Source organism: Solanum dulcamara, chromosome 8, assembly GCF_947179165.1.
Source record: "Solanum dulcamara chromosome 8, daSolDulc1.2, whole genome shotgun sequence".
NCBI lineage: Eukaryota > Viridiplantae > Streptophyta > Magnoliopsida > Solanales > Solanaceae > Solanum > Solanum dulcamara.
Genome location: NC_077244.1, coordinates 50,821,111 through 50,893,199, shown reverse-complemented (window position 1 = coordinate 50,893,199; position 72,089 = coordinate 50,821,111). Strand labels below are relative to the sequence as shown.

The 72,089-nt window shown below is 35.3% G+C and overlaps 4 protein-coding genes, 1 long non-coding RNA gene and 1 pseudogene across 6 annotated transcripts; 3 read left to right on the top strand and 3 right to left on the bottom strand.

Annotated features, from left to right (window-relative positions):
• Positions 1 to 17,309: 17,309 nt before the first annotated feature.
• LOC129901079 (acid phosphatase 1) lies at positions 17,310 to 20,860 on the top strand. Its single transcript, XM_055976197.1, has 3 exons — positions 17,310 to 18,038; positions 18,954 to 19,163; positions 20,212 to 20,860. The coding sequence occupies exons 1-3, from the start codon at positions 17,590 to 17,592 to the stop codon at positions 20,387 to 20,389; spliced, it is 837 nt and encodes a 278-aa protein (XP_055832172.1). The 5' UTR covers positions 17,310 to 17,589; the 3' UTR covers positions 20,390 to 20,860.
• A 7,775-nt stretch (positions 20,861 to 28,635) lies between these two features.
• Positions 28,636 to 35,884, top strand: LOC129900474 (uncharacterized). The gene is made up of 5 exons (XM_055975458.1): positions 28,636 to 28,923; positions 31,829 to 31,970; positions 32,734 to 32,960; positions 34,486 to 34,743; positions 35,333 to 35,884. Exons 1-5 carry the CDS (start codon positions 28,681 to 28,683, stop codon positions 35,648 to 35,650), a joined length of 1,188 nt encoding a protein of 395 aa, XP_055831433.1. The 5' UTR covers positions 28,636 to 28,680; the 3' UTR covers positions 35,651 to 35,884.
• Positions 35,885 to 36,810: 926 nt separating this feature from the next.
• Positions 36,811 to 38,435, bottom strand: LOC129899937 (uncharacterized; annotated as a pseudogene).
• Positions 38,436 to 43,992: 5,557 nt separating this feature from the next.
• Positions 43,993 to 46,627, bottom strand: LOC129900434 (B3 domain-containing protein Os01g0234100-like). 2 transcript variants are annotated; one of them, XM_055975407.1, is made up of 7 exons: positions 46,348 to 46,627; positions 46,169 to 46,243; positions 45,790 to 45,824; positions 45,548 to 45,698; positions 45,265 to 45,471; positions 44,939 to 45,029; positions 43,993 to 44,840 (listed from the first exon to the last, which is right to left on the bottom strand). In XM_055975407.1, exons 1-7 carry the CDS (start codon positions 46,390 to 46,392, stop codon positions 44,098 to 44,100), a joined length of 1,347 nt encoding a protein of 448 aa, XP_055831382.1. In that variant the 5' UTR covers positions 46,393 to 46,627; the 3' UTR covers positions 43,993 to 44,097. The 2 variants fall into 2 exon arrangements, with proteins under 2 accessions (XP_055831382.1, XP_055831383.1); XM_055975408.1 differs by lacking the exons at positions 46,169 to 46,243; positions 46,348 to 46,627 and adding an exon at positions 45,954 to 46,071.
• A 605-nt stretch (positions 46,628 to 47,232) lies between these two features.
• Positions 47,233 to 49,033, top strand: LOC129901064 (uncharacterized). The gene is made up of 3 exons (XR_008769749.1): positions 47,233 to 47,314; positions 48,052 to 48,175; positions 48,887 to 49,033. It is a non-coding gene; the product is annotated as an uncharacterized LOC129901064 (long non-coding RNA).
• A 9,095-nt stretch (positions 49,034 to 58,128) lies between these two features.
• On the bottom strand, positions 58,129 to 66,469 carry LOC129901233 (8-amino-7-oxononanoate synthase). Its single transcript, XM_055976362.1, has 11 exons — positions 66,149 to 66,469; positions 62,956 to 63,095; positions 62,751 to 62,858; positions 61,644 to 61,882; positions 61,522 to 61,563; positions 61,139 to 61,226; positions 60,668 to 60,801; positions 59,684 to 59,772; positions 59,233 to 59,383; positions 59,079 to 59,147; positions 58,129 to 58,471 (listed from the first exon to the last, which is right to left on the bottom strand). Exons 1-11 carry the CDS (start codon positions 66,363 to 66,365, stop codon positions 58,342 to 58,344), a joined length of 1,407 nt encoding a protein of 468 aa, XP_055832337.1. The 5' UTR covers positions 66,366 to 66,469; the 3' UTR covers positions 58,129 to 58,341.
• Between the last annotated feature and the right edge of the window lie 5,620 nt (positions 66,470 to 72,089).

The window sequence follows — 72,089 nt, the reverse complement described above, 5'->3', positions numbered from 1 at the left end:
GATTGATGTGATGAGATTATTGACTTATCTTGGACATGTGAAATGCCAATATTGATATGAGATGTAAAAATTATTGTTGATACCATGTTATTATAATTAATTATATGAACATAAATTTATTGCATTAGTTCTGATATACTGTATTGAGACTGAAAATGATATGAAACAAAAAAAGATCAGGCTACATGCTCTGTGGCAAGATTTTTTGAAACAAAAGGGTCGGACCACACGCTCTGTGACAGGATATATATATTGAGGGGATGAGACACACACTCCGTGGTAGGTTATATGGAACAAAATATCCCCATGGGTTTTGAACTGTTATTTAGGATGTATATCGATAGGACAAACATGCATCATTTTATTGCATTGCATCGCACCTTTCTGATATTTGTGAATATCTTTTTACCTCTTGTTTCTCTGTGTATGCTAAACTAGATTTCATGAGACTATTGATAAGTATTAGTGGGTTGTATTATTATTATTGCACAAATTATAGATTTGAGATGTTTTTTATACAGGTTGTAGTTAAGGAGGCTCGGTTGGGATGACAGAAGTACTTGTAATCTATTCATCTTTGCTTGTTCTAGTTGTCCACTTACTGAGTATCGTATTCTTTATTACTTACTTATTTCTTCTACGCGTGTGTAGGTTGTAAGCATGGACCTGCTTGATCTCCTAGTGTTTCCTGTCACATCCGAGGCTATCATTTCCCGTGTTGAGGTAGTTGTTGCATCCATCTAGCGGACACCTCTTACTCTTTTATTATGTTTTAGTCCTATTCTAGAGACAAATATATTGTGACTGTATTTTTTTTCTTTTTTTGGTAATGTATTAGTGGCCTATACATATAACAACTAGTCTTGGGGGATTTTGAGATTATTTAACTACTTTTGATTAAGTTAAACCTTGTTTTATTTTATTTACTACCGCATTTACTTTCTATTTGGTTTGGCTGATTTGTCTTGGTAGATTGAGAGGATTGCCATTACACATAGATTCGGGTTGTGACAAAATGGTATCAAAGCCCAAGTTCATAGGTCTCACGTGTATACAAGCCAAGTCCAAGTAGAGTCTCGAAGATCAGTACGGAGATATCTGTACTTATCTTCTAGAGGCTATGAGGATTGTTAGAAAATTTCTCTTTTTGTCTTTCACTTTGTATCGTGCGTGATTATTTGCATTAGTACTGAGTTGTCGCATGTCCTTTTTGACAGATGTCTAGGACCAGAGCTACTATTAGTGGTAGAGGAGGGGAGGCAATCCCTGAGGTTGATGTAAGGACCCCAGCTAAGGGTAGAAGTAGCGACCATGCTAGAGGTTGTGGTCGTGGAGTGGTGGCAGGTAGAGCTCATGCTCGAGGAGTGGAACCAGCTAGAGACCATGCTAGAAAGGCTTCTTATGGGCCATATATTGATGCTAGAGAGGACCATGTCCCTCCAAATCTTGCTACTACACCATTACTTCAGGCTACTTTGATGTGAGTATTGGGAGCGCTTAAAAGATTTACTCAGAGTGTGAGTTCAATAGGTACACTCTAGGGTTCTCATACTAGAATAGATGCTCGGACCCTAGAGCAGTGTCAAATTCAAATTATTCAACATCCAGTGGGCCAACCATCTGTGGGCCCTATAACTAATGAGGGTGGAGTACAGTGGGAGAGAGCACAAGGTGCACCTGCATTCATTTTGATTGATGATGAGCAACGCTGATATGAAATATTCCAAAAGATGGACTCACTGTAATTTTAGGGTGGGAAGACTAAGGATGCACATGAGTTACTGACCATGTGCCGGGTGTTGTTGGAGATACTGTGGTTATCTTTCACAGAGTATGTTATACTACACTCTAGTTACACGTCCTAGCCAGAGAGTGGTGGAGAGTGTATCTAAGTTCCAGGCCAATTGGGTCACAACAGGTGACTAGGGATGTGTTTGCTAATGCCTTCTATGACCATTTTGTCCCCTAGAGTATGAGGGAGGAGATCCAATTATGGTTTGAGAGTTTTAGGCAAGAGGGACTCACAGTTACTGAGTATGAGACTAGTTTCTATCAGTTGTCTATATATTCCATCAACGTCCTTCCCGATGAGATGGAGCAGATTCTCAGATTTGTGCAAGGATTGACTTATTCCATTCGTATAGTAGTCTTTTGATCTGCCCGTGAGGGGGCTTCTTTCAAGTCCATTGTGGGAGCCACCAAAGAGGCAGAGTTAATGGAGAGAGAGAAGTTTGGGGACCCCAAGAGGGCCCGTGCTTCTGGTAAGTTTTTGGGTACCTCATTTGGAGGTAGAAGGTCTTCTAGAGGAGGTGATTCTTTTCAATATAGAGGAACAGTTCATGCATCTATGCCAACTTCTGAGGATGGTCAGCTACCTCGTGGGTCCGACAATACGAATCAGAGTTACCAGGGGTCATATAAGAGGCCGGTGAGTTAGGCTGGTTATATAAGTTCCTAACATTCATCGTAGAGGTTTTCGTACAAGAGAGTCTATTATAATTTTGGAGATCTGTATATCTTTCACCGTAGTGTACATCTTAGGGTCGAAGAGGACCCCATCCTAGTTCTTCAGCTCTACTTAGAGAACCAGCACCGTGGAGGTAGAGGTAGAGCCCAGACTAGTAGAGGTGGTCGCACTCCTGGTAGGGGTGCTGGTGGTTCTATAGTCCCACAGGTAGAAGGTAGAGGTGTTGTGCAGGTCGGATGTGGTAGGGTAGCTGAGTGTTATACTTTTTAATGTAGATCAAAGGCTGAGGCTTATGATTCAGTTATCACAGTTATTGTCACAGTCTGCCATCGACCTGCATCTGTGCTATTTGATCTAGGGTTAAGATTTTCTTATGTGTCTGCCTATTTTGCATCTAGATTTGATTTGATATGCGATCATATGCCTCTTTCTATTTATGTTTCTAACCCATGGGTGAGCCCATAGTGGTGGATCGAGTGTATCGATTCTATTTTGCTTCCTTGGCTGGGTTAATACTTGGCTAGATATGATTATTCTGGAGATGGTATATTTTGATGTGATATTTTGTATGGTTTGGATTTCTTCTTATCATGCTATTCTTGATTATTATGCTAAGATTATTACCTTAGCGATACCTGGTGCCCCTAGGATTGAGTGGAAGGGCACTGGTGGCTCCTATCCTAGTAAGGTTATCTCACACATTCGTGCTCAGAGGTTGATTGATAGGGGGTATGTCTTATTTGTCCTTTATTTGGGATACTAGTATTGAGTCACCTCCTATGGAGTCTATTCCGGTGGATAAGGAGTTTGCCAATGTATTTCCTTCTGATCTTCTCGGTGTTACTACGGATAGGGACATTAATTATTGACTTGGAGCTGGGCACTAAGCCCATTTATATTCCTCCATATCTTATAACTTTGGCTGAGTTAAAAGAGTTGAAGGATCAATTGCAAGACTTATTGAGTAAGGGATTTATTCACTCTAGTATGTCACCTTGGGTGCATTGGTTCTGTTTGCAAAGAAGAAAGATGGGACAATGAGGATGTGTATTGATTATATGTAGTTAAACAAGGTAACTGTCAAGAACAAGTATCCTTTTCCTCTTATTGATGACTTTTTTGATCAGCTTCAGGAAGCGACATTATTCTCTAAGATTGATTTGAGGTTTGGTTATCATTAGTTGAAGATCAGGGCCTCAAATATTCCTAAGACGGCTTTTAGGACTCGTTATAGACAATATGAATTCTTGGTGATGTCATTTGTGTTAAGTGACGCCCCTACAACATTCATGGAGCTGATGAACGAGGTGTTTCGCTCGTACTTAGATTCTTTTATGATAGTATTCATTGATGATATCTTGGTGTATTCTAAGACTGAGGCTGATCATGTCCACCATTTGAGGTTGATACTTCAGAAGTTGAGAGAGGAGGAGTTGTATGCAAAATTCTCCAAGTGTGAGTTTTGTCTCAATTCGATGACATTCTTGGGACACGTAGCATCTAAGGAGAGGATTAGAGTGGATCCGCCTATGATTGAGGCAGTTAAAGGTATATACATACTATAATGGTATCATTTAATATTTGTGTAATTTTTTATGAATAGATGTTATGGTATCATTTAGGAATATAAAAGTGTCTCATTAAGGATTGAGGATTTATTTAGTGAAATAATGGTTGTTCCACAATTATATAATTTTAATATCATGATAATGTATTAATGTACTATGGATGTATCATTCAAGCACCATCAAATGACTTAGGAAAACCTTATGATATATATATACTATAATGGTATCATTTAGTATTTGTGCAATATTCAATAAGGATGTCATTGTGACTCACATATTCAGAGAAGAGAATAAGCTGACAGATTATTTAACTAACATAGTTCTTAATTTTGTGGGTACAAATAATATGTAATTTAATCATGAAGATAAACTACCAGCACATGTAAGAGCTATATTACAGTTGGACAGACAAGAAATTCCTGATATCAGAATAAAAAAGGGGGCAAAACAAATTGTTCACATAGAGGGAAATGGTTTAACTTCATGCATGAACATTGAATGAGCTGGTCCACTACTAAGAGATCATCTAAGACTCAACATGAATGTGTTTACAATACCTCTGAGCTGGTCATTGAAGCGGGTGTTGATCGAAATCATGGTTTGAGGTAGTGGTATCAGTTCTTCGGAGTTCAATCTATAGGGGTCATGGGAAATATTAACATAAGCTTCATAAGATCATCTTATAGAATGTCTAGGATATAAATAGTCCTACCTAAACGAGCTTTGGTCAGAGCCAATTTGGAAGCTGAAGAAGTCTTCAATGGAGCTGAATTCATGGCATCAGTGAGACTTATTAGATGCCGAAGTGAAATCATCTAGGATTCCTGATTCTAGCTTCATCATCGTATTCTTGGGAAATGAGTGATTGAGATTGGATTCATGCTAAAGCTGATTTTCGATGGAGGAGCCCTAATTCCTCTTCTGATCTTAGTTGTTGATTTTTGAGTAGTGTAGGATTGGTTTAGTTTCTTTTTTTGTACTTTCATTTGGGCTCTTGGTGTTGGGTCATGTGTGCCTTGTTATTGAATTTTGGCTTGGTGTTTTATATAATAATTGGACCTCAGTCCAAATTGATTTTTTTTAAAATGTATTTGTGAAGTTTTATGTTATGCTATATAGTTTTATGGTATCATTAACAATTTAAAAGCTGGGTTTTTTTGTAAGTAAACTCTTCTCGCTCATACAAATCCTAACACTAATCGCCCATTAATAAAATATGCCCACTCCGGCTACTAGCCAGTCGTCCTTGACGACTGGTCAAACAGTCCCTTTAATATCTAATGAACACTTCCCTAACTTTACTCTTCCAAAACGTTTATCTAATCTCAATAGTGGTGATGAGAACCCTAATAGTTAGCATGATGATCCCGAAGTGCCTATCGAAGATGCAATCAGATTTAAGGAAAGAAAGTATGCAGCTTTGTAAAAGTCTAATGGTATGAATGGAGTAGAATCTGAAAAAGGACCCTCATTAGTACATTTTAAAAAAACCTACATTTAACAATGGTATTCCTCGGGATACTTGGATGGAGGAAAAAGTAAAACATATCAGTATACTAAAAATATTCATTATGTTATGATAGAAGAGTTCTCCTATGGATGGACAGAGTTAGATGAGTTGAGAAGGTTTATTCCTAAATAGTGTAATATAAAAGGTGCATGCCAAATAGGTTTGCTGAGACATAGACATGTTTTGATGAGATTCGAGTTGTTTCAAGACTTTGTGAACATGATGTCTAAGCCTTCCTATTACATTATTGATAATGTAGGGTTCTACTATCCAATGAGACCTTTGATTTATGATGACAAGCTCAGAGTTGACAAAGAAACATCAAAGGCTATGGCAAGGATCTCCTTTCCTGACCTATGACCTATTTTCTTAGGGAAGAAAGTTATTTTCTCACTGGCCTCTACAGTGGGTAAACCAATTCATTTAGATACAGCTACTATCAACAAGACTAGACCTAATTGTTCTAGGTTAAAGGTCCAAGTGGATTTATTAGGTGATCTACCTGAGTTTGTGAAACTGCAGATTGAGATTGAGGAAAAAGATTTGTCAAGGGTGGAAAGAGTGAAAGTGGTGTATGATATGCTCTCTAAGTATTGTAGAAGATGCAAGTTATAAGGACATAATGAGGAGGAATGCAGAATCCTACATCCCGAATTGAGAAAGCAAGAACAAAATGCAGCTACTTGAAGGATAAAAAACAGAACAAGCCACCAAGGTTCTAAAATACAGTGTAACCCTACCAGTAGAAGATTCATCAAAAACACTGATAAGGAGGTTACTACTATAGGCATGGAGCTAGAGAAGGGTGATATTGTGACTAACTACACTTTTAATGTTGTTAATGAATAACAGGTTGAAGGTGAGAGGAATAAAAGCGAAGGAAAGAAGATAAATACTAAAGAATGGATTACTAATTCTTTTTACGAAACTAAAACAACAGTAGGGGATCAAGGTAATAACAACAATGCATCAGATAACATGGAAAGCAGTAAAGGAATAAGTATAGGAAAAAATCAAGAAGGAGATGAATTAGGGGTGGTGAAATCCAACAATGTACAGCCTCATCAAGAGTCTGAGAATCTAAAAAAAGCCCTGGTAATTCAATAGACCTACATGATACAGAGAATGCCAACATTAATAATGGAGATCAACATGATGGAATTGTACAAAGTGATGAAGTAAGAGATGGATAAAATAATACTACTGAAGTAGGTTATGAGAAAGATGAGGCTTTAGATAAATCCTTAGTAATTCACAATGCCCAGAAGGACTTACATGGAAATATTTTCAAAACAGGAGGGCAAGATACTAAGGTTTTAGATATGGTGGAGTTTGAGAAGGAACGTCACGACCCAAGCCTAGGGCCTAAATGTGACAAGGTGAATGAAGCATCCGGAGGTACCTTACCCAAGCCTCTTAGCATTTATTAAGCATCTCATCGGTAATGATAAACAAATCAAGAGAAAACATAAAGGGATATCGGGACTAAGGGATTTGACATTCAATAAAATTCAAGGTCAACATAACATCATTTACTATGTCCAACAATACCTTCTACATTAAAACTTGTCGGGGGCTAAGACATGTCCCTAGCTCACCATCAAGATTAAGTTAAAATACCAAAACATAACTCAAATGTCTAAACATAACAAAAACTAGAAAAGGTAGGAGTATTGTTCCCAGAACATGGGAACTCACCAAAAGTGGTAGCCTTCAACGATCACATTTCTGAAATTCTATCCTTTGCTCCTTGGTTTTGGACCTTTCATATTTCTGGGATCTTACAAGAAATTTCTACCTTTTATGCAAACTAATGATGTAGATGAAATCTATAGTTCAAGTAGTAGAGAGAAGCACCCTACAGGTTCCTCACCTGCCACACCAGATCATTTGAACAATTTTAGTATTGAAAGAGATAATCAGAATGCATTAGTCAAATTTTTAGGGGCAATCTAACAAAGTTATCCTATTAAAGAGTTGGATAACATAGTTTCACATAAATCAACAGATAAAGAAAGTTCATCAAAAGGGGTAGCAGAGCAGCAACACAATAAGCTAGTAGTAGACAAGGATGAATTAGATAATCAAGTAGAGCAAGCACAAGTTTTAAATGATGCAGGAGGTTCCCCACAAGGGAAATCAAAAAAGAAGAGTAAGCCTAAAGAGGATAAGCCTGGGCTTATCCTATGAGTTTTGGTAGAGCTATTTTGAAATTATCTTTAAAGTATTAAATATGAATATTAGATCAGTTAGATCTAATCATTCTTTCCATAGAGTGCAAATGCTCCATAGACATCAAAAAATTGATTTGATTGCCTTAATGGAACCTTTTCAAGAGACTAGACAAATTCAGCAGTTCAAAAGGATATTAGGTATGGCCTATGCAAATTATAACATTAATGAAAAGATTTGATTGTTTATAAAAGAGGATATTCATGTGGAGGTAATTTTTGATTTTGAAAATGCTCTTTATTAGTGGGCATCAAATGGTCAGTACTCTTGTTTATGCTAAATGTAGGGGACTTTATTATTATTATAGATGCATAATATAAGATAGGTGGTCTACTTGTCTACCCAATAAAGTGGAGGATTTTGCTTTTTGTAGTAATTTTTATGAATTATATGATATTAACTTCAAAGACGACCCTTTTACTTGGTGAAATAGTAGGTCTGGTGGTGAAAGTATTCTCAAAAGGCTAGACAGGGTTGTGGTGAATCAAGCCTTTTTAGATGGGTTGGGGCATGTGGAACTAGAAAATTTGGCTAGCATAGGGTCATATCATGTTTCTACGTTGTTGTTCTTTGGGGTCTAAATTGCCCAATTTCATAAACCTTTTAGATTCCTTAATTTTTGGACTAAAAATGAGGAATTCAAAGATCTGGTTAGGCAAAATTGGGTTGCTGATCATTTTGATGATGTGTTTGTTAACTTGAAGATCAAGATGAGGAAGACCAATATGGCTCTTACTAAGTGGAGCCGAGAATGCTTTGGGGATATTTTTAAACAATTAATTTTCAGAGAGGACATAGTAAAGATTAAAGAAAAATTATTTGAGGATGTCCTAACTGCTGCTAACAGAACTATTCACAAAGTACTTGAAGTTTGAAAAAGAGTTCTGAAGGCAAAAGGCTGGAATGCAATGGTTCACTTAAGGAGATAGAAACACCAAATATTTTCACAATATTGTAAAAGGTAGAAGGAAGAGATTAGAAATCTTCAAAATATAGAAAGTTGATGGGTCATGGGATAACGGCAGTGAGGTTGGGGAAGAGGCTATCAGATTCTATCAAGATTAATTTACTAGTGATATGCATGAGTTTGATTTATCTCTAGTGGAGTTAATTCCCTCTTTGATTAAGGAGGAATATAATGAAGTTCTAAATAGGATTCCCACTTATGAGGAGGTTAAAAAAGTGGTCTTTGAACTTAATGAGAATAGTACAAGTGGACCCGATGGTCTTATTGGGCACTTCTTTCAGGTTTGCTAGGATATAGTAGGAGATGATATTGTGGAGGTGGTAATTGCTTTTTTAAAGGGATGACGCTACCAAAATTCATCACTCATACTAATCTTGTTTTGATTTCTAAGAAAGAAAATGTGGTATCTTTTGTTGATCTAAGACCTATCAGTCTTAGCAACTTTGTTAACAAAGTTATTTCTAGAGTTGTTCGTGATAGACTGGAAGTATTGTTACCTTTACTTATTTCTACTAATCAATATGGATTTGTCAAAGGATGAAGTATTACAGAAAATGTCCTACTTGCCCAGGAAATCATTGTGGATATCAAAAAGAGGAATAAAGTTGCTAATGTGGTGTTTATACTTGATATGGCCAAATACTATAGGGTAGATTAGAGCTTTTTGATGAAAGTGTTAGAAAAATAGGCTTTAACAAAGTATTTATTGATAAAATATGGAGACTAATGACCAATAATTGGTGGGGAAAATTACGCGGTATGGCAATCCTTACTACTATATTACGCTTTTAGGGTATAGTTTAAAATAATTATGGATCGCAATAAATATTGCTATTTATTTATGCAGTATGACAAATCTCGTTTGCAAGATATACAAATATGTATGTATATCAATTATCATTATACAATTTTTTGACAAATATACATATACAATTCGACAGATATACTAATACAATTCACCTATCTCCTCCCCCTCTCGATCTCGCTCACCTCTCTCCTCTCTTTCTTGATCTCGCTCACCTCTCTCCTTCTTTCTCTCAATTTCGCTTTTCAAATATACAAATACATATATATACCAGCTATATATATAATTTGTTGATAAATATATATATATAATTCAACAGATATATATATATATATATATATATATATTATTTGCCTCTCTCCTCCCTCTCTTAATCTTTCTCTTCTCTCTCCTTCTCTCTCTCAATCTCGCTTGCCAGATATACAAATATATATGTATACTAATATTTGTATATTTTGATATACAAATAATTCGCTATAGCATTTGAATAATTCGCTATACCTTTTGTATAATTTACTACAACGTTTTTATAATGACAAATTTATGTCTGTCATTATAAGTAATTAGGAAAACTATACCCATATGGAGTAATTGTGCTTAAAATGTTTGTCATATCTGTAAATTTTTCTAATTGATATTCTGGACTTATCAATGATCAAGCTTGTGGCTTTTTTGACTCTACTACAACAACAACAACAACAACCCAGTGAAATCCCACATCGTAGGGTCTGGGGAGGGTAAAGTGTACGCAGACCTGACTCCTACCAATGTAGGACGGCTGTTTCCGAAAGACCCTCGGCTCAATAAAAGCATAAAAAAAAGGTGAGACAAGAATATTAAAAGTAGATAAATAGATAACGAAATAATCAAAGCACAAAAAGCAGTAGGTATTATTAGATAGTAACATAACTACCATAAATCAAAGTACAAGGAATCATAGTGCATTAATACGCCTACGGATAAGGGGGAGCAATGCCACTATGTGCTAGCCTTCTACCCTAATGTGTGTCCTCCACACCCTCCTATCTAAGGTCATGTCCTCGGTAAGTCGTAAATGCATCATGTCCTGTCTGATCACCTCTCCCCAGTATTTCTTCGGCCTACCCCTACCTTTTCTGAAACCATCCATGGCCAACCTCTCACATCTCCGCACTGGTGCATCTGGGACTCTCCTCTTCACATGCCCAAACCATCTCAGTCGCGTCTCCCGCATCTTGTCTTCCACCGAGGCCACTCATACCTTGTCTTGAATAGCCTCATTTCTAATTCTGTCGCTCCTAGTATGCCCACACATCCATCTCAACATTCTCATCTCGGCAACTTTCATCTTTTACACGTGAGAGACCTTAACTGGCCAACACTCCGCCCCGTATAACATAGCTGGTCTAACCACCACTTTGTAGAACTTGCCCTTAAGTTGTGGTGGCACTTTCTTGTCACACAACACACCGGAGGCGAGCCTCCATTTCCTCCATCCTGCCCCAATACGATGTGTGACATCCTCGTCGATCTCCCCATTGCCTTGCATTATAGAACCAAGGTACTTAAAATTACTTTTCTTTTGGATGGCTTGGTCCCCGAGCCTAACTTCCGTGCCAACCTCCTGAGGTATCTCACTGAACTGGCACTCTAGGTACTCTGTCTTGGTCCTACTCAGCTTAAACCCTTTAGACTCTAAGGTGCGTCTCCAACCTTCCAACTTAGCGTTAACTCCGCTACGAGTCTCATCGATGAGGACTATGTCATCCGCAAAAAGCATATACCATGGCACCTCAGCTTGAATTTGTCGCGTCAATATATCCATCACCAAGGCAAATAGAAACGGACTCAAGGCTGATCCTTGATGCAACCCCATCACTACTGGTAAGTGTTCTGAGTCCCCTCTTACTGTCCTTACCCTAGGTTTGACACCCTCGTACATGTCCTTGATCAACCTTATGTACGCTACCGGTACACCTTTAGCCTCCAAACATCTCCATAGTATCTCTCGAGGGACTTTATCATAAGCCTTTTCTAAGTCGATGAATACCATATGCAAGTCTCTCTTCCTCTCCCTATATTGCTCCATTAGTCTCCTCATAAGATGGATGGCTTCCGTAGTTGAGCGTCCCAGCATAAATCCAAACTGGTTCTCTGAAATAGACACGCCTCTCCTCACCCTCATCTCCAGCACTCTTTCCCACACTTTCATAGTATGACTTAGAAGCTTGATACCTCTGTAGTTGTCGCAACTCTGGCTATCCCCCTTGTTTTTGTATAGAGGGATCATGATGCTCAACCTCCATTCTACAGGCATCATTGCAGTCATGAAGATGACATTAAATAACCTAGTCAGCCATTCCAAACCTACCGAGCCTGCACTCTTCCAAAATTCTCCAGGGATCTCGTCAGGTCCGGTCGCTCTTCCCCAGCGCATCCTACGAACAGCACCTTTAACCTCATCGACCGTAATACTGTTATAACCCCTAATATCGTGACTCCTTCCTGTATGTTCCAAATCTCCCAACACAATTTTTGTGTCCCCACTGTCATTCAAAAGTTTATGGAAGTAAGACTGTCATTTTTGTTTGATAAGGGTCTCCTCTGCCAATACTTTTCCGTGCTCGTCTTTAATGCACTTCACTTGATCCACATCGCGTGCCCTTCTCTCCCGGGCCTTGGCTAGCCTGAATAACTTCCTGTCCCCGCCTTTCTCTTCTAGTTCAGCATAAAGGCGTTCAAAAGCTGCCATTTTTGCCGTTGCAACCGCCGACTTCGCCTCCTTCCTCGCTATCTTATACAGTTCCCCATTCATCCACTTCTTCACCTCATCCTTGCTCTCCATCAACTTAGCATACGCCAGCTTCTTTGCTTCCACTTTCCCTTGTACTTCTTCATTCCACCACCAGTCCCCTCGATGCCATCTACGACTGCTTGTTGAGACTCCTAGCACTTCCCTTGCTACAGCCCTAATACAACTAGCTGTCCTATCCCACATACCGTTCGCATCCCCATTACTATCCCAGGCTCCCATATCCTTCAATTTCTCTCCCATCTCTAGGGCCCTAACGGTTGTCAAACTCCCCCATCTAATTCTAGGTCGTTCTTCCCCGACCCTCCTCGTCCTCGTCATCTTAATCCCTAAATCCATCACTAAGAGATTATGTCGGGTTGTAAGGTTATCGATCGGGATGACCTTACAGTCTTTGTACAAACCTTTATCATCCTTCCTAAGGGGTAAAAAATTTATCTGAGTTTTAGCCACTGAGCTACGGAAGGTTACCAAGTGGTCCTCCTTTTTTGGAAAACTCGAGTTGGCTATCACTAACCCGAAAGCTCTTGCGAAATCCAGAAGTGAGATTCCTCCTCCATTTCTGTCCCCGAAGCCAAAGCCCCCATGTACATCATCATACCCTCCTGAAATAGACCCGATGTGCCCATTGAAATCCCCTCCCACGAAAAGCTTCTCAGTAGGTGGTATGCCTACCACTAACTCGTCCAAATCCTCCCAAAAGCGCCTCTTATCCTCCTCGCGTAAGCCCGCTTGCGGCGCATAAGCACTAATAACGTTCAATATGATCCCTTCAATGACCATTTTAATCGACATCATCCTATCATTGACTCTCCTAACCTCCACCACCTGATCCCTTAAATTACTGTCTATTAAAATGCCTACCCCATTCCTATACTTCGATTTACCAGAAAACCAAAGCTTATACCCGTCTACCTCCTTAGCTTTAGAGCCTACCCATTTTGTCTGTTGGACACAGGCTATATTAATCTTTCTCTTCTTTAAAATCTTAACCAGTTCTATGGATTTACCCGTTAACGTCCCAATGTTCCAAGAACCTATTCTCAGTCTAGACGCTCCTTTAGACCACTTACCCCTCTTTACCCTCGTCCCCGTCCATGCGCGAGAACATGACCCTAGTCTACCATCACTATCCAAAGCCACAAAAATGCGTATGAACTAATAAATTATTAGGGGGTCTAAAGTTGGCAAAATGTAACGACAAGTATATGAACAAAGACTAGATATATAAAGATATAAAAACCGGAGGTACCAACTCCGGTAGAAATGAACCTGGTTACCGATGGAAAATACTGCTCCCGTCGGAGTACTGTTCACATCGGCGTACAGAGTTGAGTTACAGCGGTTGTTCGTCACCGGAAATCCAGATCTATACACCTGGAAAAAAAAAAAAACTTCGCCGGAAAAATTGAAGCTTTGCCGGAAATGGATATTTGGATATTTAGAAAGCAACGGTGACAGCCGCCGTCGTTGGCGCAGCAAAGGTGTGAGCTGTGGCGGCGTCAATAGACAACTTACTATAACATAATTTCCAAATAACCAGCCTTATATTGGACAATAAACCTCCAAAGTTCAGCTGTCACATATCGAACACAAACAGCTCGCTTCAGATTTAGCCTGCTGAATCCACCTCTGGTACTACTAGCTCATATGAAACCCTAGAAAAATCTCAGCTTCCCTATCCCCTCTCCGAGATTTTCCCGAGAGACAGAGAAATAGAGAGATAGAAAGAGAAACAGAGGTTCAAGAATTCGAATAGCAGAAAGTTATTTGAAGAGATCGAGGAAATCATTTATCTCCTTCCTTATTCATTCTAATAGCTAAAGTTTGTAGGGCCCTTAATAATCTTTTCAGTTGTGCAGGTTTTCAAGGATTTGGACTACCAAAGTGGAGTGAATAGATTGATCACCTTGCCTATGCAGATGACACCATTATTTTTTCTAAGGCAAACATAGTTCCACTGTACTTGATTATGAATACCTTACAAGATTATGAAGCCCAATCATGACAAAAAATCAATAAAGAGGAGAATGCATACTTTGTTTATTACAAGGCAACACAATGTGATATCCAGATGATAGAAGAGTGTACTGAGTTTCCTAAAGGTAAGTTCCCACTAACTTACCTTGGATGCCAATTAGGCATAACGAGAAAAGAAAAACTCATGATAAAGATTCAAAATAAACTTGAAGCTTGAAAAGAGAAGCTTTTATCTTGTGGGGGTAATGTTATTTTGATTAATAATGTATTATAGAGTGTTCTTATATATCAATTGTCTGCTATAATTCTCCTCAAGTGTGTCATCCATGATGTTCAAAGAATCTTTGCAAGATTTTTATCGAATTTTAAGGAGGTGGAAAGAAACAAACAAACAGTGGATTTCCTAGACTGAAATCAGTTTACCCAACAAAAAAATGAGGGCTAGGATTCAGATCCTTATTTGATGTTTCAAGAACTTTAGTTACAAAATTATGGTGAAACATTAGAACTAAGAATTTTATGTGGTCTCATTTTATATGAAATAAATATTGTAAAAGGCACATACCACAAACAATAGAATGGAGAGGGGGTTTTCAAACTTAGAAACATATGCTAGCTGCTAGAGATTTTATTGATTAGAAAATATGATGGAAATCAAATTGTGGGCATTCTAGTATCATGTTTGAAAATTTGACACAATTGGGTGCTCTATATTACTATCTTCCAGTGTCTCATATTAATAAACGGATGTAGAGTGATGTTGATCAATTATATCAAGAAAGAAGTTGGAATGAAGAGCTCTTAAGAAATGTATTCCCTAATAATGTTGTTGAACATATTCTCAAAAAAAATTGAGAGATTTCATGAATCAGAAGAAAGAGATACACCTCTTTGGATACTAAATAAATCTTATAAGTTCTCAGTTAAGTCTATCTGGGATATTATAAGAACCCCTAAAGTTGAGCATGAAACCTTTGATAGAATTTGGGAGAAGGGTATATTTTTTAAGGTATCTTTCTTTTTCTGGAGATTAGTACAGAAAAGGATCCCCATAGGTGAATCCTTGATCATAATAAAAACTGAAGAGGAGATTGTGTGTTGATATTGTGATCAGATGGTAAATGAAAGTTTTAAACACTTATTTATCTCTCGCCCTACTGCTACCATATTTGGAGTATTTTGATAGAGCTGCAGGTGTAGAAGGTCCTTTTCTTCATATAAAAGACAGTCTATAAGTGGTGGAATGCAAATTATTCAGCTAAGCTAAGGCCTCTATACAATGATATACCTGATCTAATACTTTGGCAAATCTGAAAAAGGAGGAATAGATAAGGCATGGTGACAGGTGACAAGATGACGGTTCAAGGAATGATGATGGAAGTAAATAGGAACCTTCATAGGTTAGTTATTTTTAGATATCCTTGATTGAGGAATATTTCAGACGACTAGCCCAACTTGGTGAAATTCCTTGAGGGATATAAACTAATGATAGTTCCTAATATTATTTACTGAAAACCTCCTACGAATGGGACTTACAAGTGTAATTTAGATGGAGTTTCTAAAGGAAACCTTGGTCCAAGTGCTGGAGGGTTTTGCATTAGAAATTGGAAAGGAGAATTTTTAGTTGCAACATATGACCTAGGCATAAAATCAAGCTTGGAGGCTGAAGCTATTGCTCTGGAGAAAGGATTAAGTTATTGTGTTACACACAACTTGCTTTATGTGAGTTTAGAGGCTGATTCTCTTATACAATCATGATTTTAGATGGGATTGAGAGGTACCCTAGAGTTTAAAGATTCTGATTAAAAAGATAGACTTTTTTAGAAGTAATAGGGAGGTGGAAGTGCTACATACTCTTATTTCACTAACTTTATTTTTCTTTTGTAGGTTCAAAATCTAAAAATTTTCAGGTCAATGCAAGAAATATCAAAAGAAGAAAAATCATTGTTAATCATGAACACAAATCATGTTTCAAACATCAGAGTTATTAAAGTGCAAAACAAATTATATGATTTGTAATATGGAACTAGAACTCTTGCCAACAATGATTTGCAGATACAATAAAAGTCATGCATAGGAAATAAAGGAATTACATAAATAAATTCACATGGACCTTAGATCCTAGCTCTTTAGAAAGTGGTATCAATAACTCGAAACTTAGTGTGAGGACAGATTGAGACTTCAAAAATTGAAAATGATTAGTTATACTCATCTGGGTGAGAGCTGAAGATTATAACTTGGAGGAAACTCCAAATACAGATCTAATTGTGCATCAGTGTGAGGACATTACAACAATAATGTATTTTGAGTTTCAAAATTGAGTTGAAAAGTAGGAGATTGTGAGGTTACCTTTTCACATAGGAATAGGGCCAAGATTTGTCGAGTTGAAGAAGTCTTTGATGGACAAGAAAATATGGCGTTAGTGAGATTTATAACGTCTTAGTGTAATCTATCCAAGCTCAACACCTTTCTTCCCCATTTCTGTCGCGATTAAGGTTGGCTCATCTCTCATCATTTGCACAAGATCCTTCAGTGAAGGTTCCGCCATTAACATTTAGAATGGAGTTTGGAACAAGGAAGATGGAGGAAGGTTCTAGACCTCGTTGTCTGGGTGATAGTGAGATTTCTTTTACTTCCTTTTTGTTTCTTATGTGAAGAAAGAGAATTGGAAAGGAGCGAATTGGAGAAGAACCAGAAGAATTGAGAAAGAAGGAGCGAACTGGAGAAGAAGAAGAAGAAGAAAAAGAAGAATTGGGTATGAATTATAAAAAATATTTGTCTATAATTATTTTTATAGAGCACAGGCTTAGTTTTCGCAATAAATTATTATGAGTCATGGATCGATGTGGACATTTTTATTCGATTAGATTATTTGCAATATTTTTTATTTCTTTTTTTAAAAGACTACGTGGGAAAGAAAACGCACGAATCACGATACTTTGGACAAAAAGAAAAGAAAAAAACCCAGGGAATATACCCTTATGTTAACATCCCAATATCCCATAGGCAATGAAGCAATCCCATTGGCCTTAGCAATCCACCTACCATTGCTTCTCTAAGCACAATTTCCTGTCCTATACGCGTATCTACAACTAAACTATACTATACGTATTCTTTATCTACCCCTCCATTGACTGCATTACTTCTCTAGCAAGTTTAGGTACCCACCCATATAATCTTCATCTTTCCTAAATTTCTTCCCGTTTCCCCCTTTCATCTGTCTCCAATAAGTCGGGGTTACTATTTACAATTGAAGATTCAAGAAAAGCATGACCCTCGTGTATTTCACAGATTCTTGGAAAATTGGAAGAATTTACTTCATACCCACAATGAGAATTTTCGTTTTCTTGGTGTTGTTTACTGTCGCCATTGGAAGTGAAAATTTCAACTCCCATGTCTTTCCTAGGCCATTGATTATCGACTATCCTGAAAACAATGAACCCCAATTGAAGGATGAGTTGAAGTGTACGACTTGGAGGTTTGCTGTTGAAACTAATAATTTAAGCCCATGGAAGACGATTCCAGAGGAATGTGCTGATTATGTGAGGCAATATATTGTGGGTCCAGGTTATAAGATGGACATTAATAGGGTTTCCAATGAGGCTGGAGTATATGCAAAAAGTGTCAATTTGGGAGATGATGGAAAAGATGTATGGGTTTTTGATGTTGACGAAACTTTGCTTTCGAATCTTCCCTATTATTCCGACCATGGTTATGGGTATGATTCTTGACTAATGTCTGCATTTTTTGTTAATTTACTTCATTATTGCACTCTTAAACGATTTAAAACTGAATATCCTACCTATGACAAGGCCCACGACGGGTGGAACATGACACTTGCTTGGTAGTTAAGAAATAAAGTTGCGTCTTTGCTATCAGCTACAGCTTTTGGCAAAATGATAAATGCCTGATAAAATGTCCCCCTAACATGTCTAGTAATGAAAATGTCCCCCTAACATGTCTAGTAATGAAAATGTCCCCCTAACATGTCTAGTAATGAAAATGTCCCCGTTGAGTCTGTGAGGAAGATTGCCCAAACCATGTAAGGAGCCTAGGCCATTCATCACCCCCTCAAGTCCAGATCGGGACATTCTTTATCCAGGTTTTCACTGTCTGATATGGTGTGTGCACATACGTGGACTGGGGTATTTCCACACTGCAACTATCCGGAATCCTGGGGGCCCACGTTGGATCGCCCGCAGATTTGATACCACTGATAGGAAAAACATATTAGAGATGACAAGTAAAAATAGAGTAGACAAAGAGATGTGGGAAACATGAAAAGAATTGCTTGACTAATTTTCAACTATGCTGCAACTGCAGTAGATTTTTATAAGCAAAAACATAGCAAACTAAAGCTAAAATTTAGCAATTGCCCCACAACGTTTTGTCCTAGAGACTAGATAACAAACCACATTAAACTTCAATTCCTAAAGAGTAGGACAAACCTAAACACAGTCTAAATCCATTATGTAAAAGGAGATAGATTGAGTATCACTTTTCTAATTTCCATTTTGAAGGGGATTTTCTCTATTTCATTTGGAATTTTGGTTCTACCTCAAATTTCTTTTTGGGCATTATACAATGTGTAATAGTAAGCTAGTGGTGATTTGTGTTGATCTCAATATCGTAGATTGGAAGTTTTTGATAGTGTGGAATATGATAAATGGGTTGAGAAGGGAATGGCGCCAGCCTTAGGGTCCAGTTTGAAGCTTTATAAAGAAGTTCTGAGTCTGGGATTCAAAGTTTTCTTGCTGACTGGGCGCAGTGAAAGACACAGAAGTGTTACGGTGGAGAATTTGATGAATGCTGGATTCCACAATTGGCACAAGCTCACTCTGAGGTGAGTAAATGAGTATGGTTGTATGAATAAAGTTTGTTGATTTCATTCCTGGTGATAAAAAATAGAAAGCATGCATGAGATAGGAAACATTCAAAATGAAATTTGTCTAAATGTATGCTCTGCGCCCTATGAAGATGCTTCTATAACATGCCATAAGAGTTTTTGCGAACCATGCCCTTGCTAGTCCTGTATTTAATTTCTGCTTTTGTCCTACTAAGACTTGACATGAATGAAGCCACATTATTACAATTCTTAAAAGGACCACACAAGTCCATTAAATGAAGAAGTAAAGCTTTGCTTCTGGTTTTATATGTTTGGTTTGTTGCTGAAGTTTTATTGTGTCTATACTCTTGAGCTTTATACAAAAATTCAGCTTGCTTCCATTTCAAAGACTTCTTCATCAATGAGAAACATTAATCTTTAAGGGTTAATGCTTTGTCGAACATGTATACAGGAGCATAACTCTACAAATGTGTGCCTGACTACCTCTAATCTAGGTGCTTCTGACTTCTGAGTATGCTGCTCGCTTACTTGTATGTGCATATATTTGCTGCAAAGTCGTACTTCATTCAGTAGTTTCCATGAATTGATAACTTAGGTGAGATTCATGTTTCCCCAATCACATGTGATTTCACATTGATGAACATTGGCAAGTAGATTTAGTTTATGCATTTTTTATGTTGAATTAAACTTTACTGTACTGCAGATTGTTCGTGTAAAATTTACTATTTTATCGATCAGGGGTAATATGACCCCTGCGAAAAATAAGGTGAGATTCATGTTTCCCCAATCACATGTGATTTCACATTGATGAACATTGGCAAGTAGATTTAGTTTATGCATTTTTTATGTTGAATTAAACTTTACTGTACTGCAGATTGTTCGTGTAAAATTTACTATTTTATCGATCAGGGGTAATATGACCCCTGCGAAAAATAAGCGTGTTGTTGAAAATTCGGTCATAGGTTGGGGGGGGGGGGAGGGGGGGTTTTTGCCTTTTCCCTAAATACTAGAGTGAAATATGACTAATGATTCTGATTCTATGCAGAGGCTCGAACGACCATGGCAAAACAGCAACAACCTTCAAATCAGAGAGACGAAATGAGATGGTAGAAGAGGGGTTCCGAATTGTGGGGAACTCAGGAGACCAATGGAGTGATCTTCTAGGTTCCTCTATGTCTAATCGTTCATTCAAGCTTCCAAATCCCATCTATTACATTCCTTAAAGTAAAAAATGTAACTAATCTTCTTTCAGTAGATTTGGTAGGTCATGTTGATGCAACATGCCAATGATTTTTTTTTTTCACTGGCTAATGGCTACCTTATAAATAATGGAACTGTAATTCTTGTAATCCCTTGAACTGGATTATTGATGATTCAATTAATGTATGCCATGGGAGCAACAATTGTGCATAACCACCGTTTCCATCTGTGACATCTCTCACTCACTCTCTCTCTCTTTTGTTTTAGTCTCACTGCAGTATCATAGCAACGTTATGAAGTTGGTGCGTTTTTGAAGTTTTGCTGCTTGATTTACTATGTTTTTTGCAGCATTGGTAGTATTTGACAACTAGTACGTGGATTACTGCAGAAGATATTATCCATCTCCATGGTCTTATTTTAGCAATGAAAAGATACCGATAAGATGTCCTTTGTTTTGCATAATCTTATTTTGGCTTAAAATAAGCCAATTCAAACAGGCTCTAAATTGGTTTTGATCCTTCAAAATATTGAGGTATAAGACTGAATGGAATACCTTTATGAGATAACATCACTCTGTAAGACACAATATAGTGTGTGTAGCATCCAAGTAGTTGTTGTGCCTAAATGTTTCATTGAAGGGACCACCAACATTCTTGCAGTTAAGAGCACACTCTTACACGCATATTTGTTTTGTAGTATAATCCACAACAAAGGAGTAAATGATCTATAGCTAAGGGCTCATAAGTAATATTATTTCAAATGGTTTAATATGAATAAAACAAGTTATTAAATTGACCTCGTAAATATTTTATAGATATGGGTGTCTTCACTCTAGATTAACTTTCTATACACTACCTATTTTTATTTTTTTTGAACTATTTATTTATTTGTGGCAATATAATTGAAACAAGAAAAATAATCCGCAAAATGAGGTCATAAATTGCTCCAAACGAACATTCTCAATACTTATCAGACAAACTTGTGATGTTAAATTGTTAATAATAATGTAAATGCATTTAGAAGTAGAATTGTTGTTGTTAGTTTTAAAGTTGTAGCTATTAGGAAAGTTATTATAATTATGTTAGTACATGATATTTGTACAACATTGACATAGAGATGGAATAGCGTAATTTGATGGTGCTTTATGTTTGTAAAATTCACAGGAATATATTTTCAGTATAAAATTTTTATACTCCGTAACTAACGAATACTAGGTGTAATGCACATTTTGAGAAACTATTATCAAAATAAATAATAGACCAATTTTTATGATTCTTTAGTACTTCTTTCGTTCCTTTTTAATTGTCATAATTTCCTTTTTGAGATTCAAACGATATGAACTTTGATTAATATTTTAAAATGTATTTGTTTTAATAAAAATTATAATTTATAGTACTTTTTATATAGTTTTTGAATATTTAAATTTTTATTTAAAATATCGTATTAATATAATCTAATTTAGCTTTAAAAATTAATCAAATTAACTCTCAATTATCGCAACATGACAATAAAAATGGGAACGAAGTATTGATATTTAAAGAATAAGGAAAAATTAAACAGTTTTTGTTTGTTTGGTTTTTCGATGCTTGGAGCCTGATTAATCCGAATTTAAGCTTCCAAGGAATTTTTTTCTCGGAAAATTTATGGAACAAAGCCAAAATTCCAACATATTTATGGAGAAACAGCTACAGTTTTAAAAAAAATAACAAAAAATCACTATATGTTGTTTTTATAGTAATATCTCTCTCGCCAATAACAAGGAAACCATTAAAATGTATTACATAGCAATTGCATTCAATCACATATAAGTGAGAGTTTTGTATTTTATATCAATTGTATTTGAAAAACTATATTTATATTTTTGTATCAATTGTATTTGTATTCATACGAATATAATATACATTCATCCTCTCTGTCAAATATATTATGTAGCAATTGTATCCAATCAAAGAGAGGATGAATACAGTTGTATTCATTATATTTCAAATACAATTGATATAAAATATTCATATTTTTCATTATACCAATCAAATCGATTCGAAAGATTAAAAATCAATAAAAGAAAAGATAAATAGACCTGACCTATTGAATCAACTAATTTGTGATAGAGATAAAAATATAAACTAGTTTTATTATCAACCAAGTAAAATGGTTGTCCACTTTACAATGGTGGATAGTCCATTTACTTTTTAAATGGGTAAATTGCCCACTAATATTTTTCTCCACTTGTATATATAGCTATAAATATAGTCTTATACTTCAATGTAAAAACACATATAAAAGAAGAGAATTACTACTACTCTCTCTATATTACTACTCTTTCTATATTAATATTTTCTATATATATATTCTCTTGTTCTTCTTCCTTTATAAAATTGTCAAGTTAGTTAGTTTATAACACGTTATCAGCACGAATCTCTAATTTTTCAGAAAATTAACTTCTATATCAGGTATATCTACTAAAGAAATTTAATTTTTAAGTTATCTTTGTTACTTTCAAATTAATTTTCATCATGTCAAACTTGTCAAAATTGGAATTTGTGGCACTTGATATTTCTGGTAAAAATTATTTGTCATGGATACTTGATGCTGAAATTCACCTTACCGCTAAGGGTCTTGGTGATGCTATAATTGAAGGAAATACAGCATCAAGTCAGGATAAAGCAAAGGCTATGATTTTCCTTCGTCATCATCTAGATGAAAGCCTGAAAATGAAATACTTGACAGTGAAAGATCCACTTGAATTGTGGAAAGACTTAAAAGGGAGATATGACCACCTCAGGGCAACGGTATTGCCAAGGGTTCGTTATGAGTGGATGCATTTACGGTTTCAAGATTTTAAAAACGTAATTGAGTATAATTCTGCTGTATTTAGAATAACTTCCCAATTAAAATTATGTGGAAAAACAATAAATGATGAGGACATGTTAGAAAAGATACTAACTACTTTTCATGCCTCTAATGTAATATTACAGCAGCAACACCGTGAAAAGGATTTTAAAAAATATTCTGAATTGATCTCATGCCTTCTGGTGGCTGAGCAACATAATGCCCTTTTAATGAAAAATCATGAAGCCCGTCCCACTGGAACTGCTCCGTTACCGGAGGTAAATATGGTAAAAGCACATGGCCAGTCTGAAAGAAGACAAAATAAAAATTATGGCCACAATAATGTGCGTGGACGTGGCAATGACAGAAGACGATTTAATAATCGTCGTGGTGGTGGTCAACATAAAAGGGAGAACAATATCGGTTCTCAAAATGGCCTTTCAAGAAGTAACTATCATCGTTGTGGCATGAAAGACCACTAGAAAAATGAATGTCGGACGCCTCAGCATTTTGTAAGGCTTTATCAAAATTCTTTCAAAAGAAAGGCAAATAGAGGTGGTGCCTCTTTTTCTAATGCTCGGATAGAGTCACACTTGGAGTTCAAAAATAATGTTGAGGCAAGGCCTTTGCATAATGATAATATTGAAGCAAATCTGGCCTTGAGAAATGATGATTTTAATAACCTCAATGATATTACTCATTTGGAGGTTGAAGATTTTTTTAAAGATCTTAATTGATGTTTAATTTCATGTTTTTCAATATGTTGTAATTTTTATGTACTTTGAATTATTGTATTTTTAATAATTGTATATTGTTTATTACATTATGCTATTTTACAATATTGTAATTAATTACTATTGGTGTGCTATTATATCATATTGTTACTAAAAATAATATTCGTTTTATTTAATGTCATTATACTAATTATTTATTCTTGTTGATGTTTTAGACATTAATATTATATAATGATTGTATTATTTTTGCCAATAAACAAATTATCTATACATGATGAATAATATTATATTAATGTTTTATAATTTTATTTATTTTATATTTGTTTTAATACTTATGTATAATATTTATTTAAGGTTAATAAGTATATTCTGCCATAAAATTTTTGAATTCTAAGTTCATTAAACTAATTCACTAGTAATTATTAATTTATATAAAATTATGTTTATTATTAACGCGTTGCACCTCAGTTTGTTAATTCTTATAATTTGGTACATTAGGGACTTATGAATCCTATAATTTTTTTTAAAATTCTAAATTATCATAATTTAATTATTTTTTTTAAAAAAAGAGACTTATATTTTTCTAGCAAAATTGCTACATATTTTATTTCTTACAATGCATTTCTATTTTATGAAGATAAATAAATTTTTCAGTCTTCAATTGGATTCAAGATGAATAATGGAGATATGTGCCTTTTGGATAGTGCCACAACTCATACGATATTGAAAGAAAAGAAATATTTCTATCATTTAATTATGAAAAAGGCTTTTGTCAATACAATATCTGGTAGTACAAAATTGATTGAAGGTTCTGGAAAAGCGGCCTTATTACTACCTGGAGGAACGATATTGATAATTGATGTTGCATTATATTGTAGTAAGTCTCAAAGAAACTTGTTAAGTTTCAAGGTTATTCGCCAAAATGGCTATCATATTGAGACTGCAAATGAAGAAAAGGTTGAATACTTTTATATTACTACAATAAATATGGAGAAGAAAATTGTGCACGAAAAATTATATGCACTTTCTTCTGGGTTGTACCATACAAATATTGGTACTGTTGAATCACATACCATAGTAAACAAAAGGTTTACTGATTCTAATAATTTTATCATTTGGCATGACCGGTTGGGCCATCCCGATTATAATATGATGCGCAGAATTATTGAGAATTCACATGGACACACTTTGAAGAATCGGAAAATTCTTCAATCTAAGAATTCTCTTGTGTTGCTTGTTCCCAAGGTAAACTGATTATCAAACCATCAGCAACTAAGGTTGGGATTGAATCCCTTGCATTTCTGGAACGTATACAGGGTGATATATGTGGGCCAATTCACCCTTCATGTGGACTATTTAAATATTATATGGCCTTGATAGATGCATCTACAAGATGGTCACATGTGTGCTTATTATCAACTCGTAACATGACTTTTGCGAGATTGTTAGCTCAAATTATAAGGTTAAGAGCACAATTTCCAGATTATGCAATAAAGACAATTCGTCTTGATAATGCTGGTGAATTTACATCTCAATCATTTAATGATTATTATATGTCGATTGGAATAAAAGTTGAGCATCCGGTCGCTCATGTCCATACTCAAAATGTTCTAGCAGAATCATTGATTAAATGCCTCCAATTGATAGCTAGACCATTGCTAATGAGGACAAAACTTTCTATTTTAGTATGGGGGCATGCTATTTTGCATACAACAGCACTTGTGCGCATAAGACCAACAAATTATCATGAATTTTCCCCATTACAGTTGGCGTTTGGAAGGGAGCCAAATATATCTCATCTTAGAATATTTGGTTGTGCGGTATATGTCCCAATTGCTCTACCACACCGCACAAAGATGGGTCCCCAAAGAAGATTGAGAATATATGTTGGGTATGAATCTCCTTCTATTATAAAATATTTGGAACCTATGACTGGAGATTTATTTACGATAAGATTCGCTTATTGTCATTTTGATGAATCAGTGTACCCAACATTAGGGGGAGAACATAAGCAGTTGAAAAATGAGATAGATTGGAATTCAATGTCACTATCTCATTTAGATCCTCAAACAAATCAATATGAGCAAGAAGTTCAAAAGATGATTTATTTGCAGAATATTGCAAATCAACTGCCGGATGCATTTACTAACCTTTCACGGGTTACTAAATCGCATATCCCAGCTGTTAATGCTCAAGTTTGAGTTGATGTCCCGGTAGGACAACTTGTTCAGGCAAATAAGTCTAGGCCACGCTTAAAACGTGGAAGACCATTTGGTTCCAAAGATAAAAATCCTCGAAAAAGGAAAGGAATAAATGATCAAGATGATCATAATTTGGAGGCGAATGCTCAAGAAGAGCCTAGAGACACAACAAATGGTGATACCACCAAGGAGGTCCAAGTACCTAAAAATAATAAGAATGGAGAAATCTCAATAAGTTATGTCTCGACAGAAAAACGGTGGAACCGAAATGATATTGTGATCGATAATATTTTTGCTTATAATGTTGCCATTGAAATAATGCAACAAGATAAGGATCTTGAACCAAAATCTGTCGATGAATCCAGACAGAGAAATGATTGGCCAAGATGGAAGGATGCAATTCAAGCAGAGTTAACTTTACTTGAAAAACGTGAAGTTTTCGGATCAATAGTCCGAACACCTGAAGGTGTCAAGCCAGTAGAGCACAAATAGGTTTTTGTGCGTAAACAAAATAAAAAGGGTGAAGTCGTAAGATATAAAGCACGACTTGTAGCCCAAGGTTTTTCGCAAAGACCTGGCATTGACTATATGGAAACATATTCCCCTGTGGTGGATGCAATTACTTTCAGGTATCTAATGAACTTGGCAGTTCATGAAAAGCTTGAAATGCACTTAATGGACATGGTCACTGCCTATTTATATGGCTCATTGGACCACGACATTTTTATGAAAATTCTCGAAGGGTTCAAAGTGCCTGAAGCATACAAGGATTCTCGAGAAAATTGCTCAATAAAGCTTCAGAAATCTTTGTACGGGTTGAAACAATCAGGGCGAATGTGGTACAATCGTCTTAGCGAATATTTGCTAAAAGAAGGATATAAAAATGATCCAATTTGCCCTTGTGTCTTTATGAGAAGGTCTGGATCTAAATTTGTCATAATAGCAGTACATGTTGATGATTTGAATATTATTGAAACTCCGGAAGAACTTTCAAATGCAGTAAAATGTCTGAAAAAGGAGTTTGAAATGAAAGACCTTGGAAAGACAAAATTTTGTCTTGATCTACAAATTGAACATTTTACAAATGGGATATTTGTCCATCAGTCAACTTATACTGAAAATATTTTAAAGAGGTTTTATATGGATAAAGCACATCCATTGAGTACCCCAATGGTTGTGAGATCTCTTGATATTAATAAAGATCCATTTCGACCTCATGAAAATGATGAAGAACTTATTGGTGCTGAAATACCATACCTTAGTGCAATTGGTGCATTAATGTATCTTGCCAACAATTCTAGACCAAATATAGCTTTCTCAGTAAACTTGTTAGCAAGATTTAGTTCTTCACCAACACGAAGACACTGGAATGGAATTAAGCATATATTCAGATACCTTCGAGGTACCATTTATATGGGATTGTTTTACTCAAATGGTTCCACGTCACAATTGATCGGTTACGCAGATGCGGAATATTTATCTGGTCCCCATAAAGGTTGGTCACAGACAGACTATTTATTTACATGTGGTGGTACAGCTATATCATGACGTTCAATAAAGCAAACTATGGTTGCCACTTCCTTAAATCATGCAGAGATAATAGTCATTCATGAAGCAAGTCGAGAATGTGTTTGGTTAAGATCAATAACTCAACACATTCAAGAAACATGTGACCTTTCTTTGACAAAAGACGCTCCAACAATATTGTATGAAGACAATGTTGCATATATAGCTCAATTGAAGGGAGGATACATCAAAGGAGACAGAACAAAACATATTTCACCAAAATTCTTTTTCACTCATGATCTTCAAAAGAAGGGTGAAATAGATGTCCAACAAATTCGTTCAAGTGACAATTTGGCGGATATGTTCACCAAAGCATTGCCAACTTCAACCTTTGAGAAAATGAGAAACAAAATTGAAATGCGTCGTCTTCGAGATATTAAATGATATTTTCATCAGGGGGAGCAAAATACGCACTGTACTTTTTTTTTCCTTAGTCAAGGTTTTGTCCCACTGGGTTTTCCTGATAAGGTTTTTAATGAGGCAGCACTCAAGGTGTATTATCAGATGTGTGTACTCTTTTTCCTTCATTAGGCTTTTTTCCACTGGGTTTTTCCTAATAAGGTTTTAACGAGACACAACATCTATGGATGTTCAGAATAACAATGTATATTATTTTTTTTTGTAAAGTTTTAATAAGACACATTTCTCGTGGACATCCAAGGGGGAGTATTATCAACCAAGTAAAATGGTTGTCCACTTTACAATGATGGATAGTCCATTTACTTTTTAAGTGGGTAAATTGCCCACTAATATTTTTCTCCAGTTGTATATATAGCTATAAATATAGCCTTATACTTCAATGTAAAAACAAGAAGAGAATTACTACTACTCTCTATATTACTGCTATTTCTATATTAATACTTTCTATATATATATTCTCTTGTTCTTCTTCCTTTATAAAATTTTCAAGTTAGTTAGTTTATAACAAGTTTTTGTTTGTTTTGGTATTTGGGCGTTTGCGTCCTCCGAGTTGTTACGACTTAAATGGTGCTGATCTGTCTCTCTGCGGTCATGCGATTAACATCATTTCCTTGTCACCCTATTCATAATCTTCTTCTACCAAATTCTTTCATTTCTCTTTCTAGTGGCTTCACCACAACTATTATCCCTAACCAAAAAAGCCGCAAGTGTATTCCTTCCACTATCAGATTAGCAGTAAGAGCTCACTCTGTATCAGTACCAACGATGGTCAAAGTCATTAGGGTTCATGAACTTGGTGGCCCTGAGGTCTATTTTTTTTTTTAATCATCTCTCTTCTTTTTTTAACTTGGTTATATTATCAAAAGGAAAAAAAAATGCTAATGGTTTTTAATTTTGGTCTATATTAATTTTAAACCATCACGTTCGGGCATCGAGCCTTTTGGTGTGGGCGTTTTATTTGACCTCTTCCATGTCTATATATATATATGCAAAAGGAGATTATTTATACATGGGGCCATGGGGATTAGTTTGTGAGTTTACTTATTCATATGTTTAACCCCCTCTGCCACACCCATGGACCTTACCTCTGCAAAAGTAAAGATTGAAAATTCAATCTTTGCAAAAGATGAAAAGATTGAAAATACAATACCTTTCATATAATTAGAATAAGAGTATAAACTCACAAAGAAGTTACTTTTGTCTTATCTTCTTATAATACTAGGGAGTTGCCATCTATCTAGTTGAATTGAAATAATCCTTTCACCTCTAAGAGTAGAAGAAGGTCTAGTTTCCACTTGAAGAGGCTTGTTTGGATAAGAAGTTGGCCACTTGATTGCCTTCCCTAAAACAGTATGAAATCTTCACATAAGCAACATTGATACCCTTGATGATGTCTCTGATAATATACCTTTGAGCTTGTGATAATTAGTGACTTTGTTATTGATCATGTCAGTGATCACTAAGGACTCCAATTCAAGGTCATAAATATTGAATCCAGCCTGTTTACATCAGTTAATCTCATACATAGCAGCCATAGCCTCTGCCTGATTGTTACTTACTTTTACATTGAGTGGCGACTGAAAAGAGCGTGATCAGGTTGCCAGAATCATTCCTCACCATGCCACCAATACCTGCTCTGTTAGCTTCCATCACCATCAGTGTTAACTTCAATCCTTCCAAGCATTGGTTTGATCCAAGTAACAGACAACTGATGACTGGTCTGAATATTTCAATTCTTTGACATAGTTTTTTTTTTTGGATAAAGGTAACTTTGTATTCATATGAAAACATCGTCCAAAAGCGATGAGATGTGTAGTTACAACCTTCACTGGGGATTGCAAAAAAGAAACAGCCAGTCAGATCCAAGGTTTTATAGTTTTCCTATGAAGTCAACTAACAAATTAATATCCCCCAGCATATCTTGTTTACATCAAAAATAAAGAAGGCTAATGCACTTCATCCTGATCCTCTGGATGTTGTTGCTTTTGCCCTCAAAACACCTTGCATTTCTTTCTTTCCATAAGGTCCACCAAATATAGGCTGGAATTAGTTTCTACCAGTCTTCCTCAGAATTTCTTCTTCCAATTGTCTCCCAGCTCCTCAGCAAATCAAAAGTGTTCTTAGGCATTGTCCAGCTTACTCCAAGCATACACAAAACATGTTCCACAGATTTACAGTTGTTATGCAATGTGGGAAGAGGTGGTTGTTTACCTCTGCTTCCTTGTCACAAAGAGAACACCTTGAGCAAACCTGCAAACCTCTTCTCTTTAGTGCTTCATGGGTTAGGCAACCTCTTCTATGTCAATTCTTTGACATAGTTGAGTTCAGTTGCCTGAAATATCACAGCTTGGAAATGCCACTGATATGTCTGTCTTTATGTTCCACAGGATATGCACTTCCATATCGGAAGTAACAAATCTTTTCTGGTCACCAGAATTCACAAAAAGTCCAGCTCCTCCAAATTTTCCAACAAATAAAAATAGGAACTATTTTTTGAATCAGTTAATGTATGTTAGTCTTAACATCCCACCACATATTGAAAATTCCTTTTATAGATCAAGAGTGATGTCTAACTCCCAGAGGGTTACCAAAGAAGTTCCAAACATAACAAGCAGCATCACCATCAATAAAAACATGATTTTTTGTATCACAAGTAGGTGTAGCACAACAAAAGCATCTAGAGACTAATTGTTTATCAACATTATGGAGAATCTCATCGAAAGGTAACTTTTTAAGAATAAATCTCCAAGTAAGAAATGAAATTTTAAAATGTAAACATTTATGACATACCTTGTCAAGAGTGGTGTCCTTCTGCCTATGCCATGCTGAAGAATTGATGCAATGGCCATCTTGGGTAACATTCCAGATGGCAAACTCATGACTTTCTTGATCTCCAATGGGAATGTTGTTAATATGTTGAGTCATGTAATCTGGGACCACCTCATAAAGCTTCTCCAAATTCCACTTACCCAGCATAGGGGAGTCCTGCACTTGCATACATAGAGTGCCTCAAAATGTGGCATGCCTATATTCGCCTGATAACTCTTGTTATAGGTGACTCCACCTGCTCGTACCTCGATGTATTGTATATACATGTCAATGATGTCATTGTCAATATAGTCACTGACATTAGCCTTGATGTTATCAATTTTATCAGGATAAAGGACTGCCAAAGCACCCTTCTCAGTGCAATTATTCCACCACATGCTGCAACAACCATCATTAAAAATCCAAAGAATGTTTATTTCAGTGTCCTCCCTAGCTTTAATTAGAGATTTACATGCTTGAGAGTTTCCACTTGTCCATGCCTTGGACACTGGATGAACCCTATTACAATATTTGGCCCTCTTGAAATCAGCCCATAAAGAATGCTGAGTCCTGAACCTCCACCATCTTTTGATGGCTAAGGTGTTGGAGATGTCATTCATGTATCCGATACCAATACCACCCTCATCTTTAGGAACACATAAGTTATTCTAAGATCTCCAGTGTTATTTTGCTTTGTTATCATTGGATCTGCTGTCACATTCATGTTTTTAAATTAGAATCTTAATTGATGGATCTTCCAATTCTTTGGACATAAAACTATTTTTAGTGTGATAAATTCATTGTTCAACTTTTTATGTGTTTAGAGGAAGCAGGATATATTAACGACAAGGCCTTCTTTTTTAATTTATATTAACCAATTATTAACAAGGCTATTGTTTTGTAGGTACTCAAATGGGAGGACGTTGAACTGGGAGACCCAAAAGATGGAGAGATCAGGGTGAAAAATAAGGCCATTGGCCTCAACTTCATTGACATATATTTCCGGAAAGGAGTTTACAAAGCTGCTGCATTTCCCTTTACACCAGGTGCTTTCATTCCCCTCTGTCAATTATTTTCTCTTCTTCTATATGTTTACGAACATTTTACGTATAATATGATCCTATTTTTAAATGAAGATCCTATTTGAGGCATCCTGTAATTTGAATATCTTCTGCTGGTTATGATTAGCTTTGGGACTGCATCATATGCAAAAAGAAAAGCCTGCATCTACTTCGGCATGAATATCTCCACCAAACATGGGATGATCTGTTTGTTTGAAAGTTAAATAGGTTTTCTCCATGTGGAGGACCAGAGGTTTTCCCTATCCGGCAATCTCCAGATCTATGCTGAGTTTCAATTCCCTAAAGCTCTTCGTTGATTACTATGTCCTACCACTCAAGCCTAACTTGTTGTTTTCCACTTTAAAACTAGTTTTTCAGTACTGAAAATCTGCCATTTAGCCAATGATTCACAGGCAGTAAAGACTAAAGAGGTAAAGTAAATAGATGCATAAAGATTCTGCTTTACCACAAGTCTGATCCATATACTTATCCAACAAAAAAACAAAGACAGGGCCATGTACTTCTCATCATCACCATCGACACTTAAATAGTGAGGTTCTTGTTTCGTCTAGAGAGGTTTTTTTTTGTGTATCAAGTCATCAACTGTGTGTATTTGTACAGTTCAACCTCTTTTCTCATCTCTTCGGACATTCTAGATTCTAATATATGGAGTTATAGAACATGATAGAAGCATTATTTAGGTAGCATTCAGTTGGGATTGAAGCTAGAAATAAATTCTTTATGTCAGGTATGGAGGCTGTAGGGGTTGTAACAGCTGTTGGTCCTGGATTGACTGGGAGGAAAGTTGGTGATATTGTTGCATATGCCGGCCATCCGATGGGTGCATATGCTGAGGAACAGATCCTTCCTGCTGATAAAGTTGTGCCTGTTCCTCCCTCAATTGACCCCATTGTTGCAGCATCCATACTTCTCAAGGGCATGACTGCTCAGTTCCTTCTGCGCCGCTGCTTCAAAGTATGTACATCATAGTCTTACAGCAGCCGAGTTTCCTCTATTCTTTTTTCCATCTGTTTCTCCTTTAGTTAAAGTAGACATGCTTATATACAAACTAGATGATTCAGATTATCTAGTGCGGAAGAAGTCCTCAACTCTTACAAAGCCAGTTTTAAAAAATAAGTCCTCAACTCTGACATGGGCATGAATGAGTGTTTGTTTTATGATTTTGATGTTTTTCCCTACATGTTAATCAATGTAATCATATATGAGGACAATTAAGGGAAGATATAGAATATTATTTGATTATCTCTTATTACTGGAAATTCAACCTTTAGATATTAACTGCAGTACTAATAAATGATTAGCAATTAGATACATATCCCGTGATTGAAGTTTCTTTATCCATATTCTCCTTTTTCTAAGTAAATCAATCTATTTCTTGGTGATCCAGCAGGTTGCTAGGTCCTATTGCTTTTGACTACTGCATCATGTGTTTCTCATAGTTATTGCATGAGTAACTACAACTTGAAGAAGTAGAAGTCATAGTCCCCAGTGGTGTGTCTTGAGAAGACCAATATTGTTGCTTGTGATATTAGGTGTGTGATTTAGAATTTGAGGGCTAGTAATCTGGATAGGCGTACCACAGATGATTATGGATCTTTTCCTCTTCTTCTTTTTGAAGATTTCCAGATTTTATATTTCATATGAATTTTTTTGAGATAATGGAAGACTGTCCTATCAGTGTTACAAAGACATAAGCACCATCCCTACTCCATTTTTGATTCCAATGTATCGGGCAGATCTGTGTTCTGGATGGCTATGCTCCTAAAATCCTGATATTCTCTGTACCAAAGCACTTTGGAGAACTGTGAAATGGCCAATATTCTATGCTAGTTTAATTGATTGTTTGCAGCTAGTTAGTGAAGCAGATAAAACATCAGAAAATTTTAAATATGAATAAATTGAATGCTTGAAAATGCGAAGATTATGGAATACATTTTATTATGAGTGCATTGTTTTCCAGTTTCTACAAGGTTAAGAACTTAACATAAAGTATCTCTGCACTCTCCTGATCAGAATCAGGTGCCCCATAAATTGGATTCTTAGAGATTTACAGAATTACTTGGGAATCCCAAACCATGGGAAGGGGGACAAAATGCTTCTAAATTAAATTTGGAGGTTGATGCAGTCCAGTTTGTAGAATAGTGTGCTATAATAAATCCGACATGCTGAACGTGAACCAGCTCTGCTTCCCAGATTGGTAATTTTAAGAGAGCTGAAAGGAAAAGAAGTGACCTTTCTAGCCTCATTTTTTCTCAGAAAAAGAAGTTACCTTTCAATGATTTTGGCATGTAATGTTTGTGTAACAAATTGGAATTTGCTGTCTTCTTGGAATTTCATCATCCATTTCCTTTTCATTTGAAACTTTATTCTTTAAAATTCTTTTTAATTGAATAGCTTTTTCTCTCATTTTCATAATTGCTTACTAAGATATAGCTTCTGTACTTTCATCAAATTTATACTGTCTTGCATTGTTTTACAGGTTGAACGTGGGCACACAGTACTTATTCATGCTGCAGCAGGTGGAGTTGGCTCCCTATTGTGCCAATGGGCAAATGCCCTTGGTGCTACAGTCATTGGTACTGCATCAACTAAAGAGAAGGCAGCCCAAGCGAAAGATGATGGGTGTCATCATGTCATAATCTATAAGGAAGAGGATTTTGTCACTCGTGTCAATGAGATCACATCTGGCCAAGGAGTTGAAGTTGTATATGATTCTGTTGGAAAAGATACCTTTCAGGTATTGGCATTTATATTCATTCTTTATCGACCAAGTTAGCCTAAATCAATACAAGAGCTTTCAGAAAAGCAATTTCTTTCATCAGAATGGTGAAGTTTGTTCATGTAGGTTTGTGTTTGGATATAACAGAATCTCTTTAACTGTTGGAGATTAAAATTGATTTTAAGACAATTATAACTTGCTAAATCATTAACTGCAAACTAGCAATAAGCCAACTATCCAGGGGAAATTGAATGCAACATCTTTAGCCTGTAGGAAAATGAACAAGAAAACTATGATGGAAAAAGCAATGCTTTCATCAGAATGGTGAAGTTTGTTCATGTAGGTTTGTGTTTGGATATAACAGAATCTCTTTAACTGTTGGAGATTAAAATTGATTTTAAGACAATTATAACTTGCTAAATCATTAACTGCAAACTAGCAATAAGCCAACTATCCAGGGGAAATTGAATGCAACATCTTTAGCCTGTAGGAAAATGAACAAGAAAACTATGATGGAAAAAGGCTTGGGTGACCAGGAGTAGAAAAAATTTATTGTGCTTGTTTCCTGTTCCTGAATAGCCTTTGATTAGGAAATGTTTGTGATCAGGGATCATTAGACTGCTTAAAAACTCGTGGATACATGGTGAGTTTCGGGCAGTCATCTGGTTCACCAGATCCAGTACCTTTATCAGCTCTTGCAGTGAAATCGCTATTTCTGACGAGGCCTACAATGATGCATTACACAATAACGAGGGATGAACTACTGGAAACTGCCGGAGAGGTATTTGCAAATGCAGCATCAGGTGTCTTACGCGTCCGTATCAATCATACTTATCCCTTGTCTCAGGCGGCACAAGCACATGCTGACCTTGAGAACAGGAAAACATCTGGATCAGTTATACTGATTCCAGATGGTGCTCAGTAGTAGTCTACTTTGTTTACTGCCAACATGAAATGTATTAAAAGGCATAGTGGACTTCAAGTCTGAGCTGAACCATAATAAATGCCTATGTACATTCTTTGCGGATTTTCACTTGTCATTGTGTTGCAATAGTCTGTTGTATTTGCCTGGTGTTTACTGAGTGGATTCTGAGTTCAATATCAGCCTTCTGTATGTGAATGAGCATCATGATATTAGTTCCTTCAGGTTCTTCCTAGCTTACTTTGAGCGTGATAGCTTATTTTGTCTCATAATCAATAGAGTTGTGGTCCAATTTCCATGAACCAATACAATACAGATAGAAAAGGCAATTAGATGCGTTTAAGCATATCGTCAAACATAAGTGGTTTTTTCTTCCTGAAGGCATGCATTTTGTTTTTGAACTTAGTGATTTGCTTGGTTTTCTTCTTCTTCTTCTTCTTCCTTTCCCTTTGTTTCGTTTCCTCAGTGTCAACTTGAACTTGTTCAGTTTCCAAGTTACCCCCCTTGCCCTGACTGGTGTGATCCTTTTTTGTCTCCTTTTGTTTGTAATTTTTGGCATTGCCAGTGTTGGTATGTGTCTGAGATTGCGCAGTCTTTTCTCGTCTTCACTCAATTGAGTTGCTTTTCTCCTTTGGTGCCTTGTCTACCTTATCATTGTTGGTTGTCTTCCCTTTTCCTTTTCCCTTGGGTTGTTCCTTTTATCTGAGGGGTTTGATTACTTGCAGCGTCTTTGTTATCATTAACAACTAAATGCGAGTATATATCCCCATCGGAGACACATGATCACCAAAAGCAAGAGAAATTGGAAATCTGGAAGTTACCGTCAGAGATGGAATTTTAGCTTCTTCTATATTTTAATCTTTGCGAGAGATATGATTGTTTGAAGTTGGAACATAGGTAGCTAATGCCATTTTCAATCCTTGAACAATTTGAGTTAATCCCAACTTATCACTTCTCCCCACTACTAAACTTCCCTAGGACCTTCAAAACACAAGATTTTGCTCCCACACACCTCTACATCACTTCACAATTTTTTTAAAAGATTGCTACGAATTCTTACAGCTTAAATCTCCATTATTATTGGTATCTAACCTTATTTCAACGATGTGTTGATCATGATACCCAGAGGTTAATTTCATTAGAAATTAGCAATCAATATTCTATCATTTGCAAACAACTCCACTTCCATAAATCCCACTAGTGCACTTCAAGCTCGGCATCTCCAAAGCAAAGCCGGTCTCATTATCAGTTTCTTCTCCATTTGTTTGAAACTTAGTCACATAACAATCAGCATCAAAGAGTTTCTTCTCCATTTGTTTGAAACTTAGTCACATAACAATCAGCATCAAAGAGTCCCAACGTTAAAAACTCTCTGTCACCTCCCATTGCGGGCATTAAAACACCCATCTTAACTTTTCTCACATAGTTCTTCTTATACTTTTGTCCTATAACACCATTCACTTCGTCTCTTAACTTTTGTCACATAGTTCTTCTTATACGTTTGTCCTAGAACACCGTTCACTTCGTCACTTAAAGAGAAAAACTTGAACCTAAGTTCAAGATGAGCAAACAGTCATCTTTTGTTATGCCATGGTTATGAACTGGAGATTCTTGTTTTGTAATAGGTACAACCTTGGCAGTGATCTTGAAAACACTTTCAACTTCTAGGACAACGTCGTTTGTGTTGCTAATTCTAGTAATGGAGGCCATGGGTACAATTTCATCAGATTGCCACCTAGCTCCTTCCTCATCACGAAGAAGTATGGGTGTATCGTCAAAGTGGAGGGAAAGACGGTCGATATAATAATCCCATGTTGATGTTTTTAGTGCACCAATTGAGATCTTGTGAGAACCATAAAGGATACCAATGGATTGTACCCAAGTGAAGTCTCTCTTCATGTTCCCATTTCGTCTTCCTATGAAATGAGCATTGATGTGGAATTTAGGGTCTGAAACTAGGCAAAAATCTTTGTCCTTCTAGCCATGGAAGTAAAAGGTGATTCCATCACCGCCGATAAAACGAGGATCTTGGCAAACTGCTCCAGGCATGTCACACTCTGCATCCCAAATGAAATTCTGATAAATGTACATAATTTAGTTGAACAAAGGCTTGAACAATTTTATACTTTCTCTACTTCATTTCATATAGCAGTATTGTACACAATTTAAGAAGAAAAAAAAAACTTTTTTGACACATAAGCAAATATATAACATGCCAAATTCACCTCTACTTCTTTATGACTATAAGATTGCTATGAAGTTAAAATTAAAGAGTTTCAAATATAGAAATGTATCATTTTTTTAAAGCAGACTGAAAAAAGGATTGAATATAGTCGTATGAAATAGAAGAGTAATAAGGAAATGACTTACTACAAACAGGTTTGCAATAGACACAATGAACATGACAACCACTAGGGCAAGAGCTAGGGCACGAAAATTCGAGATTATAACAACTGGGGTAGTACTTGTTCTTGCACTTGGCCTTCTTCGGAGTTGGTGTTTGATAAGGCGGAGAAAGTGGAGGAGGAGACGAGGTAGTTGGTGGCATTGGGCCATCAACACAAATAGGCTTGCAAGAACGACACTCCGTTATGCAACCAGTAGGACAGAACTTGGGACATACATGAGGAAGATCTTTACATTGTTTGATTTCATCATCTGAGCAATGAGAATAGCTAGGATATTGGTTAGCTATTCCAGGGGGAGTAGCCTCTACCTTTGCTATAAAAATTAGCAAGACAATCTCTAGACCCACAACAATAGTTAGGGTCAGAGAAAGATAAGTCATGGGATTTTCAATGTTATATAGATATCATAGTGAAATATTGATGTCAATTATTATTATTATTATTTAAGAGACGTGCAAAGTTCCTTTGATAAGTTTCCTTTCATGTGCTCCTTTTCCCAAGTCAGTGTTCTATCCAATGTTTGCCCTCTTTCTAGGAGTATTAAACTTCAACACATGTGGCATCACTTTGTCTTGGCCATAAATCTAGATACAACACTTTCCTTAAAATCTTATCTTCTCCATATACACGTATCTTTCTTGAGAAGTAGCTTCCAAATAAAATGATAGAGCAGTGATTGCAATTTCTTTGACAGGAGAAACAATATGCATCGGCAAGAAATTTTATTCAAAGAAGCAAATATATGCACCAACAATTACTACTTTTCTTAAATTGAGATTTATCTATAAATATTCTGTATTAATAGGGTAAAACTAACACGTCTCACAGAGAAAAAAAAAAAAGGTTCCACGTAGATTTTATGATCGTATTGGCTCGTAGGATCTTTCTACATGTCTTCTAAGCGCTACTACTTTCATTTAGATTATGGTAAATATTTACTCGCATTTAGTGTATCCACTAAATAACCATTTTAATCAATTATATTTAAGTGATTTAATGAGGCAAGAGTGTATGATGATTACCATGATTAAGTGTTAGAGGTCTATTTGTACATGTTATGTATTTATTGATCTGATGTAAACAGCGATACAAATAGGTTTTTATCGTGGAATATCAATATCAAGATGTTGTCAAAATATAAAACAACGAGAATATGCAATGGCTAACTAAATTGACATTTTTTAAGTGACTTATAGGTTAAAAGCTAAAATTCATAAGTTGAGAACACCCAAGTTTTGGCTTTTGACTTTTTATTTTGGGGGGGGGGGGGGGAATAACACTTATACCCCAAAAAGGAAAAGTATTTATCCTTAAATGTCTCATTACTTTCATATCCTCCTTTTATTTTAAAATGACATAAATTTATTTTAAAATTCGCGCGCTGACATCATTTTGATGTCAGCGCCAACCCTACATGATACCAATAGGGTATCAATATACCGACAAAATATCATAGAGGATTAAACTCAGTCCTATATGATACCGATATAGTATCAATATACCGACGGAGCATCATAGAATATATGTACTAATTTAGAGTTTAATAAATAAGATTGTGATTTAAATAATTTTCTCTTAATTGTTTTATTTTTATTTCTTAAAAAAAGAGTTCAATCCTACATGATGCCGATAGGTTTTCAATATATCGACGGAGTATAACAGAGAATCAAGTTCAATCCTATATGATACCGATATGGTATCAATATACCAATGGAGTATCATATAGGATTATTTTATAGCAGTGATGCTGATGTCAGCATGACGTTATGCGTGATATTAAGTGATATTAAAAGGGAGAAATTAGACTAAAAGAGTAAATAGTTTGGGTCATGAGTCTATTAAAAGTAAATAGTTTAGATTGAGTCAAATTTGAATAAATAGTTTCACAATTGAATCTATTTTGTGTAATTTTTCTTTTTTTGTACTTTCAAGCCTAATAAAGAAAAGCGCTTAAAAAAACTTTTTGTGTTTTTCAAACACTTTCAAAAATGAAAAAAATGTTTAATAGCCAAAACCTACATAAAATAAGCCAATTCAAAACCCACTAATATATATGATCAAATATCCTCATTGCCAACTTATCAATGATAATCCATTTCGTCAAAGGGCTAGAGAGTTGAAATCAAAATATGTTTGCAATATCTATCTCTTCTACTTGATTTTAAATAGGGTTTACAGTCACCACTTAATTTTTAGAAAAATATTTAAAAAATTATTTGTATATAAATTCCATTTTGATCTGTGAAAATAAGTGAAATTCTAAGTAAAAATCTTATTTATTTAGAGAGGAAGATATTACACATCCCTCATATTATATTTGAAGATAGTCCTTAAATTTTAATTTGATTAACTAGGGAATTACTTTTTCCATTATTACATGTTAAAAGAAAATGTTTAACAAGTTGTAATTTTGAATAAAGTATGGAAAATAAAGTAAAGTAACTTCAAAACCATTTGTAGTTAAAAATATGTTGAGTTATAGAAAAAGTAAAGAAATATCTTTAATATATTTTTTATGTATGGGGTATATGTATATTTATATATGTAATATAGAATATCATATGCAACATAAGCTGACTGAGCTCGAAAAGACAATCATAATCGTAAAATAAATCATAAGTTGCATGGGGAGAATCTAAAGTCAAACTTAAGTAATCTAAGCTAACTAAAACCTAACTAGACCTCCATAAGCTCAAAATTAAAGGTGCATTCAAGACAAGATAGAGGAAATAAATTTGACCGAACTCCCATAAGCCTGAAGAATACACACAAGAGCTAATATTAAGGAAGAACAGTACCAGGAACAACCAAGAGCATCAGCCATAAACTCAAGGAAGCCCAAAATCTGACATCAGAATAGTCACAAAGAACGTATAACTCATCCTTGAATCTTAAATTAGGATTGCTACAATGAAGGACAACCTCTTCGAGAATCTTACATCATAAGGGCCGGTCATTTACAAAATCTTACATTGGGATAACCCCACAAACCTAGCTTCCAAAATCTTACCTTGAAAGCTAGTCCTTTCCAAAATTTTACATCGAAAAGCCACAATAAGACTAAGCATCTCCCTAGATTTTTCATTGGAATAGCTAATCAATCTCAGAATCTTACATCAAAATAAATACCAAAAATCTAGCTTCTCCCCCCAAAAAAATAGCTAGCCCCTTCAAGAATCGATGATGGAAGGGCATCACACAAGGGCCGACCCTTCACGAAATCTTACGTCGGGAGGATCCAATCACAGAAAAGCAGGACCAACCATCTAGGGCAAGACTAAGCACCGAGCAAGCCGCAATTAGTCAATACCGATATCAAGAAGGTTTTTCGAAGCTCAAAGTCCAACTTGAAAGGTCACATCTAACCCAAATCTAAACTATACTAGCCACAACGGCTAAAGTCTAAGGCACACACTAGCCAATCCTAGTCTAATGCCCTAACTAAGTGATAACAAGGCAATTTCAACTCATAACTAGATCACGAGAGCAATAATAATAATAAAGGTAAGGATATGCAATACTACTCCTGAATAAACTCGAAGGAAGACTAACGGAAAAATAAGGATAACAACAAGAGTCATGCTAGCTAACCCAGCCCAAAAATTAGCAATTCATCATACTAATTAAACAATAATCAAGCTAAGTCTAAGATTAGTAAGTCGTAGCTTACCTCGAAGCCAAACACGCGTGTTTCAAAATCCACTAACATAGAGTTTTTTTCTTTAGAGCAGCCTCTGAATGATGTCACACTTTTAAATTAATTAACGATCTACACTTCAATATGAGCGAATCAATACCCACATTGCCATAAAAAAATCTCAGGCCTAAAATCAGGTAAAAAATGGGCCCATAGGATCCACCCGCGGGAATCACAGATTGACTCCACCAATAGATGCGCACCAGCTCAATGAACTTGTGCTCCGAAGATGGATAAAAATTTAAGCCTAAACGAATCTTAAAACTGCCCCTGATCATAATGCCCAAGAACACACAATTTAGGAATCGAAAGAAGGGGATTTGATGAAAACTTACTAGATAAAGGCGATACTAACAACCCCTACTACATCCCTAAGCAATGCCCAAACAATTTCCAGCAGTTCACAAAGATTTTCTCTCAAAAATGAGCTAACAATCAGTTGTTATGGAGGAAAATGTTAAGAGAAATGAATTGAAAATTGCTGAACCAACAATTAATAGGCCTGACACTTGCTCATCGCAATCGCAAGGCTCAAAGCCCCGATTGCGAAGACCAAAAAATGACCTTCACGGATGCGATGCTAAGATCGTGATCAGAAAGATCAATTTCGTTGGTCTTTGCGAACGTAGCTCCAAGCTCGCGAACGCGAAGGCTAATTCTTGGTGCACCAAACTCAAACTTGTGAATTGAGAAATGCTCTGATGGGACACTCGGGATTCCTTCAGAACCGCGAACATGCAAATGAACTATGTTACCCTATCAAATTAGATATTCTGGACTCGAAGAAAATATCGAAATTTTCAATGGAGGCCGTCTAGACAAAAAGTGAATCCCACACCCAATGCTTCATTTTAACAAAAAAACACAAGATAGCTCGAAATGAGTCTGAAAGTCTCGGAGCCGAATCAAAGGTAATTATAGACTGAAGTCGATGTTTAGGAGCTAACAGAACAATCAGATTACATTCTGAGGTTGTTTACCTGAAATTTTGATCGAAGTCAAATATCTAAACATCTAAAGCTCCAAATCACAGAAACTTACATAAAAACCAAATGAACTGCTCGGTGAGGGTCTTGTCAGTCCCAGCAAGTCATAAATGACTTGGAACAGTTATAGAAAAGCTCTAGGCACCGAAATACGGAAAAAAAAATTAACTTAGAGGGTCATTACAATATAATATGAAGGGAAAAAAATATCAAAAGTACAAAAAAGACTACTTAATATAATTCCAAGATTATTTTATACATTATATGATTGTCATTATCTAAATTTTGATATTTTATGACATGACTAATTCTTACATGAAAATGACCAACATTTTTTTGGAGTGATACTATGTTTATATACATTGTTTTCTTCTTTTATTAAGTGATGAAAAAATTTAAAAGATAGTATACTCATTGTCATTAAAACAATATCTACTCCACAAATAAGAGACCCTTTGTTTGAAATAGTGAAAATTCGAAAACTAAAAAAGAAGCTAATTATTAGCAATATATGAGCTTGAAAACAAAATAGTCACCCTAATATTGATAATTTTCTCTTATTTCTTGAATTAAAAATGAAGATAATACTACAAATTGATACACAAACTATAATTTTCTGACTTATTGGTGTTCATTTGACATTCCTTCCTCCACAATAGCTCCCCCACTTCACCAACACTCCTTCCCTCCATTGTGATAATCACAGTGCTATCAAAGTGTATTTCTGTTAATTGAGAATAGTATACATTATCGCAGCTTATACATATGTTTGATCTCTCAACTACCATAGTAAGTATTTTCATTGTATATTTATAATACCTCACATATACTTTCTTTCGAGTCTATGCATAAATATATAACAATTGAAATATTCTGTCCACTACTAAAAATATCACTATTTTCTCATTTGAATGTCCACTAAAAAATGTTTAGTGATTATTTCCACAAATATTTAAATTGAATCAGAAAAAAAAAAGTAATAATTATTTAAGTGAAAATCTGTTTTACATTATGCATTTTCTCAGTAAATTGATTTGATGAAAAAATTATGCTCTCTAGCACAAATTTCTCACTAATGCACGGTGGAAAAAAACTTTTTGCTTTTAGTAGTGATCATTCTTTCTGAGAGTATTTCGAAAGAGGAATATTCAAGATTTACTCATTTAAATAACAAAATAATTGGAATTTTAATTCTTGTTCCTTAATTATATGGAACAAGAATGATGGGCTTACCAAATGTAATAATAGTCAGACTTCGAACTAATAAATATTTAATTTCATACTAGATAGTAAGCTTGTCAGTCATTTACAAAAAGTTAAACCAATTATACACTAATATTAATTAGGGCCATTTTTTCTTCACCATGGAGCAGTTGCCAATGCCTTAAAATTGAGCTCAAAGTTTGCATCTTTCTTTGTTAAAGCCTCAATTTCAGAATCTACATTCTTTATCATCTCTTTCACTTTCAAAACCTTTACTTCAAGAATCCTCATTTCCTCTTTTGCTTCAGCTAGCTCAACTTTCTTTGATGCAAGAATATCTTTTGATTCACATGACAAACTAACAAGCTTACTTAGCCTTGCGCGTAAAAATCCAACATTCATGCCTAAACACTCAAACCCTTTCAATGTATTGTCCCAAGTCTCAAGATAATCACGAGGGGTCGATATCTTACAAGCTCTAATGGCATCAGCAATGTTCACAGTTTCAGTAATCATTCCAGCAGCTAACTTGACATTTAGGCCACCAAGTAAATGATCATGGAGAAATGAATTTTGGCTGCGACAAAGACCATAGTATTTGGTCCGAATGTGCAATGCAGGAACCTCTGAGTCGATGATCAGGCCATCGACAAGAATGCTGAAACCAGAATAGTCTTTCACATCTTTGAATTCAACTCTTGATTCTGAAAATCTAATGCCTTCTAAAACTTCAGAGCCATTATCGCTATCATTTCCACATTGATCTGTTACAGGGCCATGGTCCGAGTTTGGTAACAACATGGCTTCCTCTTTTTTGCCATCTTGATTAATATCTAGGATAGGAGGCTCCAAGTATTTCTCCTCTTTTGCTTCACAGATTTTCATCTCTTCATCATGATCTCATTGAAATAATAATATCAGCAAATATAACGTCACGTTGTACATCTTGATTGTCATAGAAATTAAAAATAAAAATAAAAACTGCTTGTAACCATACCAGATTTGATTGGTCTAGCACGAAAATCCAGATTTAGAAGACTAATAGCACCATCAATTTCTGTCAAGCTATTTTCTCTTATTATGTATACCTAAAACAGGGGAAACAACAATTAGGCCATTGTTTTACTGTCCCTTTGGGACATCATAAAATTGCAAACATACAAAGAATATTAACGATGTCACTTTAGGATAAAAAGATAGTCCAATGCACTAACTCGGGTCTGAAAAAAGATCGAACCACATTGTGTCTATTGTACGCGATAGCATATTTCCTTTAGGATGGCACCAACAAATCAAAAAACGACAACAAATTTAAGGTGTTACCTTAAATTTGGAGGGTTGGATCAATTGGAAGACCAAAACATCCCCTTCAACAAGGTTGTGAGCAATGGAGAAACCTCTCCAACCCCCACTTAATCCATTCTTATCAACAAGGTACTTGGTTGGAGATTCTTTGTCATTTTCATCGATTAAAACAACAATGTCGTCATGTTTTGGCAAATGGCAAGAGCAAAATTTCTTCGGGAAACCCTGTTGTAGTCGCCAAAAAATAAGACCACAGCACTAACAAAAATTCTAATTTTTTTCAAGAAAAAATTCGACTTACCAACCAAAATCCCCCACTGACATGTGAAGGAAGCATATACTTGACAAAACTAGGAAATTGACAAGGTAAATTTGTTTGGACTTGTACAGCTCGCAACATGGCGGATGAATTTGCATCAACAGAGCTCTGTTTCTGTGGCTTCTTTTCAATGCTAGTAAAATCAAGAATCAAAAGCATTATCAGAAAGATAACAAAACCATGAAATTAAATTAACAGTAAGTTTTTGCAGTTTTGACACTGACCATATTTGAACCTTCTTTTTATTTCCATTTACCACCTGACAAAAGAATTTTACAGGTACATTAATTAGTTTTAAAGTGATCATCAAATCAAATTGCAGGAACAGTAATTTGCTAATTGAAAAACAAGGGGTATGACCAGAAATCCAATATTTACAGTAGCATACATTCAAGAAATGACACCTAATGACCTTGGAAATGAACGGTCTTGATCTTTTGACCTTTGCTTGCCCTTGGCAAAACTTGAAGATCAAAAGTCAAAAGCGGTACAAAAGTTGAAGATCACCCACACCTCCAAGAACATAGTTCATACATTTGAAGCAAAAATTAATATAAAAAGGTGCTTATTTATGAACAGGAGGAGTAAAAAAATGGTTGTCACCTTGTTGGTTTTACTAGGAGGCAAAAACTTTTTCTTGATTTCCAGTGCCTTTTTCTTGATTTCCAGTGCCCTTTTCTGGTTATGCCATCAAATGGGAGAACAAATTACAAACATGGGACAAAATCATTATAAACAAATATTGATCAGGATGAAAACAATAATAGAAGGAGATTGCGTACCTCTGCGGGAGAAAGAGCAGGGCTTTTCTTGGATGAGATCGCCATTTCAAAAACGGTTCACTGGAAATTTTCTTACATTTTGTTTATTTTAAATGGAGAAGTGACATGGCTGGCTGTTTAGGAGAAGTGAGAAAGGCTTAAATTGGAGCCAAAATTTGAATTACTAGGTACGGAATGATTTGTTTCCTTTTCCCAATGCTCTTTTTTACCGTTTCAATTTTATTTTATTTTTGGGTTTTGGACTTTCTTTTTTTTTTTGGGGGGAGGAAAAAGGCATCGAGGAAAGTTCAAATCTTTCTCACTTGTACAGTTCATTCTTCGTATTTAAAAAAAAAGTAATTTAATTTAATTTGACACCGAGTTTAAAAAATAACGAATTTTTTAATTTTATCGCTGGCCCCTTATGGTTGGCGTCAACTTTCACTTAGACACATTGTAACACCCCAATTTATTTTTAAGAATTTTTTTTTTCTTCAAAAAAATATTTATATTTTTTAAGTTATGTTTTTGGGTGATCTGACTTCAGGAGGACATAACCCTAGCAAAATTTGAAAATTTGGGAAAACCCATAAAATGAAAGTTGTAGATAATTGAAATAACTTTCCAACCATATATAATGGGCTTATATATGACATCGTAATAAAACGTTATGAACATTGTAAGGAAGAAGGGTCAAGATGGGCAGAAAGTTTGGCCCAACCCGATTCTAAGTCGGGTCAGCCCATATTTCTTACCATGTAAGAGATAAGTTCAGCCTTATCTCTTTCCTTTCATTCAATACACTTCCAGAACACCATAGAGAGAGACAGAGAGAGAGAGAGAGAATTAAAAGCCATTTTTGACCCAAATTCGAGTCCCGATTTCCGAAGCTCGTGAAGAGAAAAACGTTGCACGTTGCGTTGTATTCACTTTGAGATAAAAATCAGAGAAGAAGGAGTGTATTAAGGTGGTTGACTTATACTTCAAGGTAAGATTGAGGTGTTGTTTTTCCTTATTATCAAGCTTGTTTAGAGATTTAACGGATTAGAACGGAGAAAATAGTGTTATAAACTTGTTTGTGGCTTTGTTGGAATTTATGGATTAGGGGCTGTTTTGGTTGGATTAAATGGGTGGAATTAGTTAAGTTATGAAGAATAATGATTGTTTATATTGTTGTTGATGTTCTTGATAAGTTGTTGTTGTCGAAATTGGGGGAATAAACTTTGCTTGCAAACCCATTTTTGGTTGGGACTGCTGTTAGTAATTGTAGTATAACTCCTTGTGTAAAACTTAGTTTTGAGTGATTCAAGATGTTTTGGAAATCTATTTCATAGGGCTATAACTTTTATTTAGGATCCAAAATCCAGTTTTGCTTTTATTGACTCGAAAAAGGGTGATGAAGTACAGGGGAGGTGCTGCCCAGATTTTGGTCTAAAAATCCTACATGAACTGCTGTGGGTATTTTGAGCATATCTTGTTGTACATAATTGCTGTAGGGGTGATTCAAAGTTGTATATGACCCTAAGATATATAGCTATAACTTTATTTGAGGACACAAAGCCTAATTCTCCAATTTACCCCTTCAAAATTGAGCAGCAATACAAGACAGTAGTGATGCCCAGAATTTCCGTTTTGATACTTTGGGCTGATTTTCAGTGATTTTATGTTTAGTTTCGATATGCTGGAACTTTTAAACTTAAGTAGATATTTTATTGTGTATTTAAGGTGTATATTCTCTTATACAAGCTAAGAGGAACCGTTTGACGAAGTGGATTTTGGTTGATCTATGACATAGAGAAATTGAACTCCTCGAGTGGTGGTAGAACTTGTTGTGTGCTAAAACGCCAAGGTTCGTGTATAAACTTGAACTTGAAATATTTTATTTTTCTGAAATTTGAAGTATTTTGTTGGGTTGTTTCCTTACTCCTTGTTTTGTATTTTGGTATGACTATTATCTCAAGTATTGCAAAACTTTCGCTGAATCGCCCACCTGTACGAATTGCTTAATCATTTTGCATTCTTGTTGGGAATTTTTCCTTCTTGTTACGGTGACTTGTCATCTATATTGGCATGCCTCTCGATTCAGATCTTGGCCATCTTGACTTTGGATTTACATTTCGTCTTGACGATGGATTTTCGTCCATTTTTGAGTACGAGTGAAAAGCCACTTTCAACATGGTCTTTGATCTTCTTGAATTTTGGGTGACAACCCTTCTTGATATGGACACTTCTTGATTTCGGGGCTTCATTCCATCTTGATATTGATTGTGCTTAGTATGAAGGCATGACGTACATATGGGGTGAAATTGATTATTTGACTACTCTTTTGAATTGAATTGTAAGCATCCTTGGTACTTAAGCCTTTGAATATTAGTATTGATATTTTGAAACTCTCCAAGATTTGTATTCGATACTTGATATACTTGTTCACTTGGACTTAATGCTACCTTATTTAACCGCTTATGATGAAAAAGGAAATTGGAGAATTTTTAATGGCTCTAAGTCCAAAGATTATACACCACTAAGCTTTATGCTTAGCGATAGTTGTTTCCTATCATAGGTGATGTGCGAGACGGGATATGAAGATGGCCATGTGGAGTAGACTTTTTGGGAGCTCTTTTGAAGATCACATATGCATATACATCTAGTTTTTGTATATTATTTTGGGGACTTGTACATGATACATGTGTGGCACTTATGTACGAAATTTTGAAGGCTTGTAACTTGAATTAAGTGACAAATTTTGTTATTTTAGAGTGTGCTTTTAACTCAAGTTATGCAATGTACTAGGTTATATTTTGACTTGTCATTATGCACGAAGGAAGATAATATTTCTGTGATAATTACTTATTTGAAGTTTTGTGTATTTTATGGACCTGCAGTATTGTTGAATTGGAAATCATTTTTTTAAAATAAAACTCCTATATCGTATTTCAATAAGTTTGTTTTTTGAGGGTAAAATAATAGTAATAATTAGTTTTTATTTCGTAAGTGGCATTCTCCTAAAAGGGGATGCTACACACATAAACTAAGATATGTTCATTTTAGACACCTAATGTAAGGGTCTATTGTGTCATTTTGACACTTTTTAATCAGCTGGACCTTCGCGTGTTTTGCACTTACTAGAGGTGCGTAGAAGCTATTTTTTCAGCTGATGTGGCATCAGACTTGGCCTATAACGGTCATATCCCTCTTGTCTATATATTTATGCATCTTCTTCTTCATTTTTGCCCAAATTTCTTAGATTGTTTCTCTGATTTAGGACAAAAATTAGTTCTCTCTTGTTCTTTATTTTTCTCTCTTCTTCTTTGTTTTTCTCTCACTCTTCTCCTACACTTCCATGTCGATCTTCTCCAACTCTTCTATGGCCTCTTTGGATGAATGTCGATATTGTAAATATGGTAATGAAGCACTATTAAAGACTTCTTGGACTCAACTAAATTCAGGTCGTAGATTTTTTACTTGTAAACTTTCAAAGGTAAAGTAATTCTTTATATTGATATTTTTACTCATATATTGCAACTTTTATTCAATGTGAATGTTAAAGCTCCATTTATTTCATGTAAGTACAACAAAAGAGGAATAAGTATTTTCTTTTAATTGTGGGCTTCTAAGTTTTTTTCTGATTAATTTTGTAGAAAATGGGTGGCTGTGATTTTTTTATTGGTATGAATATCTACACCCTCCTCAAGCAAATAAGGTGATCTAGAGTTTGTTGAAGAAAGTCAAGGCTTTTGATGAAAAAATAAATCAAGCAAAAAATATATTTATTATTGGTGTGATCGCTGCTGGGTTGGTAGTGTTTGGAATATGGAGATTGAAGCCTAATTGTTAAAATGTGTTGTGCTTTTTGCCTTAAAGTAACATTATGTTTTGTTCAAGAATCTGCTATAAAGTTGCTTATGTTTTGCAGTATTATTTTGATGTTGTTGTTGCTGTAAAGTTGCTGTAAAGTTAATGTAAGGGTGATATTGTTGTTGCTGTGAAAAAATAATCTTCGTGTTGTTGTTGTTGTTGTTGCTGTTAATTTCTAGCTAGGCCACATTTGTATGTATTTTGATGTTATTGTTGTATACAATTCACAATTCACATCTTGTTGATGTGAATACATATTTCACTTATTAAAAATTCAAAATCTCTGCACAATGTAACTCAAATTGAGTGGACTGGTTAATACTAACAACAAAAATAGAGACTTCAAAAATTTAATACCAAAAACATTTAATAATATCACATTGCAACTATAAAAACATAATCAACAATGAACTCAAAGTTAGCATTATGCTAAATACGAAGATCAGTGGACTGGTTTAACAAGGTTACACAATCCTCAAAACTGAATACATTACACAATCCACAAATTTATGTTAAACTATTAAGCAATCCGCAGTTAGTATTCAAAACTTCAAGCTGCTGTTACTTCTTTTTGTTTGCCATTTTCTATAACTGGTTGATAGTGACAGCATCTCTATTTTTCCATCTCAAGCCTCTAGGCTTAAAATCAAGGTCTATGCCTGTTGAACTTGCATCCTTAAAATTTGAATCTGTTGGCAGAATTCTTTGACTTAAAGTTCCTGACTGTTTTTATAGAAAACGAGAAACCAAAATTAGTATGTTGCACTACTGAAGATTAGTATGTAACCAAAGGACAAAATAACATACATTGAGTATTTGGGTTCCACTTGCACTTGTGAATCTGTCAAATCCAACATTACTTGATCCACCATATGATGGCTTCTTTGTCCTTCCTCCTACATAGTCTTCTTCAGTTGTTGCAACTCCTCTCTTTTGTCTAACAGTTTCTTTTCTCCTCTGAGGTATTTGACTTGTTATTCCTTTTGTAAAAGAAATACTTGTATCCACATATGATGGTGGTTGGCTTGAGCTTGTATTATTCACCCTCTTAACTCTACTTGTATCAGCACAAACTGTTGTTGAAGAAGCATGCTTGCTTGATGTAGTTGATGCAGGTTGGCTGAATGTTGTTGGTTCAGGTTGACTGAAGTTTTTTGGTTGGGGTTGGCTACTTCCTTGTGAGCTTTGACCAGTAAATTATGAGTTATGAATAGCTGCTTCTGAACTTTGAGTAGCAACCTGAATATTTAACCACAAAATATATGTTCATTAAAAATTCAACAAGTGATTAAAAAGATACAAGCAAGTATAAATAAAGTTACCTTGCAATATCTCTTGTTATGACCTTGTTGTTTACACATGGAACAAGTCTGTTTCACCCCTTGTTTAGACATTTTTCCATACTTCTTTCTTGGTTCATCTTTGCCCTTTCTTCTATTTCTTATAGGTCTGCCAGACATTGATTTAGGTTCAAGAGGTTCAATCCTTAGATTGTTAGTTTCAGGCCACATCTTCATATTTGGAATTGGTTGGATGAAATGACTATAAGCCTTTAAGAAGGTATCCTTCTTATACCAATACTCCACAAGAGGTTAAGGCTCCTGTTCTATGTGGCACAAAGCAGCAATAGCATGTTGGCATAGAATGCCTCTCAGTTGCCAAGTTCTACAACTACAAACTCTATCAGCCAAGTTAACTGTATGCTTGTACTCCCCTTCTCCAATCTCAAACCCAACATTAGCATTCCAAAGCACCTTGCATGTCCTAGACTTGTCCTTATTCTCCTCTAAGATAAGTTTAGTCATAGGTGCAATATCAGATATCCAGGTGTTGGCAAACTTGATCATGTCCACAGTTCTTGTCATTATCTTTCTCCTAATTTCCTCCAACATGGTTATTATAGATTTGTGTCTACATGATATGATCCATGAGTTAAAGGTCTCACATATGTTATTTTCAACTACATTATATTTGAAATGCTCTTGAAAGAATACCTTAACCCATGACACCTTTGGATAATGCAATAAGTCATCACAAATATCCTTACCAAGTTTGCTCATTTTATGAAGCTCATCCTTGAACTTCACTTTAAAACTTGACTTTGAACATCTCCAAAATTATTTTCTCCTTTCCTCTCCTTTCTAGGTTTGATTCCAATTAGACCAAATGTGTCTAGCACACATTCTAACTTCAGCATTTGGTAGCAGTTCAGTAACTGCTGCATGAAAACCTTGCAAAGAAAATAAAATGCAATTTAATACTTAATAGATAATCTGATAGCTTTAGCAAATGTAATATGTAATTACCTTTTGCATATCTGCCATCACAGTAAGACCCTGTCCAGTACCCAACTGCAGGTCCTGTTTCAAGTAATTGATGAAGAAACTCCAACTATGCTTAGTTTCCTTATCTATAACTACCCAGGCTATAGAAAACATCTGATTGTTTCCATCCTTGCCAACTGCTACTAGAAGTTCACCATTGCAAGCACCCTTTAAGAAACATTCATCAAATCCTATTATTCTTCTACATCCTTCCTTTCACCCCCTTTTCAATGCCTCCAAGCACACATAGAAGTACACAAACAAATTCTTTCCTGGTGTAGTTTCTCCATCCATTCTTAAAAAACCAGAACTACCAGGATTGGTCTGTTTTATAACCTCAGCATAATCACATAATCTTGCAAACTCCATATTCCAGTCACCCATGGATTTTCTAAGAATCATTAGTTTTGCCTTGTAACAGATGGTCTTACCCACATACAATCATAACTTCTTCCTGTACAATTCTTGTATTTCCCAAATCTTTATGGATGATTGTTTAGTTATTTCATCCCTGAATTTGTTTGCTAGGAATTTACTTGTACATATTTTGTTCTTATTTGATGGAGAACAATTATGTATAGGATGGTAGTTCTTGATCAAAAAGTTACCAGAATCTCTATCAGTTGCACCATAACACAACCATTTGCATTTTTTTTTGAATTTACATTTAGCCCTCACTCTATGAGTTTTATTAGGACTTAACTTAATCTGATAATTATTTTCTACTGAATAATTTGCCAAAGCCTTTCTAAATTGTTTAGCATTTTCAAAAATCATTCTAAGTTCAAAAATAGAGACTTCACATTCAGCATCATATCTGAAATTTTTACTCTTCCTTCTTCCTGGTTGATCAACACCCCTAACAGCTTCTACATCTACCACATTTGTGTTATTATCACTATCACAGTCTGAGCTATCAATATAATCTTCATCTCCTCCTAATCTGCCAACATATCTATCCTTCTTATTTCTTCCAATATCTTCAAAGCCTCTATCAATACCTGTTTCACCTACTGGTATTTCTTCAGGTACTTTCTTGTTTCTCTTAGGATTAGGATTTCTTTTGTTCCTCCTTTCAGATCTAAAAGATCTCAATTTTTCATCAACATCTGAACCATCTTCATCAGGAATGACATTTATATCTGAGTCACTACTATGCAGATCTGACTCATTCACATCTGAAACATCCTCAGTCTCATTCACATCTGAAACAACCTCATTCTCCATATTTCCAACATCAACAAAGCATGGTCATGGCAAAAGACCAGCTGGAGTTGCCAATTCCTCTAACTCATCAATTTCAAGGACCACATAAACATGAAAGTCATCACCATCTATTAAGTCTTTCACATAGTCTAACAACTGAATATCAGAAGTAACTTGGACAAATTCATTATTAATTTTATTTTGACAGTAAAAACCCTTCATATTTGTGTACCCAAGGTCTTCAGTGTATGAAAGAAACTCGACAAGGCTAAAATGATTTTTATCAATGGCAACGACAAATACATCTACTTCTCCTCTGTAAGTAGGATTAGGGTCTACGATAACATGACCCCTATGATGAAAACATGTCAATATATAGTCGTCCATATCTCAACAAGGAAATACCCAAAAAGCCCCTTACTTTATCAGTGCAATTTCCAAAAAAAAAACTAGTTACAAAATGCTAACAGAGAGTAGACACAACCAAACCAAAACATACACCTTCTTCTTCAAGGATGAAACATGCAAACACAAACTAATGTCACTTCAAGAAGCAGTTGATACAAATGTCAAAACACCCAACAAAAATGCAATCTCCAACACCTGATTTCAACCTTTAAACCTGGAAATTGGCAACATAAACAAACTTAACAGTTAGTACTAACTAAGAATTGAATGAAAATCAAGAAAGATTGAACTTTCAAACACTTACCTAGTTTTTTATTAGTGAAGAAGGAAGAGGGTTTCGTTTGAACTGAAGAGACAATGGACACAATGTGTTGAAGTTCAAGTTTTGGGCATTGAATGAAAATCAAGGAAAATTGAACTTCCATACACTTGCGTGGATTTTGATCGGTGAAGAAGGAAAAGAGGGTTTCTTTGAACTGAAGAGATAATGAACTGTGTTGAAGATTATGACATGTAAAGTTGGTAGTGTTGGCAGGATTTAATTGGTCAATTAATCTATGTGGAGGAAAGTGTAATACACGCTCTACACTCAAACTTCAGATTGATTAAAAAGTATCAAAATGACACAATAGACCCTTACATTAGGTGTCTAAAATGAACATATCTTGGTTTAGGTGTCTAAGTGAAAGTTGACGTCAACTTTAAGGGGCCAGCGATGGGTTTGACCTTTATTTTATGGTCTTAAAATAAAGTTATGTCAAATATATCAAAATGACATTTAATCTTGTGGTCTTAAACATGTCACATAGAAAAAGAAAAGGGGTCATTTGATTAAAAAAAGTAAGTCATTTTTTTAAACAGAGAAAGTAGTATAAATCTAGTGAGGAAAAATTTATGTTGTATATGTGCCCAATATTTATTTATAATTTTTTTTAAAATAGTGTTATTTAAATGATTTTAAAATTTTAATTTAAAATAAACTATATATATTTGTGTGGTAGTAAATTATCTTATTAAGTGTAAAAAGAATATCTGATAAATATTATTAATATTGATAAATTTTAAATAATGTTGATTAAATGATTTTAAATTTTGCTCTAAAATAAATATAGTAAATTATTTCTTTTTTTTTTTCTCAAAAACTTAATGTGATGGGCCATTGGGATGTCCATAATTGAAGTACTTTTCTTCTTCCTCCATCGATTTTTTTACTCAAACTAGTTACAAAATTTACATAAATATCAGCATCATTCAAAGTAATAAACCTATAGCTAAACAATATGAACTTAAGACTAAAAGGCATAGTTAAAGTGGGTCCACAATTTCGAAAAAGTTGCAGACTAATTAAATTAAAGTGAAACAAAAAATATTTTTTTTTTGCTTTTTTAAAAACACTCATGCTGAAGTTGGCTAGCGACACACTGTTGTCTGCTTCAACCTCAAATCCCTCTTATATAATAAGAGGTTGTTTGATGTGATAGGTATAAATAAATAGTTCTAGAATAAAAAAAATTGTTTTGGATAAAATTTTGATGTCTTGTTGGATTGTCAAGTTTGGAATAACTTATCCCACCATTTATATCATAGTAATGGATAAGTTATCTCACATACATGGTGAGATAACTTATCTCAAAATAGTTAATCCCAGAAAAATTAATCCTGAGATAACTTGTTCCCAACCAAATAACCCCTAAGAGAATAATACATATGACTGAATAGGTTAGAAGGCTATCATTATTTTGAGTAACTATTGAGTCTTTTTGTTATTCTCTTTAATTATAGTTTTACTGTAGATTAAAAATTCTTGATTGAATATTGTCAAAACTGTTTACACATGATTGACACGTGAGTTATATTGATCAAATGATAAGATTTTGATGAACTAACTTGTAAGTAATGAAAAGTAAACAAGTAATTGAACAATTTGAATTAGGATATAAAATAGAGTTGTCCTGATTACCTCTGAGAGAATTGACTAGCAACATCACCGAAAAAGTGTAATTTAGAACACTCAAGATGTAAATGCTTAACAACTTTGTGAACTTAGTACATACAATGTTTGTGTAAAGATAAAATGTAGATGTTCTTCAGCAAGAAAGTAAGATCCTATATATAGCTACGTATCGAGAGACAAGATCCACAAAATTGCCCTCATAAAGCATGTTAATTGCTCATCATCATTATTGAGCAACATCATATTGTCTCACTCTCACGTGGCGGTACTTGTCTTCATTTAAAACTCATAGGCTTATAAGCTATATTTGTCAGGTGTCTTAAATAAAAATTACTTGTTGCAACATCTCTCATTTATATACATGATAACTAAATGACTCATATGCTAAAATAAAGGATATTACTTGATTCACTCGACCAACGGTCTAAAACAACTTATTTGATACATATAGAGATTATCACTTGTATAGTTCAATGATCGATATCGTAATTCTCTTGTTATAGGCCTTCATGACAATATTTGATATAAACTACCCTAAACGATGGGAAAGTATACGTAGCGTCACTTGACATACAATGTGATGCTAATTATGTGCACGTGTAAAACCCCATCCATTCAAAGTGTTTAAATTAATTTGTACCTTCAGAGTAAGTCTAAGATCGCTTATTATGCAAAGAATGATGTTTGTATAATGATTGGATATTAAGTTTTAAAGTCAAGCAAGTTGTAAAATAAAAGTATATGTAAGTTAAGTAAATGGAATGAGACGGTGATCCAATGTTGATGATTGACAGTGTCACCGGTTAATCTTGATAGTATTGATGTTAATCAGAACAATGAGCACAGAGCTTAAGAATATAAGACCACAAGATAGTAATATATTGCAAGCATTTGATGTTTTACAATGAGTAAACAGAAGACTATTTATAACCAAACCCTATGAACTATTATTTGAAAAACTCAGCCCAATGAAAACTTTCATTTGCTCACGTCTGCGTCAATTATGTAACTGCTGGTCAAGCTCTCAAATCTTCTGATAGCGGTTGAGTTTTGTCCTTTCTTGTTCGGTCGTAGCTTGATATGTGATCTCATGATCCCAAACTTAGGTGGACCTATTAGCGTGACATTGTGTCCTGAAGTTAGGAACTCTCTCTGCATATGATTACTTGTGGCTGTAGAGATAACTGGTGTCATTTTTGTTGAGTTAGATCTGACCTGTACACATGTCATTTCCTCCCTATGTGTCTAATTTGATTTTTACCCCTATATAATAGCATGAGCTGCTAGTTTTGGCCCATGGGGGCAGTTATACGGTTGCTATGCTTCCTCTTAAGTGGAACGGCACTCAAAGCTACATACATCAAAGTTGAACTTACTCTCTTTTTTGAACATCTAAAAATGCACAAATTTATGATAAGTAATTGGTATCGAACCGTTTTACTGAACCCGTTCTTTCCATAATTACTATCCTCTTGTGAAAACAGGGCATTCCATAATTACTATCCTCTTGTGAAAACAGGGCATTGCTTGGATGGTAAATAGCCTTCACCTTCAATTTTAAGTTTTTGAGTTCGAATCATCAAAGGAACAAAACAGATGGAAGCTTCTAAAAATATAATTTTAAAAAGAATATCCTCTCTTCTCCTTGTATTCAGTAGATGTTCTGCCAAGTATATGATGGACAGACCCCTTAGCAGAAAATTACTTATAAAGAAAATGTAAGAATAAGCGTAAACATAAATATAACTTCACAATACTAAAAAACATGCACTTCTTATACTTCCTTTTTTTTGGTACGATAGAACGGTTGATACACTGATTCTGATTGCAGGTTGGACAGAATTTAGACATGTATACTTCAAGAGTCAATCCATCCAAAGTTTCTTTGTTTGACTTAGAACAATGAATCATAACTCAACTAATTCGATTAAAACCTATTTCTTCATTTATATTTATATAAATACCAAGCCAAACTATAAGAAAAAAGATTAATTTTTTTTTGTAGATAGAGAAGGTGATGCAGATCCAAAAGGGGTTCCGCATGATATCACGAGGTTGTCTTGAAAAGGAGGTCTCCTCAAGTTGAACATTAACCAATAACCAACTTGATGTGATTTTGAAGTGATGGAATGAAACCAAGCTTTGAAATCTAAGCTTAATTTACACTTGGAGAAAACTAATCAACTGCTAAATTGTGTCGTCTGTGGGTAGAAATACCATGAAAGAATACACTAAAAGACAGCACTACAAGTCTTACCACTGCACTAGCTAAAGGCGGGCAGCATTCCATCTCGTGCAGTAGAATCCTATCTCACTGAAGTTGATACATTGAGACAGTGCAGCTGTGAGATTCTTTACATCATCTAATGTGTGAGCTGCGCTCAGAGCTATCCTTAACCTGAAAGAAAGGAGCACTGAATTAAGCTAATGTGAATATATATATATATACATGTTCCAACCATGTTTGATTAAACATGAGCAAACCTTCATAGCTGATTTAAATTACCCACATTATCGATGTATTAACTTGCAGGCAAAGAAATGGAAGTCATTGCTATACATTATTAGGTCGAAATTTTCAAGAAAGGGACATGGTAGTGCCTTTGATGCCTTCACATACTAACTATCCATTTTACAAGTACTTCAGCCCACTCAAAAGTAACTGTTATGGGTGGCTCATGGAAGGTGTAAGATTTGTCGCTGATAGCCAAGGTTTCCCTCCATTTTGTTAAGTTTATCTCCTCCTCTAGGGGGTGAAGGCAAGGTAAAATGAACCTCCCAAAAAGCTTATATCATATGTATAAGTTAGGATAGCAGATAGCTGCATAAGAAGTTCCTTAAGCAGACTTACTAAAGCAAGAAAAGAGCCCAAAGTTCCACATGAAGAAATAAGGAGGACAAATTGACAGAAAATGATGCAACAAAAATTGCCATGAAGAGGATGCTATTAAAAAAACAACAGCAATCACTACAAAACACCGGAAAGTGATACGAAAGCAACAAACCTGCAAGAGTTAGGGGCCACTGTTGGAGGTCTTATTGCAGTTATGTGGAAGCCAAATTCCAAAAGATGTCTGCTAAGTAGAGATGATATATTTAGGAAGAGATTAAAATAGAGAGACAAACGGACCGACAGACGCTCAAAAGACGGAGGGAAACCTGCTAGCTTGCAAGGCTGTCGCTTCACTTCCCACTATAAGGGAAATGATCGGACTTGTAATGGGAATTCCTGTCAGATCACAGAAATCCTGAACCCTGTTCCATATAGCTCTTCTACGCCACATCTCTTTTTTTGCCACAATAACAGCAGCTGCATAAGTCATATCATTAAAAGTGTACAGGTTAGCCACATATTTTTTATAAGAGAAAAAACAGTAAGCCACATAAAATGCAAAGGACGAAAACTGTGTGCCAGTCTCAGCTTCTACCTGGTTCTGGTTTTCTGCTCCCCGCATTTCTTAATATATCTTATTCTCTGTTTTACTTTATTTTTTCCAAATAGTATAAGAAAAAAAGGAACTTGTATAACTCTGGGAACTAGAAACACTAAAATTTTGTTTAAAGTGATAAGAGCAATAATGAAAATCACTATTCAACTTGGTAGATTTACCATGTGCAGCAGCAACTATGGGCACTGGGGTAGATGTTGAAAATATGAAAGAGCGGCCCCTGGACTGTATCAATTGCTTCCATTTCTTGCTGTTCAATTAGCATTTCAACCCCAAAAAGAGAAGAAGAGTCAACAACATTTCTGATTGAAAATAACAGTAAATTCACTAGCTAAGTTGTCATGCAGGTCAAATATTTCAGTATTATTAAGGAATTTGACTTTCATAAAAGAGAGAGGGTTGATCTATAATTGACATGTTCAATACTACTTCATGTCCTGCTGGTTGTTGAAAGAACTCCATGTCTAACAAAATAAGCAGCCGAAAGCAAAAAAGGAAAAGAAAGTGCTTCTATGGATAAGAATTTCAACTTGAACTTAAGAGGTATAGAGCTCGAAATCCAGAACCCAAAGAACTTCTGTGCGATGAAGGTCAAATATTTCAGTATTATTAAGGAATTTGACTTTCATAAAAGAGAGAGGGTTGATCTATAATTGAAATGCTCAATACTACTTCATGTCCTGCTGGTTGTTGAAAGAACTCCATATCTAACAAACGAAGCAGCTGAAAGCAAAACAAGGAAAAGAAAGTGTTTCGATGGATAAGAATTTCAACTTGAACTTAAGAGGTATAGAGCTCAAAATCCAGAACCCAAAAAACTTCTGTGCGATCCACATAAAGAAAGGTAAGCAAAATCGGTCTCGTTAAAAGTCAACTTCAAGTTTCTGATTAATGAAAGGAGACTGGCTCCAAATGCTGCTCAACTGCCAAGTGGTTTCAACCTTGAAACTCACAGCAGTAGATAAAAAAGTAGTGCTCCTAAAATGAAGACTTGTGTCCTAAAGATTAATCAAAAGAGGACTGGACTTAAAAGCCCATGCAGTATTCAGTGAAGTAAAATATAAAAAAATCTGTCTGTGTATACACATAATATACACACGGGCATGCACACAGTGATATACATTTTACTATTACTTTTGGAGTACCTGCATGCTATGTATCCACCATGACAACCTGCTGCCTTACTCAGAGTACCGATGCAAATGTCCACATCACTTATGCAGTTGAACAACTCTGCTGCACCACCACCAGTTTTGCCACAAACAAATGTTGCATGAGCCTAGAAAGTTGAAGGAAAAAAGAACAAAAGTTCTCATAATAATTACGCATATCATAGTCGAATCAGTTCAACAATAAGTAAAAATAAACTTTGTAAGCAATAAATTATTATATTAAGGATGAAATATCAAGAGATGGAAGAACTCAAGGAAAGTAAATGAACATGGATACTAAAGTTCTTTGGAACTATTTCACTAGTGCTATCTGCCCAATGAAGATACGCAATGGATACTCATCGAAGGGGAAAAATAGTATTAGATCCAAAGGACCAAAGCAAGATTCTGAGGAACAATATTAAGATATATAAGGCTTTCTTTACTAGAAGGTTAAAGACTTACATCGTCAATTGCCAACAAAAAGCCATGCTTCTTACGGAGTTTCACAAGCTCAACCAGTGGTGCAAAGTCTCCATCCATACTAAACAAGCTGGTAAAACAAGGACAAAATCAAGTGCTTGCAAAAGAATTACTCAATTATAGTAAATGCTCCCCTTGTTTCTGTTTATACGCCACTTATCCATCTTTGCACAGCTTAAAGATCGTAAAAGTAACTACATTTAAGAAATGCATTTAGGTATGGTCACTATAAAATCGATTGATGCCCACTCATTTGTTCTTTTTCGTACTTTTTCCTTATTTTGCTTCCTTCTGCTTCAGGATTTTTGGGATCATGACAGTGCAGATGAAGTTGATAACAAGTGAAACTTTCAATCATGACTAACCTGTCAGTAATGACAACTTTTTTCTTCATTGGGCAATTTGTTCTGTTAAAACACAAATATATACAAATGAAGAACAGAATAACACCCACTGTACGTAGAAAACCAAATGAAGAATAACATACAATAACTCATTAAGATGGTGCATATCACAGTGCTGATAGACAAAAGCAGCTATGCTTTTCTGTTTCTCAGCTAGACGTATACCATCAATGATTGATGCGTGATTCAGGGCATCGGAAAAAACAGCAACTCTTTCATCTATTGAAGGTTGACTGCATTTGGCTAGGAGCAGACTAACATTGCCTACAGCTGTCATAAAGGCCATATTGGCTGAAAAGCCTGTGGGACAAAGAAGGCAATCCTAATATGTAAAATCAGAGAGAGTAAGCATCAGTTAGGATCAGTCATTCACTGAAAGTGTGTCAGTTTTTGGATAACAATCCCAATTTAGAACCATTGCTAGTTAAAAACATTCCATGAATTTGAAAGATACATCCACTCATCTTAATACTATGCAGAGTCCTAGATGATGATTATGGAGCTTTGAAATATTCACTCCAGCATACAGGTGGTATAAGAATTAGAAGAAACACAAATCAGATGATATGATTTAATAGTTCATTGTCATCAAGAAAGTGGCAACCGGTTCCTTATTCGACGAGATTTGCAGCTAGGTGTGAGAACCTAGTTTAATAAACATAAAATTGTCTTTATCCTTATTTGACAAGATTTGCATCTAGGTGTGAGAATCTAGTTTAATAAACATAAAATTGTCTTTATCAAATAAATAATAAACACGCAAGTTTCTTTCTGTGGTGTACAAGACATCAGAAGCAATTGGTAAAAAGGTTACTCTTTTTTATGCTTTCTTTGTGTGTGTGTGTGGTGGTGGTGGTAGGGTTTGGGTGGGGGGGGGGAGGGGGAGAGAGAGCTGAGAACATAAGAAGGAGGAAAAGAACATGTACTTATGTCTCTATTACAAATTCTTCTCAGAGCAGTCCTCCTTCTTCATGTCCAAACACAAGGTACAGAGTTCCCTTGCTCATTATTAAAATCCCTAAGTTATTTCCCTAATTCTAGAAGGAAAAGATAAAATGGAGAATAATGAGGTCCTAACGCATTAGGCTCCTGCATTTATTATGTCCTTACTGATAGATAATCTCCCAACTAAGCAAGTTCACCAAAACAAATTATAACCTCGAAGAGTTGACTAATGAAAAAGATAATACCTCCTTGCTTTTCAACTCTGCCAGTGATGACTCTAACAATCTATGATAATTCGTATAACCACATATTAGTGCAGAACCTCTTGGACCCATTCCATGCTTTTGGACTGCCTGAATACAACAGTCAGAAAATTTTTAGCCGACAGGACGTGTAGCATTACAAGAATTCATTAATAAACAAAATGCTGAAGAGGCGTTAATAGAATGCCTGTGTTGCAGCTTTGATAACTGAGGGATGGGAACTCAAGCCCAGATAATCATTTCCGGAAAATAGAATCAACTTTCTGAATCTTCCAGCATTTGCCCCTGCTTCAGTACAAGCAACGCTACTACCACCAATGTCATCTCCTATAATTGATTAAAAGTATGTGACGAGTGCAACATTTCAGCTTGTTATTACAATTCATACAAGAGACTGTAGCGATGCAGTATCGCAAAGTATTTCTTTTTGTAAAACTTCTAGCTTTTCTTAAGGTAGCATCCTTCAGCCTTTTTATTAGAACTAGCATAGCATGCACGTGTGATGCAACTAGGAGGTAAATGAAGCTGCCATTCTCTCCATACCAATTTATGAGACAATTATTCAAAATATTTTTGACGTTCTAAAACGTTTAGACGCAATTCCATTTCTGCATGACTATCACAACTGTCCAGTAAGTTACTCAAATGATTACTCACTTGATGAAGTTGTATACTAAAGTCACTTTTCTTTGTTTTATATCAAAAAAGTCATTAAATTATTCATTTGTTTCTTTAAAAGCCACACTAGCCGGAAATTTACACAAAACCACCGGAAAAGTCACTTTCTTCTGTTGAAGGTGAAATTCAGTGTTACCAGAGATAATGACTCATATAACAGAGTGCAAATAAAAAGATGCATTTCTCTTGAGAATGTAGAAGAGAGATCGTTATAACACGTTATTCAACAATAACAACAACAACATACCCAATGTAATCCTACAAGTGGAGTCTGGGGAGGGTGGGGTGTACGCAGACCTTACCTCTACCTTGTGTGAGATAGAGAGGTTGTTTGACTCAAGAAACGTTTTCAAAAACAAGCTTGACAAATGCAAGAGTAAAACCTATGGTGAAAATACCGTAGAAAAGAAAAGTATTGACAACAAAAATAGTAAAAATAACGCAAGTAAAAGAAATGGCAGTAGTAATACCATTTGAAAAATAGGATAGTAATAGAATAATAATAATGATACGGCTAAGTAGGAAGCAGACAAGGTGCTATGAACTAGAACTATGCTCTCCTATAAGAAAGAGAGAAATCGCTCGACTACCTACTAAGAGAAATCGCTCGACTACCTACTAATCCTCTACCCTAATCCTCCACCTCTATACTTTCCTATACTAGGATCATGTCCTCGGTGAGCTGAAGATCTGACATGACATGTCATGTCTAATCACCTCTTCCCAATTTTTCCTCAGTCTACCTATACTTCTCCTTACACCTATCAATGTCAACCTATCACACCTCCGGACTGGGATCATGTGCTCCCCCTCTTTACATGCCCAAACTATCTAAGTTCCACTTCCCGCATCTTGTCCATCATTGAGCTCATTCCCACCTGACCTCGTGTATCTCCGTTCCTAATCTTATCTCTCCTAGTGTGCACACACATTCATCTAAGCATCTTCATCTCCACTACATTCGTCTTCTAAACATGTGAATTCTTGACTAACCTAAACTCTGCCCCATACAATAGCTAAGTCAAACAATTACACTGTAGAACTTACCATTATGTCTCGGTGGAACATTCTATCACATAATACACCAGATGCAAGATTCCATTTCATCCACCCCACTCCAATTTGATGTGTGACATAGATTGACCCAAGATACTTGAAGTTTTCTCTCTTAGGGATGGTTGTGTATCAATCCTAAGATGGTTGTGTATCAATCGTCACTTCCACATCCACCTCATGAGATATGTCACTGAAATTACACTCCATGTACTATTTCTTATTCATGTTCAACCTTGAAACCTTTAGGCTCCATGGTCTGTCTTCAAACCTCCCGTCTATTATTAACTCCGTTGTGTGTCTCATCAATCAATACTTTGTCATCTTCAAAAAACATACACCATGGTACCTATCCTTGAATATACCGTGTCAATTCATCCATCATCAAGACAAATAAAAACATGCTAAGAGTTGATCCCTAGTGCAACCCCATCTCGACTGAAAAGTGCTTCGAGTCTCCTTCCACAGTACTCACTCGAGTTTTGACTCAATGGTACATGTTCAGTGGTCGACCCAACATGAATCTGAATTGGATTTTTAAAATAGACACATGCCTCCTCGTCCTCATCTCTACCGCCTTCTCCTGAACTTTCATAGTATGGCTTAGTAGTTTAATACTCCTACAATTGTTATAATTTTGAATATCACTCTTATTCTTGTACAACAAGATCACTGTACTCCGCCTTGATTCTTCGGACATTTTAGTCGTCCTAAAAATGACATTAAAGTAATAAAAGAACTCAGTTAGCCACTTAATACCTACTTTGCATACGTTCCAAAAATCCATAGGAATATCATCTGGCCCGGTCGTTCTTCCCCTCTCATCTTATGAATGCCTACTTGACCTCCTCAAACTTTATACGTCTACAATACCCAAAATCTCGACAGCTCTCAAAGTATTCTAAATCACCCAACATAATATTCTTGTCCTCCTTCTACTATGTTTGTCATCTTTGCTTAATTCGTTTTCTTCCAGTAATACTTCGCCACCAATAACATTATAACAAGTTATTCATAGCAATTTAAAGAATTCATACAAAGAGATTGAATAAAACACAATAATCAGATACTCCAACTTGCATTCCGATAAAAAGGCTAAAATAGGCAAGAATCAAGTTCAGCTCAAGTACAATTACATACACAAAATAATGGTTGGAGCCTCGTAGGCTACCCAACATGCATCAGAGTGAAGCTGCAACTTAGACAAACTTAAGTGCATCTTAGAGAAGCAAATTCTGCCAACTTATCCGACTCAATTATGGGAGGTACCTAATTGAGATGTTACAACAATGTAAAAGGAGCTAGGAGCTGCCAACCTTTTTACACAAGTAAAACCAGTACGGGTAGATCACACTAAATGGATTTTCCGGCGAGTGTAACTTTTAAATAAATGAATGAATAGTTCCATGACTTCTTTTTTATTATAAAGCAAAAAAAAAAAGTGACCTTAGTAGATAAAATTCATCAAGTTGAGTAATAAGTGACCACTTGAGAAGTTTACTCCACAATTGTCAATATAAACTACTCAAAATTTCAAAGTTTTTTGATCCTATCAAACTAAACTTTCCACACATTACATTTATATCTTCCTTCATCAAATTTGAAATTACCAAATGAAAGGAGAAAAGGGGGAAAAGGAGAAACTATACCAGGAGAGGGAATATCTTGAAGCCATTTCTGGAATGTGGTCTCTGAAATCTCTACTTCGACTGAGGCTCTATCCCATTGGCGCAATCCATCGAAACATTCAAACTCATCGGTATGTGAATTATCGTCGGAGAGATGAATTGGCCTAAGTGAACGGAGGAGTTTACGGGACTCCAGTTTCTCAAGTGTCTGCTCAACCCATTCGTTCCAAGAGTCCATTTCCGAGCAATGGAATGGCGGGCGTGAAGAACGAAGTGAAGGTTCAGTACAGTATACACACCACCTTTTGGAAGGAGATAAAGGAAATCAAAATTAATTTCGTTATATTGTTAACCTACTTTTTGGGGAGGGCCCGTCAAGATACTTGTCGTTTAGTTAACTAAAACACAATTGCCGAATTTAGTTGGCTCTAAAGTGGACGGATACCAAACATCCAAAAACTTAATTAAAAAAAAAAAAGGGACAAAATGTAACACCCGTGTGGTTTAAGGCAACAGGTTCACTAAACTAACGATGTACATATCAAAAATTATATTTTTTATCACCTTACGTAGTTGGTTAACGAGTTGTCAGGATATTATAAATTTAAATGGGTGGTTATATTGAGTATTATTTATAGTATTTTACAATAAGTGTTATATTAAATTAGAGGCCCAAGAAAGTCTTGTAACAATAGTACAAATTGAAGGTCATTATACGATGGATTATTTCATATGTTCTCATATATAGTCTAAATTGGGATGGACATATCTTTCATTATATAAAGAGTTAGAAGGCCTACTACATATCAAATTAAAGATATTTGAGTCTAGTTTCCAACAAAAAAGGCTCGTCAATACGACTTCGGAGCAAAAATATATGTGTGTTTTACTACGAACTATGCAGAGGCTAAAATTGGCCTCTTTGGGCATGTGACTGGCACATGTTAAGTCGGTCTAAATGTTTGAAAATTGATATAAATGAGTTTAAATCATTAGAGACAGGTCCTAACTTATTTTAGAAGTTGTCCTTGCTAGTTCTTTAATCCCTCTTTTCTCTAAAAGCCCTAGTTGAGAAATCAGCCAAGAATCAAATCTTGTTCTCCAATCAAGTTTAGAATTAATTCAAGTCTCTCTTTGGATTGAAGGAACAACCTTTCTCTTTGGTTAGTGTGAGCTTAAGGGATTGTGGTTTCTCCAATTAAGGTATGACCAAGTTTCCCACTATCGTGTATTTGATTTTCTTGATGTTCTAGCTATATTCTATGGGTAAGACTCACAGGACGAGGATAGAAAGTCGTAAGTCCAAGTTTCGCCCATGTTTATTGATGATTGACAAGAAGGGAGTGCGTGGAGTGGTCTGGTGGCTGCTGATTATGGTGTTGAAGTCATTTAAGTGTAGTGTATTGTTGTTTGTAATGTGAAGGATTGAATACTAACAACACTAATTAATTTGAATATTTTTTAAGTTCATGCCCATCATGTGTTTGTTGAATTGATGACGTGACTTGGATGTGTTGTGTAATTGTTTAAAGTCAGATTGTCATTGGCTTTTGGTTTATATTGAAGGAACAAAGGATAATTCAATCGATGTAGTACATTAAAAGACCAAGATCAAGGTATGTAAAGGCGCCCATTTCCTTCATTTTCAAACATGAATCTACGTCATTGATAGAACTAGTACTCCTATATTTAAAACTCATATCAAGGTATGGTATGGTTCTGTTAAAAATTTAAAAAGACATGGTGATGGTCTGTAGTTTTTAAATGTTGATGATTTATGAATGCGACGCAAATGATGATATATATACAATTGTGGTCGTAGTTGAAAATTGAGTTTGGAGACCCTTTATTGTGGGCATTATGAGTTGGTCCTATATGTATTTTCAACAAAAAGTAATTGTGTATATGAGTTTCATGTTTTCATGTAAGGCCAAAGTATCAAGAACTATTTGTGATTATCGACATGATAAGTTAATAATGTAATTCCAATTGTATAATTATCGGCATGTGTAAAGAAAGCACCTTACGGGTAGGATATATATATATGCAGATTCTAACTGTCAGTGGATTATGTAAAAATATAAATATATGTGCTCCTAAAAGCTATACGCTAAGCCGACAGAAATATCTTTAGTACAGCATTCATAAGCCTACTAGATTTCTTATAACATCTAAACATTTTTAAGGTCGTCTAAGTATTGAGTATATGTACTTATATGATATTTGAAAGTTTTATATATTACATATACATAGTTGCAATTCATGAGTCTTGAAGAGGCCTATGGAGGTTGTAGTCTTAGTGTCAACTTGCATATGTGCTACAATTATTAGATATACTCGATATGAGCACAGTCAACTCAGTAGGTGATAATGGTTATGACCTTATGTTACACTACCGATGGGGTAATGTCAGTAGGCAGATACAATAATCCTTGTATCTATAGTTCACTATACCACTACGACAGACATGTTTGGTGGGCAGATATTTACCTAGTTATTACACCACCATGACGGGCACATTTGGTGAGCAGATGTTTATTCAGTTACTACACTACTGAGATGTCCACTCAGTTGGAAAAGGTCACCATTATGACGGGATTATCATATAGTTCACCATTAGGGCGGTATGATTTGTATATGTGCTTACTTGGTTATATTCACATAGAAAGGTTACAATGTTATCACATTTCAACTCTGAGAGTAGCAATTTGTTTCTATCCCTAACTCTCAGTATCTTTGATATGCTTATGTTTACAGCTTTCAGCCTTACATACTGGTACCGTTATTCGTATTGATGTCCCTTTTTCTGGGGATGCTACATTCATGTTATAGGTACAGGTAAAGGCTCTGGTCATCAGTTGCAATAGGAGTCCGACTTCAGCGGGGAGTTGGTGTGCTTCTTTCATTTAGGAGTTATGTTCTAGTTTAACACCATTATGTTTTGATTTTTTTTGGGTAGGCCAGAGCCCTGTCTTGTGCACTATATTTTTCACTTTTTAGATATTTTTGTGGACGTTTATGTACAGTTTAGTTCACTTTGGTTTTATGACCTTATCGATTTTCTGTAGTTTAGTTCAATTGTATTAAGGCCTAGCTAACCTTATATTTTTTTCAAATTTTATGTAGTTACGACATTGTAGGTCCAGGTAATTGTGACAGGTGGCCTTATTGGCCTAAGTGTTATAGTTTCAAATGCTATATAGCCGGCCTCTCAATTTAGTCAATATCGAGGCCAGTCGGGCCCTCCCCCAGTTTTGGAGCGTGACACAAAAATCATCCCCCCAAAATATATAAATATATTGTGATGATATCATGAAAGACACAGAAATTTCACTTAAGGACTTAAACAAACCTCAATAATATCATAATAATATATAAGATATAATGTGGTGATATTATGAAGGATTGAGGAGTGTCTCACTAAAGGACTGAAGCAGACTCCAATGTTATCATGCTAGTATATAAAATAATGTGATGGTACCATATAGAACTGGGGAGTGTCTTATGGAAAGAATAAATCATTTCTTCATTATAACATATATATATATATATATATTATGATGGTATCATACATGAAAGACTGTTAAGTGTCTTATTGAAGGACTATTTTAGTCCTTCATCATATCATGTTAGTATATAGATGTCACCTTCGACAGGGTACCCTAGGCGTGGCCGACACTCGAAGACCATTTTTGGCCCCCAAGCGAACCACTTGGTCTAATCACTCATTCAATTACTCAGCGGAAGATTTGACTCAATAGACAACTAACTCAAGCGGGAATTTAGAAAACGTCATCATCAATAAATAAATAATCAATTAAAAATACTCAAAGTATAATGTAACTCAACGTCATAAACTCAATAATGAAATTATTATTTTAAAATAGACTCTGAAAGAATCCTTCTACTCAACTCTACTCTGTCTATGAAGCATCTAACTGACTCATAATAAGGTGTCGAGACAAGTCCACGGCTACCTCAAAGAACTACTACATAATAATAGGATGACTGGCAAGAAAAGAATTCCTCCGAATGTAAAGAGGTCTAACCAAAACTAGAGAAGTAGATCCTCAACGATGCGCTTGTTGATGATCTCTAATACTTATGTCTGCATCATAAAATAATAGAGGACAAATAGCGTCAGTACATGAAATGTACGAGTATGTAATACAGCTGAAAGGAAACTTACTCAAAGATACTCAACTTAGCTCAACTCGAATCATGGGACTCACTCTGAAATGACTCAATTCAATAAAGCATGAAATAAAATAATACAATGCTTTAGATGATATGCAATTATAGATGCAACTCAATATATAAAATATAATATTTTACTCTTGGAGAGTTTTTCTAACAGATAATCATCACTTATGAGTTAGTGATGATACAACGCTTAAAATTGTCGTTGCCATAACCGTCCAATAACTTGCCAGGTAAGGGATGGTCAAACTTATTGGATCTAAAATTTACTCAAAGTCCACCATTTTGGGACTAGTTTGGAGTCGCCCGAATTAACGGTCACGATCCTATCCTACGTTGGCTACATAGTTTATGTGCTCACCCAATATCGATGCTCAATACTACTCCCAAGATATTGTGTTATGCTCATATACGTCAAGTGATAAAATACTCAAAGTACATCATTTAGTCTGTTTTGGACTTAACTCAAAACTCAACTCATCTTAACTCAAAGAATGCATTTAAAATAAAAATATAATTTAACTTCTTAACTCAATCTCAAAATAGATGTTTTAATATAATAATGCTCAACTCGTTTATACTCAAAATACTCATGCATCAAAATAATAATTAATGGATTTCTCAAACTCATGCTCAAAATAATAATTAAGGAATTTCTCAAAGTCATGTTCAAAATAATAATTAAAAGACTTCTCAAACTCAACTCTGCTCAAATTTTTTCTCAATCAAAGATGAAAATATTCATTCTTTAAACTCAAAATAGTGCATAAAATAATTAATGCAAAAATATTCACAAATCATTCTAAAAAAACTTCATCAATGCATAAAATACAAATGAAATCTCAATTAGGATTCATGTGAATGCAAACACGAATCAATACCCTCAACAAGACTCAACTCAAGAAACTCATCAAAGAATATTATAATATATGCACGAACACAATGAAATTTTTATACAAAACTCAATAGGAATTATAAGTAACTCAAGAACTCAATTCATGGAACCTCGAAACTCAACTCAACTCAAATCAATGAATATGTAGGGCATGTGGACGAACTCAGTCCACATTATGAGTAGCCTTACATACCTGAAAACCGAAGAACAATTGAACTCGAATAAGAACATTCAAGAGACCCTTTCTTAAAATTCTTGGATTGGTTTTCTTGGAAACCCTACGATAAAGATTTAAGATTTCTCTTACGGTTCATGAATAGATGAAGAAATTAGGGGTGGAAAGAGTTAAATCAATGAAGAATAATTTACCTTGTTGAAGAATCTTGAAAGAGAACCCTAACTTGATGCTTTCTTGAAAATTCTTGAGCATTAAAGTTTAGGAGTGAATGAGAGAGTTTTTAATGAGGAAAAACTGATTTCTACACTTTTAGGGACCTTAAAATAACTCCCCAAAGGGTTTTAGGGAAAAAATACCCTTAAAGAAATAAGAGGGACGTCATTTGGCTTAGGCAGTGACATTTGTATCCTCTCCGCGTCGCACCATCTTCAGTCAGGTTGAAGCATCTCCAGTAACACGGTCATAACTTTTTACTTAGAACTCTAAATGAGGCAAACTTGTGGGATTGGAAAGAGGACACCTAGAACTTTAATTTGATAGGTTATGTGACGCCCAAATATTAATATTCTGAGAGTTATGGTCATTTGAAATTGACCCTTACAAGATCTCATATGAAAACTTAATCGGTAAAGGATCTTTGAACTCGACTTAGTACTAGAGGTTGCTTATGACCCTAATTCACCCTAATA

Bases quoted from the DNA above. Each gene is read 5' to 3' on its own strand.
- LOC129901079 (XM_055976197.1), top strand. From the start codon at position 17,590: ATGACCCTCGTGTATTTCACAGATTCTTGGAAAATTGGAAGAATTTAC. The intron at 18,039-18,953 runs GTATGATTCTTG...TCAATATCGTAG, and splicing joins TATTCCGACCATGGTTATGG to ATTGGAAGTTTTTGATAGTG. The intron at 19,164-20,211 runs GTGAGTAAATGA...GATTCTATGCAG, and splicing joins TGGCACAAGCTCACTCTGAG to AGGCTCGAACGACCATGGCA.
- LOC129900474 (XM_055975458.1), top strand. From the start codon at position 28,681: ATGGTGCTGATCTGTCTCTCTGCGGTCATGCGATTAACATCATTTCCT. The intron at 31,971-32,733 runs GTGCTTTCATTC...TCTTTATGTCAG, and splicing joins TGCATTTCCCTTTACACCAG to GTATGGAGGCTGTAGGGGTT. The intron at 32,961-34,485 runs GTATGTACATCA...ATTGTTTTACAG, and splicing joins TTCTGCGCCGCTGCTTCAAA to GTTGAACGTGGGCACACAGT.
- LOC129900434 (XM_055975407.1), bottom strand. From the start codon at position 46,392: ATGGCGATCTCATCCAAGAAAAGCCCTGCTCTTTCTCCCGCAGAG. The intron at 46,244-46,347 runs GTACGCAATCTC...TGGCATAACCAG, and splicing joins CTGCTCTTTCTCCCGCAGAG to AAAAGGGCACTGGAAATCAA. The intron at 45,030-45,264 runs GTAACACCTTAA...CCCCTGTTTTAG, and splicing joins TCCAACCCTCCAAATTTAAG to GTATACATAATAAGAGAAAA.
- LOC129901233 (XM_055976362.1), bottom strand. From the start codon at position 66,365: ATGGACTCTTGGAACGAATGGGTTGAGCAGACACTTGAGAAACTGGAG. The intron at 63,096-66,148 runs GTATAGTTTCTC...AATCAATTATAG, and splicing joins TCAAGATATTCCCTCTCCTG to GAGATGACATTGGTGGTAGT. The intron at 62,859-62,955 runs GCATTCTATTAA...TGTTGTATTCAG, and splicing joins TTATCAAAGCTGCAACACAG to GCAGTCCAAAAGCATGGAAT.